General features: G+C 56.1%; 5 protein-coding genes across 11 annotated transcripts in view; 2 read left to right on the top strand and 3 right to left on the bottom strand.

The window, feature by feature from the left end:
* The window catches only part of FOSL1 (FOS like 1, AP-1 transcription factor subunit), an 8682-nt gene extending 2697 nt beyond the window's left edge, over positions 1-5985 (bottom strand). Inside the window, exon 1 of the mRNA XM_077822535.1 lies at positions 5857-5985. Coding sequence (XP_077678661.1) covers positions 5857-5985 — 129 coding nt within the window. The remainder of the gene's footprint in view (positions 1-5856) is intronic.
* Positions 5986-14145: 8160 nt separating this feature from the next.
* On the top strand, positions 14146-16571 carry LOC144268051 (transmembrane emp24 domain-containing protein 10-like). The gene is made up of 5 exons (XM_077822597.1): positions 14146-14560; positions 14898-15018; positions 15369-15442; positions 15844-15970; positions 16154-16571. Exons 1-5 carry the CDS (start codon positions 14357-14359, stop codon positions 16273-16275), a joined length of 648 nt encoding a protein of 215 aa, XP_077678723.1. The 5' UTR covers positions 14146-14356; the 3' UTR covers positions 16276-16571.
* Positions 16572-24971: 8400 nt separating this feature from the next.
* On the top strand, positions 24972-30327 carry CTSW (cathepsin W). 3 transcript variants are annotated; one of them, XM_077822511.1, is made up of 11 exons: positions 24972-25079; positions 25747-25813; positions 26289-26402; positions 26617-26750; positions 27001-27100; positions 27697-27777; positions 28341-28463; positions 28920-28984; positions 29110-29200; positions 29336-29394; positions 29960-30327. In XM_077822511.1, exons 1-11 carry the CDS (start codon positions 24984-24986, stop codon positions 30071-30073), a joined length of 1044 nt encoding a protein of 347 aa, XP_077678637.1. In that variant the 5' UTR covers positions 24972-24983; the 3' UTR covers positions 30074-30327. The 3 variants fall into 3 exon arrangements, with proteins under 3 accessions (XP_077678637.1, XP_077678636.1, XP_077678639.1); XM_077822510.1 differs by having other exon boundaries at positions 26617-26753; XM_077822513.1 differs by lacking the exon at positions 29336-29394 and having other exon boundaries at positions 26617-26753.
* BBS1 (Bardet-Biedl syndrome 1) lies at positions 30306-41243 on the bottom strand. 3 transcript variants are annotated; one of them, XM_077822506.1, is made up of 17 exons: positions 41149-41243; positions 40242-40318; positions 38306-38340; positions 37688-37960; positions 37414-37460; positions 37011-37049; positions 36180-36252; positions 35779-35910; positions 35515-35621; positions 34972-35092; positions 34502-34660; positions 34158-34227; positions 33704-33862; positions 32987-33120; positions 31288-31422; positions 31123-31209; positions 30306-30906 (listed from the first exon to the last, which is right to left on the bottom strand). In XM_077822506.1, exons 1-17 carry the CDS (start codon positions 41184-41186, stop codon positions 30820-30822), a joined length of 1773 nt encoding a protein of 590 aa, XP_077678632.1. In that variant the 5' UTR covers positions 41187-41243; the 3' UTR covers positions 30306-30819. The 3 variants fall into 3 exon arrangements, with proteins under 3 accessions (XP_077678632.1, XP_077678634.1, XP_077678635.1); XM_077822508.1 differs by having other exon boundaries at positions 31342-31422; XM_077822509.1 differs by lacking the exon at positions 31288-31422.
* Positions 41244-44243: 3000 nt separating this feature from the next.
* DPP3 (dipeptidyl peptidase 3) lies at positions 44244-59227 on the bottom strand. Of its 3 annotated transcripts, none has more exons than XM_077821295.1 (18): positions 59197-59227; positions 58236-58518; positions 57906-57995; positions 57462-57599; positions 54517-54591; positions 54124-54217; positions 53745-53875; positions 53257-53387; positions 52933-52991; positions 52296-52490; positions 47835-47947; positions 47447-47539; positions 47167-47229; positions 46711-46835; positions 45815-45935; positions 45430-45609; positions 45020-45182; positions 44244-44464 (listed from the first exon to the last, which is right to left on the bottom strand). In XM_077821295.1, exons 2-18 carry the CDS (start codon positions 58503-58505, stop codon positions 44313-44315), a joined length of 2193 nt encoding a protein of 730 aa, XP_077677421.1. In that variant the 5' UTR covers positions 58506-58518; positions 59197-59227; the 3' UTR covers positions 44244-44312. The 3 variants fall into 3 exon arrangements, with proteins under 3 accessions (XP_077677421.1, XP_077677420.1, XP_077677423.1); XM_077821294.1 differs by lacking the exon at positions 59197-59227 and adding an exon at positions 59022-59143; XM_077821297.1 differs by lacking the exons at positions 47447-47539; positions 59197-59227 and adding an exon at positions 59022-59143.
* Between the last annotated feature and the right edge of the window lie 8348 nt (positions 59228-67575).

Raw genomic sequence — 67575 nt, 5'->3', positions numbered from 1 at the left:
CACAAGGGCACCTGGTGCTTCCAAATAAAGATCCCCATTGCCAAGGGCACCCAGATATTGGCAAAGCATTCCAGCCTGCAGAGGGGGCCCTGGCTTGGCTTAGGGGCCAGCAGTGAATTGCTCCAGGAGCAAATCCTGGGTCACCGGCTGCATTCAGTCTCCTTGTGACCTCAGACACCCTTATGGAGGCAGCATGTCTAGGAAGCAGGGAGGGAGGGGCTGGGAATCAGGACCCCTGGGTTCTCCTCCCAGCTCTGACGGGGGAGTGGGGTATAGTGGGTTAGAGCAGGGAGGCTGGAGTCAAGTCACTTGAATTCTCCTTCTGACCCTGGGAAGGGAGTGACATCTAGTGGATACAGGGTGGCTTTGGGGGGGCCTGGGAGCCAGGACTCTTGGGTTAAATTCCCAACTCTAACCACTGACAACCTGGGAGCTCAGGTGAGTCATTGCTTCTCTCCCTGGGGAAGGCTCTCTAGCAGTAAAATGGGATAACACAGAGAGGCGGGAAATGTAACAGGCTGATGTCCATAAAGTCAGGGAAAGGAAAGAATTCCTTGCACCATGGAACTGGTGGGTGAAACTCTGCCCTGGGCGATGTGGGAGGTCAGACAGATGATCAGAGAGGTTTCCTGGCCTTAAAGTGACTGGCTTTGTGAAGTGCTTTGAGGTGAGGGAAGGGGCTGATATTTTAAACAACAAACAAGGAAATTCCAGGTTTACATTCGGGGAAAAAAACAATTTTGTTAATGGAAATTGCTAGTGTCTGGCTGAGCCTGGAGACGACTTCAGAGGTCTGACAGCAAGTCAAATAATACACCAGGGTTCAGGACTTCAGGCTCCTGCCACTGACTCTTAATGCCTCCATTTCCCCTTCACAGATTATATGACCAGAAGGGACCATTGTGATCATCTAGTCTGAGCTCCTGCATAGCCCAGCTCCTAGGATGGCCCTGAACTAATTCCTGGTTGAATTAGAGCAGCCCCGTTAGAAAACCATCCCGTCTTGATTTCACAGCTGCCAGTTTGTCTGTTTAGACTGTGAGATCTTGGGGAGGCAGGCATGTCTCTTACTGTGTGTCCATGAAGCACCTGGGACAATGGGATCCCCCTTCCCTCTCAGCCCACAGTCTCTAGGTGCTGCCCTAATACACATGAGAACCAGGTATTCATAGTACAATTCACTTTAAATAATTGTAAAGTTCCTCTTTGTCATTCAACACTCTTCCCTAGGGGCCCAGTGAAGCCTCGGAAGGTTCCATATTTAGCACCCCTCCACCATCCCCCCATTATTGGATCTGACAGTTCATTTCACCCTTCACCCTCTGTGACAATGTGGGGATTTTCTGTAACATTATTATGAAGCTTCTGTGTTCCTCAGCTTCTGTACTTTGCATTGCTCCCAAGTGGAGGAAAAGGGTTACATCTGCTCTTGGGGGCAGTGAGGACGGGAGCTGTGGGTACGGCCTTGCTGCCTGGCCCACAGGGAATGGGTCTGTAAGGAACTGATCGAAACCGATCCAGACCAAGACAGGGTCCAGAGAGACAATGGACATGCCAATAATTGTGCAGCAGAGGGAAGCTTCCGCAGGTGAGGTTGTGAACTCAGCTTGGCCCTGCCTGGAGACAAAGAACTGGGAGGTCACCAGCAGGAGCTAAAGAGTCGGCTTCTGGACCAGGCTGGCTGTTTGCACCTAGGACTGATAGAAGGGTCAGGGAAAAACAGTCCATCCCGCCAAGCCAGGGCAACCCACCAGCCCAGCTGTAGGCGATTCCATTTCACACTCGGTCTTAACATGCAGTTCTCTGTGCTAACCTAAGGATTTCCAGTGCTGAGTTGCAGGTGACTCAAGGCCCCGCCTGTTTGCAAAGGGCTGTCTGGTGTCACTGCACATGCGTCTGGAGGTGCATTAGTCCCTGAAGAGTGGGCAAACTTCTAACTAGGAGCCTGTCTCATCTGGACTGGCTGGGCAGCACACCCGGTGTGGCGCAAGAGGGCTGGAGCCCAGAGGCTCAGGTTCAGGGGCTGCAAGGCTGTGTGGCCTGCCCTGAAGGAAAAGTGGGCCCCATTGCTGAAGAGGTTCCTCCAAGAGACCGTTTACAGCTGGGGCCCAGCCCTGAGCCTGTGGATCCGTGAACCCTCCCACCCCAGTGCTGATGTGTGGGGGTTGGAAATGTTGTAGGTGGTTTCTATCTCCCAACCGTCAAATAACCAACCCTGCTGGCCTTGGGATTTTAAACCCAAAATCCATGCCGAGGCTTCTACTGGGGTTAAACCTTTGGGGATCATGGGGTAATCCAAGTCCTGATAGCCCCATTTTACAGATGGGGAACTGAGGCACAACCAGCAGAGAGAGAGATCTGCCCTGGTTCACAGAGCAAGTCATTGGCAGAGAACCCAGGAGTCCTAACTCCCAGTCCCCTCTTCTTCCCTGCACCCCTCTGCAGTAGACTTGCCTCACCTCCCAGAGCTGGGAGTAGAACCCAGGAGCCCTGACTACACCTATCTATTAGGCCCTATGTCACCCTGGCAGTGCCCTCAGCCAAAGCCCTCAGCCAAAGCCCCTTCCATCCCATACCCAGCCTGTCTGAATCAATACAAAGCTGTTCTGAAGGCCTTTACAGGTCATGCTATCTCTGAGCATGGTGGCCGGTCACTGGCTGGGACTCCTACCCTCCCACCCCAAAGGCACAGGCCCTCACAGGCTTTGGGAGAATCCCCACTAAAGATTGGCAGTATAGTGTGTAGGATACACAGCTACATGGTCAGGATTCCATTCAGCAGGGGACAGAGTGGTGCAGGCACAGCAGCTGGTTTGGTGCAATAGGCAGACGGGCAGATACTTTGCTAGTGCCATGCCCACTGTTTGCCTCCTGCCCATATTTAGGGGTGCCCATGGGGGTTACTTATTACATGAATGAGGAGCTAATGGGGCAGAGCAGAACAGGAAGGTTTAGAGTCACTTCCCAGCCCCATCACCTTTTTAGGAACTGGCGAATGTCAGGGGCAGAGCCCAGGGCATGGGGCAGAGGAATTCACCTCCTTAGAGCCAGGACCAAGGGACTGGCAAGCTCAGGGGGTAGAGAATGGGATACAGACCCCTTTCCCTTGAGTGGGTGCCAGCTGCAATCCAGCCCCCATGCTGCAAGACTGGCTGGCTCAGAGGTATGGAGATGGGATATGGGGTCTTCCCCTCTAGAAGACGCCAGCTCAGATCCGGCCCCAGAGCCACAGCATGACAGCTGTTTCTGTCCCATGCCCATTGCGTGACCCCCATGTAAAAGAAGTTTGCTGGGTCTCAGCATAGTGCATGGGCCCCATCCCCACCTCAGCACTAGCCAGTCCTTTCAGCAACAGAGAGGCCAAGGGCTCAGTGTGGGCACAGAGACCAAGCACCTGCCAGAGTGGGTGGAGACAACACAGAGGGCTCCGTGTCACCACTCTGGGCACACACTGGTGATTCCAGCTCCCAGGGCCACTGAGTCAGCGTGATCCTCTGGCATGCTCCTGCATGTGAACAGCAGGGTGTGCACAGAAATCCTGCCCCCAGATAACCCTCCTGTGTCCTCCCCACCCCTTGACCCAGTTTGCCTGGCCTAGTGGGTGCCTCCCCAGCCCTGGCGTCACACCCCAGCTCACTGTGCTGCTTAATGGTGCTGCCCAGCCCTGGGGCAGGAGACTGGCCACCCCTTCTGTGTCAGACAGAGAACACCTCGGGGAGATACTGCCCCAGGGACTGGGGCCTCCCCCAGAACACAAAGGGGGCTGGGCATGGGAGCAGAGCTTCCCAGGCACTGAATCTTGGCTGCCACCCCACACAGGGCTAGTGGTTAGAGTAGTGGGGGCTGGGAGCCAGGGCCCCTGGGTTCTCTCTGGGCTCTGGAAGGGGAGCGGAGTCTATTGGGTTAGAGCAGTGGGGGCTGGGAGCCAGGACTCCTGGGTTCTCTTTGCAGCTCTGGGAGGAGAGGGGGGCCTGGTGGGGTGGGGAAGGGGAGGGAAGCTGGGCGTCAGGATGCCTGGGGTCTCTCTATCCCGTGTGTGGCAGCTGTTGACAGGGGGTCGGCAGGCGCGGCAGCTGGCTTTGGGGTGGGGCTGGCAGCCGTCGCAGCGGCGCCCTTATGCAAGAGGAAATTGCTGAGGAATCTCGGCTCCCTGGAAGCCAGGCCGCGGTGAGCGGAGGGGCCGCCGGGGTGAGCGCAGCCCGTGACTCACCCGGCGTGACACAGCACCGCGGAGCTCCAGCCGGGAGCCAGGACTGGGGAGCAGGAGGGAATTCCCCCATTCGCGCCCCATTTTCAGGTCTGTCCTGTTGCCACCTTCTGCCGTAGCCTGGAGCCCCAGCCCCACCCCCCACAACACACATCCAGCCGCTGGGGGGCGGGGGGGGGGGAGGCGGGTGCCTCACAATTTGCCAGCTATGGAGGTCTGAGGGGCTGGAAGTGTGTCCAGCCCTGGGGTCTGTCTCTCCCCCCCCCCCCACGCCCTACTGGGCTGCTTGGGTCCCCACCGCTGGCTGCGGACAGCCCATAGAGGGAGGCGAGTCTTAAACCCTGCCCGGGGACAGCTGGCAAAACACACTGGCCTTGAGCCCCCCCCCACCCCTGGTTTTCAGCCCTGTGGCTTACGTTCCGGACCCGTCCTGCAGGGCACGGAGGTGCCAGGAGGAGAAGTGGGTTCCCAAGTGAAAGGGGAGCAGAGCTGGCACAGAACCCAGGAGTCCTGACTCTCCCCCACCCCCTTCCCTGAGCTAAAATACTGAGTGTCCGTCAGACCCACAAACCCGCTGAGGTTAGACACCCTGGTGCACTTGCTTCCGCAGCCCCCTCCTGGATGGGATAAACGGTGTGTCATAAACCCTGTAGGATGACACCTGGCGAGGAGTCCCCCTCCACTGGTACAGGTGGTTCTGGCGTGTCTCCCTGCAGCTGCCACTATGTGGCTGGGCGGGAGGCAGGGACAGGGACACCCCAGGCCCGCATAGCGCCAGCTCAATACAAGGGTCTGTGACCCGGGCGCTCAGGCAGCAGCAAACGAGGGGAGCCCCCCCCCCATGTCGCTCTGCTGCAGAGCGCCGGGTGGGGGAACCCCCTACATTCCTCAGCCATCGGCACGCGAGTGCCTGCGTGCGTCAAGGGGGAGGGGGGGTCAAACCAGCTGCCGCCACGCGGTGGGGTGAATCAACCCAGAGTATTAGTCATCGCCCCCCTCCCCAGAAACGAAAGAGAGCGAGAAAGGAGAGGGCAAGAAAACAGACCGGGGAAAGGCTGGCTGGAGCAGGGCGGGAGGGGATCGGGCAGGGATGGCTGGCAGTGGCTGGGTGTGTGGAGGAACAAGGGCTGGAGAGAAAGAAGGGGGGGTGTGGAGACAGGGTGGGTGTGTCTAGACGGCTGGGGATGGCTAGAGAATAGATTAGATAGGGGGGTGGGGATGGGGACAGGCTGACACACAGTGGGGGACAGGGGCGCTGGGACAATTTGTACAGTGTGGGAGCTGAGAGCCCTTGAACCAAACTGTAAAGCCTGGATATGGTGGAAACCGCTTCAAGCCAGAAGGTGCGGGCAGCACCCCTAGTTCCAGCACCTATGGCCAGAGAGGTGCGTATGGGGACAGAGGGACAGACAGAGCAGGAGGTGTGCATAGGGGCGGACAGACAGACAGACGGAGGTTTGCATGGTGGGGGGAGGCAGACACTTGGGGAGGTGTGCATTGGAGCGGACAGACAGAAGGGGAGGTGTGCATCGAGGCGGACAGACAGACAGAAGGGGAGGTGTGCACCGAGGCGGACAGACGGACACAGGGGAGCGTGCGTGGGGACAGGCCGACCGAGCTCTCGGCCCTTTGCCCCGCTCGCCCCTTACCTGTTGCGCTGCTCCCGGGGTCCCTGAGGCGGCGGCCGGCCCCACGCTGCGCAGGGCAGGGTGCTGAGGGCGAGGGTTGTACGAGGATCCCGGGCCGTCGGCTCTGCCCGCTCCGTAGTCCCTGAACATGTCCGTCTCTCCGCTGGGGCTGTGCTATGCCTAGGTCAGCCCGGCGAGCGCCTCTCAACTGCCTCCCGCCCGGTTACTTTTTTATGAATGGGAACTTCGGGGCCGCCTCACTTTAAGCTGGGGGAGGGGAGGGGCGAGTCCCACCCCCGCCCTTTTCAAGTCATCAGGGAAGCAGGGAATCCCCTCTCCAACAACCCACCCCGGTTCCGCTGGACTCTATTCAATTAAGATGCCCCCTTCTGCCCGGAATCAGAGTTTGGTCAGCCCCTAAAAGGCCATCAAAGTCAATATTCCCCCCCCGCGTTCTAAATCTATTTGGTACGGTCCGGGGATTGACTCAGTGCTCGGTGACGTAGATATCCAAATATAGTGTGATTTCCTCCTGCTTGCTGTGCAATAGTAAAGGATTCCCTTCTGTGTTGTTTCCAAGCTTTGTTTGTTCAAGATGCGTTTCAGAGAAACCGACTCAAGATAAAAACACGCCCCCCCTCCCAGTACTACAATAACAACGCCACACAAACACCCACACCTGTACACCACCGCACACATCCTGAACCTCACAACGCCTGCACAACACCCCCCGGTACCACAACACCACACATACCTGTACAACCCCCCCACCCCCCGCCGCCCGCGTATTACAGCACACACCCTGTACACCACCGTAGCACACATCTCTGCACAACACACAGCTGTGCAACAACACAACCATCGCTGCACAACCACACACACTGCACAACTGCACGCGTCGCTCTGCACACAAAACTACACGCACCGGCATTCTTACACGGTCTGCACAACAACGGACACCCCTAAACACAGACAGACAGACACTCACATCAGGCCAGGTAGCTTGTTTTCACACGTCAAATTTGCAAAGACACCCTCCCTCTCCCCCCCTCCCCTCCTCCGCGCGCTCATTCAGTAAATGAATTCGGGGCTGGGTAGGATCCCACGGGCAATGGGGGACCCAGGCCGGGACACTCCAGGAGCGAGGCGGGCTAGTAAAGGAATATACACAGAGAGAGAGACAGACAGGTGAGCAACAGGGGCCTCTGGTTGGTCCAGAGATAGGAAAGTGTCTGGATGGGTGGCTAGACAGACCAAGGAGTGTGTTGGGGGAAGGGAGAGAGAGGGTGCGTGTGAATGGAAAGATGGGGGTGTGCATGGGGATGGGTGGATAGAGGCGAAAGTGGCACAGGGGATGGGGGCAGAGGGTCCCTGTGACCATGTGGAAGGTGGGGACGCAGGGGACAGGGGTCCCTGTGACCCAACAGGGGCAGGTGGGAGACAGGGGCAGTTTATAGGTAGCTCCCTGCCCCTCTGCACATGCTTGGCACTGCCAGTTTCTGGGGCTGAGCAGCTGGGCTAGACCCAATGAGAGTCTAGTATGCTCCATAAATCCTCCCAAGCCCCCCAACAGAACAAGAACTCCCCAACCCAACACAGAAAGGGATCCCTGCAATCTGGATGCCCCCTCCCCTCTGCTGTATCATAGAGAGCCCCTGCCCCCCTCTCCTTGAACAGAGACGCTGAGCCTGGCTCTCCCACCCTCCCCCGCTGAGAGCCTCAGGTCACCCCTCACCCTAAGAAACAAGCCGCTGGAAGATACCCTAGCATGGAGAATGGAAGTGTCCAGCTAAGGTGGTGGGCTAGGAGTCAGGACTCCTGTGTTCTGTCCCCAACTTTGGTGTGTGTGTGTGTGTTGGGAGGGAGAGGGATTGGGTTAGAGCGGGGGCTGGGGCCAAGACACCTGGAAGGGTCTAGTGGGTTAAAGCAGAGAGGGCTGGGAGTCAGGACTCCTGGGTTCCATACACAGCTCTGGGAGGAGAGTGGGGTCAGTGATTCCTCTCTCTCTGAGTGGGCTGCGGGGGTGTCATTTCCGGACACAGCGGCCTTTGGTCACCTTCAGAATCAGGAACTGAAAGCTACGGCAAGTGAAACTGACAGGGCTGGGCTCCGTGCAGAAAGTGAAAGCATGTCCCTCAGGCTCCCCACAGCCACAAGGAGCCTGACAGCGCTCGTTCTCTCTCATTACTAGTTGGAGGGAGATCCCAGGGAGATTGGGACCCCCAGGCACTGCAAAAAACACAATGAGAGACAGGCCCTGCCCTGAAGCGCTCACTGTCTGAATAGACAAAGTGTGGGGGGAGAAACTAAGGCACAGAGGAAGAGACTCCCCTAAGGTCACACAGCAGGTCACTGGGGGAGCTGGGAATGAAACCCAGGGATCCTGGCTCCCAGACCCCCGTGTTTTAACCACTAGAACCCCCCTCCAGGTACCAGGGAGAGAATCCAGTGATCCTGGCTCCTCCCCCCAAGCCTCGAAACAAACAGATCTTCTGGGAGCTCTTCTGGTCCAGGGTCTGTTCCTCTTCGCCCCCCGAACCCCCCCCCCCGCGCCCCGTGAGGGTGAACGATCCCTCTCCCCAAGGAGCGGGACAGGATGTGAGACACGGGAATGTGGATGATCTCATGCTCCCGGTGACTAACCTGGCAGGAATGGGGGGGAGAGCAGCCAGCTGGCACCCTGCCACCAGCCTTGGGGAGCAATGAGAGGTCGGGGGACATGGCTGGCTCCCACCCTGGGTACTGGCCCCCCGTGCTCCCCAGTATTAAACCCTGAGCACAGAGCAGTGGAGTCACCACATTTCCCTGGGGACTAGCATATGACAGTTGCTGGGAGGCTGCAGGCTGGCACTGAGAGGCACAGGCAGAGCTGGGTGGGGGGAGGCCAGGGCTGGGATAGCAGGGGGCTGCAGGCTGGAACTGAGGGGCACAGGCAGAGCTGGGTGGGGGGAGGCCAGGGCTGGGATAGTAGGGGGCTGCAGGCTGGCACTGAGGGGCACAGGCAGAGCTGGGGGGGGAGGCCAGGGCTGGGATAGCAGGGGGCTGCAGGCTGGCACTGAGGGGCACAGGCAGAGCTGGGTGTGGGGAGGCCAGGGCTGGGATAGCAGGGGGCTGCAGGCTGGCACTGAGAGGCACAGACAGAGCTGGGTGGGGGGAGGCCAGGGCTGGGATAGCAGGGGGCTGCAGGCTGGAACTGAGGGGCACAGGCAGAGCTGGGTGGGGGGAGGCCAGGGCTGGGATAGTAGGGGGCTGCAGGCTGGCACTGAGGGGCACAGGCAGAGCTGGGGGGGGAGGCCAGGGCTGGGATAGCAGGGGGCTGCAGGCTGGCACTGAGGGGCACAGGCAGAGCTGGGTGTGGGGAGGCCAGGGCTGGGATAGCAGGGGGCTGCAGGCTGGCACTGAGAGGCACAGACAGAGCTGGGTGGGGGGAGGCCAGGGCTGGGATAGCAGGGGGCTGCAGGCTGGCACTGAGGGGCACAGGCAGAGCTGGTGGGGGGAGGCAAGGGCTGGGATAGCAGGGGGCTGCAGGCTGGCACTGAGGGGCACAGGCAGAGCTGGGCGGGAGGCAAGGGCTGGGATAGCAGGGGGCTGGCACTGAGGGGCACTAACAGAACTGCATGTGTCCCAGCCTTTCAAACTGCCCGGTCACCTCACTCCACACTTGAAAGTTTCCTGGAGAGCAATGGAGCTGTGTGGAGGGGATTTCACACAGGCTCCCGCCAAATCAGCACGTGGCACTCACAAGTGCTTGTGGCTGCCAGGGATGAGGTAGGGCCCCTCCGTGTCTATGGAGGGAATGGGAGAATGGGCCAAATCCCAAACAGGAGACAGCCGAGAACTCTGTATACTCATCCACTTACTCACCTTCCTTTTCCTCCTGACTTTACTCACTCTGTCGACTTGAGGTTTGGATCCCAGCCTAATGCAGCACAGATCCAGGGCTGGGATAACTGGGGCTGCGAGTCTGGATTGAGTGGCAGCAGGAGAGATGGGAAGGGGGGGACGGACCCAGGGCTGGGATACCAGGGGGGCTGCAAGTCCAGAGTGAGAGCTACCCCTGTGGAATTCAAGGACAACAGGGTACCAGTGTTATCATCTCCTGGGACACTCAGAACAGCTCCAGCTATCCCTGGGGCATGTTAACCCCTTGCATGCTAGAACAGACGGACCCTGGGTGCTGCAGTGCTGGGGGGAGGGGTTACCTGAAGATCACCGGTCATGTGCTCAGCCCCACCCTCCCCCTAGCTGCTGAGTTGCCAGTGCCACTTTGTGCAGGGTTCCCAGGGTATATTCCTTCCTCACCCCCACCCAGCTTAGGGGCCTCCCTCTGCTCTGAGTCTCAAATACTGTCAGGCTGGGGCCTCACAGGATGAGATGGTTCAAGTGCCATTGGCCTGAGGGGGGGGTCTCTGCTCACCCCAATCTTGGACCCAAAGTCTGGGGGTGTCCTACACACATCCCAACTCCTCCCAGAGCTGGGAGAGAACTGGGAGTCCTGATTCCCCCACCCTGCTCCCATAGCTCTTCCAGCATCCCAGTAAAATATCTGCCTGGATTGACCTAATAGAGAGGCTCCGGGGCTGTGCCCTTCACCAAAAGCAGTTTTGCCCCTTCCCCTCACTCTTGCCTCCCCCCAGCCCCATTCCCCTGAAGCCCTTCCCCCTGTTCCTACAGGCTTCATGTACGGGCAGTGCTATACGGAATGCAGGGAGAAGATCCCTGTGAGCCAGGACTCCTGGGTTCTATTCCCAGCTCAGGCAGGCAGTTGCATGGCAGCCCCTTAGCACCAGGGTGGGGCCCTGCTTGGGCTTGGGGCAGATGGTGCCAGGCTGGCATACTGGGTTGCTGGCACCATGCCCAGCCAGTGCCCTGTCCTGGATCCAGCACATGTTTGTGGAGCAGGAGGGAGCATTCAACTCAATCATCTCAGAGCTGGGAGATTCTTGAAGAACAAATCAGACTGGGTGAGACACAGAGAAAAGGAGGGAGTGGACAAGGGGCCTTTCTCCTCTTGGGGCACTGGCTCCGATCTGACCCCAGGCTGGCTCAAGGGATTGGGCAAGAGGCTACAGAGCCTCTACGGGGCACCAGGTCCAATCCAGACCCAGGTCATTCATAACTGCGGGCCATTTCCCAGCTCTGCTGGTGGATTGAGTTGTGGGCCCCGAGCATGGGGCCCCCCTGGGAGCATCTGCATCACACCAGTCAAAACAGAGACCAAGGGCTGAATGGTCCACTGACAGCCAACTCCCCTTTGGAAGGGGGTTGCAGCAGGCCATTTACGGAAGGGGGTCCCATTTTAGGACAAGGAGACTGCCAGGTCCAGGAGCTCTGAGTTGGTACTGACTGTGCCCCTGTATCTGCACAGCCCAGACCTCACCTCTTCCTTCCCCCCAGGACCCAGAGTCTCATCCCACTCTGAATCACTGCAGGCCTCTGGCACGTTCCTCTACCAGGCGCCTGTCATTCCAATCCCATGAGTTGGGGGATCTCCAGCACTGAGAGACATTTCCTCCCCCGCGCCCCCCCCCCCCCGGTGCTCCCAGCTTGCAACCATCAGCCACTGGGCCTCAGCCAAAGCAGCAGGTCCCCATGCTAAGCAGAGTCCAGCTGGGTCAGTCTAGGATGGGAGACCTGTACTTCAGAGGGAGAGGCTTCCCAAATAGCCCCACCCAATGTCAGACAAACAGCATCCATTGAACAGGGAGGCTGCCAGCCACAAACCAGCACATGGTGCACGCTCATTATGGGACTGCACAGACACCAACCTATGCGATGGTACACACCTGCTGTGTGAATGCACTTACACACAACAATCACTCAGCTACACACAATGATGACTGCACAGATTCTCTCCTGTTTGCACAATCATATGCAATGCCAATTGCGCACGCACACATGTACACAGCTTGACAATTGCACAGACACTCACACTCAGCCAGCTGCACAGGGGCACACATGCATTGACAATTTCCCATAATCACACACAACTGCAATTGCAATACATACCCTCTATGTGTGGATGTACATTCTGCCACACCCCCGGCTCCCTTTCTCAAGTTCTGAGCCCACAGCAGCCTGTTCCCTCAAGCCCTGCAGCAGGGGGTGCCATAGGGAGCAGGGTGGGAACTCTGGCTGTACAGGGAACTCCTAGTTCAGGGGTTCTCAAACTGGGGGTTGTGAGCCCTCAGGGGGTCACAAGATTATTACATGGGGAGTCACGAGCAGTCAACCTCCACCCCAAACCACACTTCACTCCAGCATTTATAATAGTGTTAAATATAAAAAAGAGTTTTTAATTCATAAAGAGGGGGGTTGCACCCAGAGGCTTGCTGTGTGAAAGGGGTCACCAATACAAAAGTTTGAGAACCACTGTCCTGGCTATTCCAGACCCAGCAGGGGGTGCTGTAGGGATCAGGACAGGCAGGGGGCAGTTCCCATTCTCAGCTGGGCTGTGTGATTCCAGCAGGTGCAGTCTTGCCACATCCCCACCCTCCTGGCTCTGACGCCAACACCTGGGAGGGCTGACGCAAGTAGAGCGATTGCTCCATTCCCACTGTCATCTACCTCAGATGGGGCAGGATCAAGGGATCTTCCCCACCCATTGCACTTCCCTAGAGGCCTCGTATCTCAGTCCCCACCAAACCAGCCAGTCTTCCAATCTACTATTCTCCTTTGTTTTGCTGCCAATACCCCTGAGCTCAAGTCCTGCTTTGTGCTCAGACTCACCCATCCCAGGGCTCTGATCGGGGATACAATGGCTGGGAGGCCCCTGACACCTCCCATAACGCTCTGCAGCTGGGAGCCAGGGCAATTCCCAGCCCCATGCCCATTACACGGGGGTAACCCTGGAGGAACCTGCCGCCAGGGGCAACAGGGGTTCACCATTCCTCTTCCCAGGGGGTACCCGGCGCCAGCTGGGACCTGGGCCTAGGGCTGTATCCAGCTTTCTCCAGCCCAGGCCCAATGTCGCCCAGCTAGGAAGTTCCCATCCCCACTAACTTCCCAGCTGCTTTGTGCCTCCCCCAACACCCCTGGCTGCTCTAGGGGCCCCGTATCCCCTCCCTGCCCCAGACCTCTCTTCCTGCCTCACTCCCCATAACCCCCCAACCCATTTATCAGTCCAGTCCCCTTTGAATTCACAGGTGGCTCTGATATCAAGGGGGGCCATAACCCTGTGTGTGTGTGTGTGTGTCCCCAGCTATCCCCTCTCTCCCACTCATGCCTATCCACCTCTTGGGGCCCTGTGGAGGGGGTAGAGGATCACTCTGCCCCCGCCCCACCCTGGCACATTAATGTCCTTGTGGCTGCCAAGGCAGCTTAGTGGATGCCAGGTCCTCTCCTTTATGCAGTGCCAGCCCTGCTGCAGGCGGGGAGTGGTGCCAAGGCTTGACACGCACTCCCACACTCTAGGCATCCTTTCACCCAGTGCCTTCTCAGCCTTACCCCGTCACAGCCTTTTAACCAGGGTCAGCACTTGGGGGGCTGATCCCCACACCCTGCCCTGCTCCACAGGGGGCAGTCCTGTGGCTCCCGGCCTGGCCAACCCGTGGGCAGACCGGGATTGGGGGAGGAAGGGAAGGGGGGCGGGTTGGAATGAGGCAAGGGAGGGGCATGTGGAGACTAGAGAGATGATGTTTGGGGTGATGGGGGGGAGCAGGAGGGGAAGGGAAGACATGGGAGAGCGGTGTGCGGGGCTGGGGGGAAGCTGTGGAGCAGGCTCGGGAGCAGGAAGGGCGTAGGGGGGTGAGGGAAGGGGTTGGGGTGCTAAAGGATACCGGGGGGGGGGGGGGGCTGGGAGGGATAGCGGGTTTCCCTGCCCCGTACAGCGAGCCTTTGGCCTCTCTTCCTGGCTGCTCCCCCTGACTCCTTGTACGTACGGCCCCCGCCCGGACCCTGCTCTCTGGCGCCACCCAGCGCCGCTGCGCTTGTAAAGCGGATTCACTGACACTTTACATTTCTTGCCCGTTGGTGGGCACAGGCCCCGCCCCCCACAGCTAGGGAGAGGACCCAGGAGTCCTGGCCCCCTGCTTCTATCCACTACCCCCACAGCCCGAGGAAGGGGAGGAGAGAAGCCCCACCAAACCCCTGCCAGGTCAGACTCGGGGGTAGTCCGGGCTGGACTGACACCCCTCCCCCCAGCACTCTGCCCAGCTACAAGCGACCACGGCTTCTTCCTGAACGGCACGGCACGGCACGGCACAGGCCGAGATCGCGCTGCGCCTGCGCACTTCCTCTCCCCCCCCCTCCGGTCCGAAGTTCGCGCTGCCGGATTCTAATTCACGCTGCCGGAGATGAAGTACGGTGGAGCCGGAAGCGGAAGCACGGCTAGGGCCTGTCCCCCCCTGTGGGGTGGGGGCCAGACCATAGAGCGAGCGCCACGTCGGGTGAGCGCCAGGTCGGACGCCACCGAATCAGCTCGGGGCAGTGTGACAGAGGAGCCGGACGCAGCCGACTCCACCTGCCTGGGGCAGCCGGGCGCGGCGTCTCGAGGCCGGGGGGGTCCCCGCCGCTGCTCGCCATGCGCGTGCCCCGGCCGGGCCCCGGACTCCTGGGTCCCCTGCTGCTGCCGCTGCTGCTGGCCGGCGGGTGCGGGGCGCTCTCGTTCCAGTTGCCGGCGCAGACCCGCAAGTGCCTGAAAGAGGAGATGCACCGCGACGTCATGGTGACCGGGGAGTACGAGGTGTCGGAGGCCGGGGCGCCGGGGGCCAGGACCGATCTCCGGGTGAGAGCCCCTAGGGATCCCCGCGCACCCCCGAACCCCTTCCCCCATGGCTAGTGCCCCCGCGGGTGCCCTGCCCCCTACGCTCGCCATAAGCTGTGCACCACCCCAGAGACCCCCTTTCTTCTCCAAGGTCCAAGACTTACCACGCAGTTGTGTGATGTCCTCCCCCAAGAGGGACATCAGGGACCCCCGTCTCCCTATTGGACACCCCCTGCTCCTGGGTGGAGGGGACACACTACACCCCTATCCTCCTGGGGAACAGGATCATGGTGGGCATTGGGAGCCTGGTCCGGGGAGATGGGTAGTTCTGTGGGGTCACAGTCTGTCCCCACCCCAGGTCACAGACTCCTCCGGCCACCTGCTCTACTCCAAGGAAGATGCTAAGAAGGGCAAATTCGCCTTCACCACAGACGACTATGAGATCTACGAGATCTGCTTCGAGAGCCACGGCCAGTCGGGTATGAGGTCTCACTCCTGGTGCAGGGATTCTGTGTCCTGGGGGGCATTCCTCCCACCCCACAACTCCCTGCCATCCTCATTTGCGGTCTCCTGCACTCAGCACGGCCCGGAAACTTGTGATCATGAGGGAGGTCTAGTGGTTAGCATTGAGGAGGGTGCTGGGAGCCAGGATTCCTGGGTTCTATTCCTGGCTGTGGGAGGGGAGTGGTATCTAGTGGCTACAGTAAGAAAGGCTGAGAACCAGGATTCTAGGGTTCTATCCCTGACTGGAAGGGAAATGGGGTCATGCACCAGCTCTTCCCTCCCCTGTGACAGTTATAACTTCTTTCTTTCATCCTTCCCTCCCCAGTGGGTTTTCGAGTTCCTGACCAGCTGATCAGCCTCAACGTCAAACATGGGGTGGAGGCCCGGAACTATGAAGACGTGAGTAACGCCCCCTTTGAGTCCCCAACCCTCTGCAGCTGTCCCTCTGTCCTGTGTGTGATGGGGAAGGTGGGGCACCAGCAATCTCAGCCCAAGGACAGAATTGACAACATCCACCCAACTAGGCATGTATCCCCAGCTCTACTAAAGCCTGAGGGCCAGAATTCCAAGGGTTTCCTGTATAAACAGCCCCTCGTGCCCCAGCCCAGAGGCATCCACATCTCAGCGTGGAGCGAGGGATCCCTGTATGAACAGACCCTGTGCCCAGTCCAGAGATGGTTGTGTCTCACCACTGAGCAAGAGATCCCTGTATAGACAGCCCTTATGCTTTACCCCAGAGGTGGCTGTGTCTCAGTGTGGGGTGGAATTCTGCATCTCATTCCTACTGTCCCCACACCCAGATTGCCAAGGCAGAGAAGCTAAAGCCCCTAGAGGTGGATCTGCGACGTCTTGAGGACCTTTCTGAATCCATCGTCAAGGACTTTGCCTACATGAAGCAGCGGGAGGAGGAAATGAGGGACACAAATGGTGAGGAGGCACCCATGTACCCACTAGACCCCGCTCTCCTCCCAGGGCTGGGGTAGAACACAAGAGGAAGGGCCTGGGAGCCAGGACGCCTGGGTTCTTTCCTGTGAAGTGGCTGGAAGCCACTTGTGATGATGCTTTGGGGTCCCCTGTTCACCCCATGTCTCTCTCTCTCTCTCTCCACAGAGTCCACCAGCACCCGCGTGCTCTACTTCAGCATCTTTTCCATGCTGTGTCTGGTGGGCCTGGCCACCTGGCAAGTCTGTTACCTGCGCCGCTTCTTCAAGGCCAAGAAGCTCATCGAGTGAGCAGCCGCTTGGGTGTGTCTGCCTCTCTCACAGGCCATCCTGCGCCAGGCTCCCTTCCTGATGGCCCTAGAATCCACATCCAGCCTCTCTCAGCTCTAGTGGGAAGTGGCGCCTGCAATGAACATCTCTGCCCATCAGGAATGGATTCTGGTGGGAAGAGGGGGTTCTGGCCCCCCAGTAGGGATCCAACTACCCCCATTTTTAAGGATCTTGTAGTTAACAGAGGATCCAGTAGTGATGGCACCGTGATCAGGGGGATTGGGTTGTAATTATTTTAAAATAAATAGTTAATTGGGCTGGTGGCTTGTGATGTCATTTTGTGAGGAAGCGGCGGGGGGGGGAGGCATCTTCCACCCCACCCCCGATTCTATTGGGAGCCCCATCCCATCATGTCCCTGGGATTGCTCTGGAGAAAACTATCCCCTCTGTGCACTGCCCGCTGGGATGTGGCATGACAGATGTGTTCTGTCCCTGGCTTGAGGAGGGGAGAGGCTAGCGGATTAGAACATGGGGGGTGGGCAGCAACACTGAGCATCAGGTCTGCTGGTTCTGCTCCTGGCTCTGCTACTGACCCTGATATAGGATTCCCAGAGGGTTTATTTGTCTGTAACCCCTCCCTTCCCCCAGCTGCGCCTGGATCTGGGCTCCTCCAAGGTTCCTTTTGGCACTCCCCTAAAGTCTCCACTGTGTCTAACAGTGTTGATTTGAAGTGTTCCTTCTCCCCACCTCCCCTGATCTTGGCTGGATCCAAATCACCCATTGTTGGGGGTAAACTGCCTGGAACTCCTCTTGCTGTCTTTGTGTCTCCTTTTTTTTTTAAATCCTTCCTCCCCCAAACTCCTGCCCCTCCATCTGCTCTGGAGGGAAGTGATGTGGCTCAAGCGGACCTGCTGTGGCCACTGTGTGTGTGTGCTGCAGGTTTTAGTGCTGCTCTCCGGGAACGGATCTATTTACCTCAGGTTCGTATGCAGCTCCCATTACCATTGTAGCTGGCCAAGTGTGCAAGGTCCTTGCTCTCTACACAACAGCATTTCTCGCTCTGAATGCTGTGGCCGGCCAGCTCCACAATGTTGGGGACCGTTCTAGGTATTTGTGGGCTTTTTTTCCCCACCTTCCTCTGAAGCATCAGGGATTGGCCACAGCTGGAGACAGGACACCAGCTGGGGTGGGCCGGCCTCTGAGGTGGTTCAGCAATTCCTCTCTAGCTACCTGGCTGGGGGTCTTGTTCACATCTCAGGGTCCAGCTGATGGCCAGATTTGGGGTCAGGAAGGAATCTCCCTGGTCAGAGATTGGTAGGGAGCTTGGCAGTTTTTTCCTTCCTCTGCAGCATGAGGCGCGAGTCGCCTGCTGCAATCACCTGGGCATGGCTCACCTCTGCAATTCCTTGCCAGCGCAGGAGTCTTGGGCATACAGGGCCCCTCAGTTTCTTCTCTTCTCTATCTGGGGCACGCAACAAGTTAATCCCCTGAGGACTGAAATGATTTGGTCTAACCAAGGTCCTGGGGCTCAATACAGAGAACTGGGTGCGATTTAATGGTTTATGATAGACAGGAGGCTCAGGATAGAAATATAGGGTTGGCATGGACCTCACGCAGTCATCAAGTCCAGCCCCCGTGCTGAGGAAGGACCAAGTAAACCTAGACAACCCCTGACAGGTTTGTCCAACCTGTTCTTAAAAACCACCAGTGACAGGAATTCTGCAACCTCCTTTGGAATCCTGTCCCAGAGCTTAACTATCCTCTAGTATCTGACCTAAATCTCCCTTGCTGCAGATTAAGCCCATGACTTCTTGGCCTGCCTTCCGTGGACATGAAGAACAATTGATCATCAACCTCTTTGTGCCAGCCCTTACCATATTGGAAGACTATCACGACCCCCTCAATCTTTTCTCAAACCTAAACATGCCCCGTTTTTATTAACCTTTCCTTACAGATCGGGATTTCTAAACCTTTTAGCATTTTTGTTGTTCTCTTCTGGACTCCCACCAATTTCTCCACATCTTTCTGCAGTGCTCCAGCTGAGGCCTCACCAGTGGTGAGTAAAGCGGGACAGTTGCCTTCTGTGTCTTACATATGACACTCCAGTTAATACACCCCAGAATTATGTGAGCCTGTCTTTGCAACTGCATCATATTGTTGTCTCGTTCAATTGGTGACCCCCTATGGCCCCCAGATCCTTTTCAGCGGTACTAGCGCCTAGCCATTTTATAGTTGCACATTTGATTTTTTTCCTGCCTGAGTGCAGTACTTTGCACTTGTCTTTATAGAATTTCATCTTGTTAATTTCAGATCAGTTCAATTTGTCAATGTAAGTTGGAATTCTCATCTTGCCCTCCAAAGTACTTGCAACCATCCCCCTTGGTGACATCTGCAGATTTTTATAAACATGGTCTGCAATCTAAGTAACTGATGAAAATATTGAATAGTGCTGGACCCAGGACTGACCCCTGTGGGATCCCCCTATATACAACCTCCCAGTTTGACAGTGAACCACTGGTAACTACTTGAGTATGGTTTTCAACCAGCTGTGGTCTAGAATAAATTACTATAAAGTGGCCGTACATTTCCCTAGTTTGCTTATGAGAATGTCATATGGGACTGTGTCAAAAGGATTACTAAAATCATGCAACCGATGAAGTGAGCTGCAGCTCAAGAAAGCTTATGCTCGGATAAATTTGTTAGTCTCTAAGGTGCCACAAGTACTTTTCTTTTTGCGAATACAGACTAACACGGCTGCTACTCTGAAACTAAAATCAAGATATGACCTCTACTGATTCCCTCCAACTCCACTAGGCCAGTAACCCTGTCAAAGAAGGAAACGAGATAGTACCTCTCTTTAAAAAGGAGAACAATGTTTTTCCATCTCCAGTCTTCTGGGACCTCCCCTTTCCTCCATGAGTTCTCAAAGATAATTGGTAATGGTTCTGAGGTTGTTTCAGCTAGTTCCTTAAGTACCCTGGGGTGAATTTCATCAGGCCCTGCCAACCTGTTCTTTCCTTATTGTGGCTTGCATGCCCTCCCCTGTTTTGTTAATATTAATTGTGTTGAGTATTTGGTCACCATTAAGCTTTTTAGTGAAGACTAAAGCAAAATAGGCATTAAACACGTCAGCCTTCCTGATAGCAGGTAAGGAGAGTCAGTAACTGATGCTAAGTAGTGGGCCTACACCTTACTTCATGTTTCTCATGTTTGTAATTTATTTAAGAAACAACTTCTTATCGCCTTTTATGTTCCTTGCCAGCTGTAACTCATTTTGTGCCTTTGACTTTCTTAATTTGTCTTTACACGTTTGTGCTGTTTGTTGTACTCCCCCATAGCCATTTATCTCTGTTTCTACTTTTCGTAGAATTCCTTTTTGATTTTTCAGGTGATGTAAAGAGCTCCTGAAGGAGCCATAGTGGCCTTTTCCTATTGTTCTCATCTTTCCTTTACACTAGGATAGTTTGCTGTTGTGCCTTTAATATTGTGTCCTTGAGAAACTGCCAAATCTCCTGAACTCTCTTATCCCATAGATTTTCTTCCCACAGGACCTTATCTACCAGTTCTCTGAGTTTGTTAAAGTCTGCTTTGGTGAAGTCCATGTTCCTTATTTTGCTGCTCTCTGCTCTTCCTTTCCTTAGAGGTATGAACACATTTCCTGATCACTTTAACCGAAACTGCCTTCCACTTCTAGGTTTGCTACCACTTCCTCCCTGTTAGTGAGACTCAACTGTACAATGGCTTTCCTCCTGGTTACTTCCGCCTCTTTCTCAAACCCAAGCTGACTAGATGATCTGATGGACCCTTCTGAACTCTTCAGAAACGGACCCAGCTGTGAAATTGACCTTGAGCTGATCTCTTGCTCAAAGCAGAACAGCAGGTCTAATTCCAGCCATCAGCTCTGGGGAGGAATCCTTCCCCCACTGGCATCCAGCCCCATGGGCAGGATCAGGGTCTTGGAGTCATGAGCAGTGACTGGCAGCATGGGAGAGTAGTGGGGACTTTGATGGTAGCTAAGCTGTGTCCCCACTTGTCACAGAGCCACAACGCTGACCTATATTAAAAGAGGGGTAATTTTATGAGGGTTCCATTATTTTTCTTCCCCTGATACTGTTCAAATGCAACCCCTCCCAAAGCCATGCAGGGATCTCTGTACTGCAGCCTCTTGCAGTAGGGGGGATTTGTGGGGTGCCTGCTGGATTATGGGGCTCTGTGGCAGGGAGGGGATGGACATCTTAGGTTCCACAGAGTCATCTTGCTCCACTGCACCCTCAAGGGATGGTGTTGCCACAGCTTGGAGGACAGTTGGGAGGAGCAGTGTGGGGATGCACCCTGCTGGTAAAGGAGAGAGAGTGACTTAAGTCAGTGCGGCAGCTGCTCCCCCAGGAAGATCCCCATAGTGATGATGGTGAGGTCCAAACTGAGGCTCCCGAGGGGGCTGTAGGAGCAGGTGCCATCTGGCTAGACCAGATGCAGTTCCAGCCCTGTGCTGTGTAGGAAGGCAGCCAGGGCCCTGCAGGGTGGAGAACTGAGGGCTAGCAGCATGGGGGGTTCTCCCTAAGTAATTCACCACTACGACTTGTAGTGAGTCAGGGCACCCCACACAGGGCTCGGGCCAGTACTGGTCACCCTCCCACTCTTCTGAGGGATCGGGCTATAAGGGGGCCCTCGCCTCCTCTTGCGATCAGGCTGGTACCAGGTATCCCCCAGGGATCAGATAGTACGGCCCCACACCCTGCAGTGATCAAGGCATTTCTCCCCACCTGCCATGTGACAGGGTGGCAGCTGGGAAGCATAAGGAAAGGTGGTACTTCCCCACCTGCTCTGTGACTATCTCTGGCAGGTTGGGGGCCCAGGCCACAGGCTTCGGGCCCAGGAACTCAGTGAAGGCGAAGGACTTGGGGTGCAGCGCCCAGCTCTGCCAGATGAGATCTGGGGGCAAAGAGGGGAGGATGTGAGGGGGGTTCTCAGCCACAGGGAAACAGACTGGGGCTTTTGGTCTCTGCAGAGGGGTCTTCAGGAATCAGGGGGCCTATGGGGGTCAGCAGGACTAGGAGGGAGAGGAGTAGGGACTGGAGGGATGGTCTCTACATGGGGGTCCTTTGGGGCCTGTGGAACTCGGCGAGGGGAGGGGTGTGTGTGATAGGAATTGGGGGGGGGACCAGATGTCTGGGGTCTGCAGAGAGAATGTAAGGGGAGGTTATAGACAAGTGCACCCTCAAGACCTTCAGGAAGGCAAGGGGCAAAGCTAGGAATTCTGGTGTCCTCCCGCTCAAACCACTAGATACCACTCCCAGAGCCAGGATAGAACCCAGGAGTCCTGACTCCCAGCCCCCTGCTCTAATAGCTACACTCTGCTCCCCTCCCAGAGCCAGGATAGAACCCAGGAATACCTGGCCCTCGTTGGCTGTTGGGGGAAGGATCCAGTGGTTTTACCAGGTAGTGAGAGCAGGGAGCAGCACTGCTAGTGGATCAGCAGCATCTGATTGGAAGATATCTCTGCAAACACACAAACGGGATCACCTGATCGGTTACCATGGAGTGGGCGAGCAGCAGCCAATGAGAGGGGAGTGTAACTCATTCCAGTGCTGCCCCCCCACCCCTGAGAAGGGGACAGGCCTGAGGGGGGCAAAAGGAAGTCAAAGGAAGGATGCGGGTACAAAGGGGGAAGCAGTGGGTCACTGGGAGGTGTACAGGGGAGGGGGGAATTAATGTGAGGGTAGGTGGTTGGGGGCCTTTGTGGGGTGCAAGGGGGGAGGGTATCACTCCAGTGCTGCCCCCAGGGGGAAGGGACTAGAGGGTGGGGCTGTAGGGTGTGTTCCAGCTGAGAGGGGAGCAGAGGGTGTCACTCAGATGCTATCCACAGGGGTGCTGGGAGCCCTGTGCTGGCCTTGACCCAGGCCACCCGCAGCTGCCCCCCCCCCACAGGCCCTGGGATCTTGGGGGCTCAGTCCAGTCACAGCAGCCAGAGAAGTGTAGCCCCTTAGACAACACAACAGTACTACAAAGCAACGTAACATGATCTCCTGCACTACAACACTGCTACACAACTGCACACCACAACAACACAACACTGCTACACAACATACCACAGCTACACAACCCCTAAACAACAAAAACACCACAACACAAGAACCTACCACAGTACTACTACACAACATAAACAATCCTGTGCAACACACCATGGCTACAAACAGTGCAACCTAACTACACACCACAACCACCACACAGCCTTGCTACATGACTACACACCACAACACTATTATACAACATACCACAATACACAACACAACAGTTCTGTACCATAACCCCCTACACAACATCACAGTACTGCTATACAACATCATCCTCATGGGGTGAGGGCCTACCCCCTGCAGCTGGAGAATGACAACATAACACTGCTACACAACTACACACCATAATGCCCCTACACAACACAATACAGCACAGCTACATAAAAAACCAACTACTCAGCACCCCCCGCCCAGCACATCTCTGCTACATAAAAACACAATACCCCCACCAGCTGGGGAGAGAAAACTGTGACAACACAAACACACCAGAACTCCCTACACAACACAACATTCCCCAACCCCCCCCCCCCCACACACACACACTTGGGCCTGCTCCCTGCAGCTGGGCAGACAACACAAGAACAGATGTCCCTCAATCCCACCCCCGATCCCAGCCTTGGGATCCCCCCACTAGCTCTGCTGGTGCCCCTCTATCCTGACCCACAGCCCACCCTGCTTCAGTGTTAGAGGCTCTTTCTGAGTCCAAAATGCCCCTAAAGCTATAAGCTCAGCACCACTCCCTGCTCCCCGATCAGGAGGTGCCCTGGCACTGAGCCCTGGGAGAAGGGAGTACCAGAGCGCTGCTGTCTCTGGGGGCAGGAAGGGAGGAAGGAGTGTAGCACTGAGTGATCTGGGCCCTGCAGAGATGGGGATTGGGACCCTGAGGAGGTTGCTCTGCCCCACAGGGATTGTGACCCATGTTGGGCTGCAGCAGCAGGAAACAGACTCATCACAATCAGCTGAGACTGGAGTCCCTTGGCTCTAACAACACTTCCCTCCCAGAGCTGGGCTAGAACCCAGGAGTCCTGGCTCCCAGCTCCCTCCTGCTCTAACCCACTAGACCCCACTTCCCTCCCAGAGCTCGGCTAGAACCCAGGAGTCCTGGCTCCCAGAATTGAACCCAAGCTCCTGGGAGCGCCAAGCCATTCCCATCCCCCTTCACCTGCAGTTGAGGGTCAGGATGCTGATATCTGATGGGGCCCCCTGGTCCTGGTCCATGGGGGGAGGGGCACAGCAGGTAGACCAGCTGGCCCTGCACAGCAGAAGAGTGAGCAGGGGCATCATGGGGAGCAGTGGGTACGTGTCCTGGGGGATGGAGAGCAGCCAGGGACAGGGTGTAGGGGAATCTGGGGGTGGGGCAACTGGGCTGGATGAAACCCTTTTATAAGCCACTTCCAGCACGGACAGACCTGACCTTGGCATATTTCACACAGGACTCCCCCACTCCAATAGGGCCATGAAGGGAACATCTGTCCCAGCACTGCTGAACACACCCACCTCCATCCCAACCCACAGGCCCCTGCTCTCCCAGCCCCGGGCCCAATCCTGACCCACAGGCCCCTGCTCTCCAAGCCCTGGGCTCCCCATTCACTGGTGAATCAGGCACCATGTTTCCAGAAGTGACTGAGATTTCAGACCTTTCACACTAATAATCCCTCTACCTTCCCGCACAGGCCCTGGGTCTGGGACCCTTAAAACACAGCAGCTGCTCAACTAAATGAGCCCAAGTGGGGAGCAGGAGGAGGGATTGGGAGCCTGGGATTCTGGGGATAAATGGGGTCTGAAGCTGAGGAGTTGTCACGGGGGGGCAGTGGCAGAGTCAGGGGGAACCCAGGGCTGGGATAGCAGGGGGCTGCTTGTGTCAGGATGAAGCACAGAGTCCTGTGGTGCTGGGTACAATGAATGAAATCTGTCAGGTGATTAGCTGTTTGGAAGCTCAGTACCTGCACCTGTTCAAGGCTGCAGTGGGGTGGGATGGACTCAGTCACGTCTCTGATCAAGTCCTGCCTGGCTAGCTAGGGTGGGGATTCAATAGGGGACGCTTTCCCCTCACAATCAGTGCTGACCCCAGTGCCCTAGTAGACCTGACGGGTCGCTGAGCTGCAGGGGAGCTCAGTAGGGGGTGCTATGTGCTTCATCTCTCCAGTGCAGTGTTACCTGGAGGTCATGGCTGATCCTTTTCCCTGGACTCAGGGTGCAGACCCAGGCATCCAGGCTGGATTCCAGCGTGGCCAGGCCAGCCCCAGACAGAGGTTCTGTGCTGTGGCTGCCATAAGCATCTTTGTTCCTGAGGTCCCTGGATTCTGGAGGACTGGTACCTCCCATGGGGGTGGGAGGTCACCAGGAGATGGGGCCTTGGGCTTAATGTAGCAGAGCAGATGAGTGATAGGAATGGATGGAACAATACCCCATTGTCCCCAAATCTGTCCCCCTCCGTGGTGCAGACCCTGAGGGCACAGGAGCAGGTTTGATGCTGCTTGGGGGTCTGAAACCCAACCCCCACACCTTGGATTCCCCACCCCCCCCATCTCTCCCCGTCCCCGGATCTCACACCTGCAGCTCCTCTGCTCTGTGGTTTCCGTCACTCTTCTGCCTGCCCTTGCCTATATAACCCCCCCCACAGGATGCCTGGGCAGGCACAGAGCAGCTACTGCCATGGGGCCTGGAGTCCTGAGTCCCTGCCTCCTGCTGCTGGGGGTCTGGGTCTGTGCCCTCCCAGCTGGCTCTGTCCTGTCCCCTGAACTCAGCAAGGTAAGGGATGGAGGACACACCTGGAGGGAGTAGTTTTGGGGCGGAGTGGGCCTGAAAGCCAGAGAAGGACAGAGAAGACACCACGTGTCTGTGCCAAGAGCCATTGGTTACTGTGCTGAGACCCAGCACCTTGGTGCATGCATGGCGAATCCAGGGACAGGAATTGGAGCCAGCACCCTCGGGACAGGAAGGTCCTTTAGCCATTCCCCACCACTATAGGCCAGTCTGTGCCTCATGCTCCTTGCACACTCACATGCCATCCTCCGCATTCTCCCCCGTGCTCCACGTGCTACCCCCCCCAGACACCAACACACACTCACCCAGATGGGTATGTGCCCCCATCCATCCCAGACATCAGTGGGCTCCACTCTACACCCCAAAGCAGGGATAGCCAGGGGCTGGGGATTGAGGGCCATGGGCAGAGCTTGGAGCAAGCGCAGAGCCCAGGGTTAGGCTAACAGGGGGCTGGGGGAGAGGATTGGGGGGCACTAGCAGGGCTGTGGGTGGGGGGAGCCCATTGGTAGGATAGCAAGGGGCTGTGGGTGCGGACTGGGGGGCACCAGAAGGGCTGTGGGTAGCCGGGGCTGGGAGTGGGGGTTGAGGCAGGGGCACTGGCTGCTAGGATGCCCCTTTGCTGCCCACCATCCTGCTGGTTTGTCCATTTCAGGCTGAAGTGACTGGAATGTTCAAGGATTTTATGATTCAGTTCAACAGAACCTACAGGAGCCCCGCAGGTGACGGACAGGGAGGGTAGGGGGGCTGTCGGTGTGGGAGGCAGGCAGCTCTTCCTGGAGGCTGTTACCATGGGGAGAAGACGGGGGGCAGCAGAGGGATGGATGGGGCTGAGGCGGGAGTGCACAGACCAGCCCGATCCCCTTCTCCACGCCTCTGTGAGCAGCCACCTCTGAGTCTGGCCTGCCTGCGGCTGGTGTGAGCTGCCTACCCTGTGGCCGCATGCTCCCCTCCCTCCAAGTCCCAGGGCCGCGTGAGGGCGGGGGGTGCTGCTGTGTCGCTCTTTCCGTCCCTCTGGTTTCACACCCAGCTCCCTGTGGCTCGGCTCTGCAGCTAGCAGCGGAAAGAGGCGCTGGACGGGTGGAAAATTCACGCCCCCGATTTGTGCTGGGGGGTGGGAGGGGCAGGATGTCCGATGCCACTGGCTGGGGTTGTCGTGCCCCCCAGTACTCGTGACCCCCCCCCATCTCCCTCCAGAGCAGCACAGACGCTTCGGGATCTTCACGCGGAGCCTGCTTGCGGCGCGGCGGCTGCAGGAGACGGAGCGGGGCACAGGGCAGTACGGGGTGACCCGCTTCAGCGACTGGACAGGTGGGGAGTGACCCCCGACGCCCAGCACCTAACCAAGCGCCGCACCCCTCTCCCCTGCAGCTGTGTACCGCTCCCTTCCCCTGCCCCCCACTGCTCTGCACCCCCTTCCCCTGCCCCCCTACTCTTCACTCCTCCCTTCCCTGCCCCCACCGCTCTGCACTCCTCACTCCCCCTTCCAGCACCCCCTCAGCACCATCTCCCTCTGTCTCCCCAGATGAGGAGTTCCGGGGGATGTTCTGGAGCCCCCCGCCCCATACCATGCACCAGGACCCCCGGCGCCCGAGGAAGAAATTCCCTAAGTCCTGCGATTGGAGGAAGGCGGGGGCTGTGACCGCCGTGAAGGACCAGGTAGTTGTGGGACGGGTGGGTTGGGAATCCCCCAGACAGACAGTTAGATGGGGCAGGACAGGGGGTGCCATGGGGGGCTTAGTAATGACAAAATCATTCCACGCCCCCTTCCGCACTGCTCACCCCAGTTGTCATCCCCTCCCTCAGCTGGGGCACTGGGGACAGCGCAGAGGCTGGGGAGAGCGCCCCTTCCTGCCCCACAGCACAGCGCCTCCTAGTGCCACGTAGGGCCTCACCCCTCTCTCCGCAGGGCCAGGAGTGCCGCTCCTGCTGGGCCTTTGCTGCCGTCGCCAACATCGAGTCCCTCTGGAACATCCACTTCCACCAGCCCCGGAACCTCTCGGTGCAAGGTAGGGACTGGGGGGGTGCCCCACCCCCTCGACTGGAACAGGGCAGGGCACCCCAGCACTGCCCTGCTGTGTGCAGGTGAATGGGGCACAGAGGAGGGGGCACCTGGGGATGTTCTAAGCGCCTCCCCCTTCCCAGCCCAGAATCCCTCTGTGTGTGTGTAAAGTACCCCCTTCGTTTCCTGTCCCAAACTGGGAGCTTGTAACCCTTGAGGGACCTGGGAGCAGGCTGGGTGTGTGGGGTTTACAGGGACCATGACCCCATGCATTGGGTTTCGTATATTTGCACCCCATCTGCAATCACTGGGGTGGGGGCCTGGGGACAACCCCACCACAGACTTGCCTCCCTGTAGGCCCGGATCCCCTCCCCAATCCCCAGTCTACTGGACGCTGAGCCCTGCCTGTGGAACTCTCCCCCACCAGATGTTAAAGCAGGGGGTGGCAGGTGCTGAGTCTCTCCATCCAGAGGTGGGTTGATCACCCCGCTGGGAGCCGCTGTGGGATGAGCCTGTGTGCGTCACCCAGCAGGAGCAGGATCCCAAGGTCTGACTGGGGTGAGGGGGAGATGGCTTGGTGCTCACCCACTACTTCTCTTGCAGAGGTGTTGGACTGCAGCTGGTGCGGAGTGGGGTGCAACGGGGGCTACGTGTGGGATGCCTTCACTACGGTGCTACACAAGCGTATGTAGGCACTGGAGGGACGTGTGGTCCTTTGCCCTGCAGGCAATAAACCCCCCACATTCCCCTGGACTGTCCCCTATTCACCCCTCACAACTGTTTACTGTGAGGATATTTTAGTGCATGGAGACTCACTCTGACTCAGACTGGGGCCCCCCATTGTGCCAGGCACTGCACAGACCCTTACCCAGATTCGGGCCTGTCACCACAGGTGCTGCACAGACCCCTTGACTGAGATTGGGGCCCCCAGCATTGTGCAGACCCCAGCCCAGTCTGCAGTCCCCATCACCAGACACTGCGCAGACCCTGATCGAGATTGGGGGCCCACATCATGCTAGGTGCTGCATGGACCCTGACCCAGACCAGGAGCAATCTTCCCAATACTGTATATGGAAGGGAGACCCCTCCTCATTCCAAGACCCTGCTGTGGCCCCACTCTTTGTGACAGGTTGAATTTGGGGGGAGGGGGTTTACTCTGATCCTTGAATCCAGAACAGGGGAAGGATGGAGCAGGGAATGAGGCACTCTGGGCCCATCCCAGACCTTTCACATACACTCCCTCCCAGGTGGACTGACCAACGAGACTGCCTACCCCTACACAGGGAGACAGGAGAAATGCCACAACCTCAATAAGTATGAGCCGGCTGCCTATATCCAGGGCTTCCAGACACTTCCTGGAGATGAGGAGGGTGAGGCCTGTGGGGAGAGGGGCTGGGGTGGGGCCAGCACTGGGGCCAGGGGGGAGTGGGCCATCTAGGATGGAGTGGTGGGGGCAAAGGGAGCAAGTGAGGGGAGTGGAACAGGATTAGGGGGTAACAAAGGGGACTGGGTAGGAGGGGGAGAAGCAGGACCTGGGTGGAGGCAGAACTGATCAAGACCTGGCCAGTTTCCAGGCAGCTGTGCCTGGGGTGATGTGTGTGAAACCTACAAGGGGCTGGTTAGTTTCATGCTTCCCCCTGGGGGAGCTCTGAGCAACAGAGGGGGAATGTGAGGGATGCAGAGGGTCCAGAGGACACAGGGAGGGGCAAGGGCCAATGTAGCCAGTGTGTGGGGACAGTAGCAGCCTGGTAGGGCCATGCCTGGGTCAGGGGTGTTTGTTCCTGGGTCCTCCTCCCCACCCAGTACATTTGGGTTTCCTCTTGTAGAAATAGCTGCACACGTCGCAACTGAGGGCCCAATCACAGTTACCCTGAACTCAGCTGCCATGAAGGTACGTGCCTCCCAGTTGTAGCAATGCGGGAGAAGCCTTCTGGCTACTCAGCCCATCCCATGGTGACCTGCCCACTAACCCCCCTCCCCCCGACTCACTTTCTGCTCATTTTTGTGCCTCTGCAGCATTATAAAAAGGGCATCTCACAGCCCTTGGTGAAGAACTGCAGTCCAGACCAGGTGGATCATGTTGTCCTGCTGGTTGGCTACGGGGATGGTGAGTGGAGATGGGCTGTACAAGGGTTTGGATTTGGGTGAGATGGGGTTAAATGAACTGGGGGCTTGGCAGGGGGCTCAGCTGTCAAAAGCACTCTAAGACCACTGTGCCTTTCTCTTCATCAATTAATTGCAGTAAAGGGAAGGCAGTACTGGGTCATCAAGAACTCCTGGGGGGAAGACTGGGGAGAGAAGGTGAGTGGGGAGTGTATGGGGCTGCCCACAGGGCGGTGCTGTCTGTGTGCGCGTGGGCTGGTTTTGTCTGAAGGAGGCTGTGCTGTGGGATCCTACAGAGATGGCCTCTGGGTGGGGTACAGGGACCATTTAAACAGGGATCCCCTGCCTAACACTAAGACACAGCCACCACTGGGGTGAGATGTGGGCTTTTATTATACACTCCCTGTCCAGGTTCAGACCCCGTTCCAGTTTGATGCAAAGGCTGAGTGAGCGTATGTCTACACTTAAACCGCTACCACGACACAGTTGCACGGCCACCTCCACCAATGGCAGGGGTTCTCCTGTCACTGAAGTTCATCCACCTCCCGAGAGGCAAGAGCTAGGCTGACGGAAGAATTCTTCCATCCACCTAGCACAGGCTACTGCAGGGGTAGGTCGGCACTGCTATGTCTCTCAGGGTGTGTGGATTTTTACACCCCTGAGAGATAGAGCTATGCCAATGTAAGTTCCCAGTGTAGAGCAGCCCTGGGTGAGGAAAGGCTGTCCAGCACCATCTGTCCCTAACTGCGTGTCCCCTCGGCAGGGCTATTACCGTCTCTATCGCGGCAGGAATGCCTGTGGCATCACCATGTTCCCTGTAACAGCCACCGTCAACCGCATTGGGGTCCTGGGACATAAAGTCCACTGTCCCCCCTGAAGGGGATGCTGCTGCTGCAGAGAGCCTGCTGACTCCCCTGCCACCACCAAGACAGAAATAACTGGGGCCATGGGCCTTCGCTGTGTGATGGGGGAATAAATTCGATACTCAGACTGCTATAGCTCCATACCCACAGGTACCCAGAGCTGGACTTGGCCCTTCCAGCAACACTGCCTCCAAGTGAATGCTCCTTCCCTTTGCTGCAGCAGCAAAAGGGGCCTACGAAACTGCCATTAAACTGATTTTATGTGCTATGTGTGTGGCCCCTTTGATTGGGGGAGGTTGCTGAATTGTTAACCTGAGAGTACCACCCCTGACTCCTCCCACGCTGCACACTCCACACACCAGCACCCTCCCGTACAGCAACTGTCCTGGCTTTATTGGGATGCTACGATCACAGCTAAGGGGGTTTCTAGGTGCTACCCCCAGGGCTGTGGATGGGAGAGAAACACCCCATCCTCCAGCAGCTCTTGATACCAAACCAGGCATAAGTCCTCCCGCCCCCCCTGCTGTAAGGAGCTGGCCTGATCCCGGACAAAGCAGCTGGGTCTGCACCCCAGGCTGGGGTGGGGACGGCAGCCCCAACACCCCCTCTACATGGTCCCACATCAGCAGTGTGCACCCTGGGGGCAGCTTGTGGTTCACTGTACAGCAGGGGGCCTCGGCTCCCAGTCCTGGTTCTGATCCAGTGAGGGTTCCTATGGGATCTACTGCAGCTCTGGTCTCCATTGCCCCTCAGAGGCGGTTCAGGCAGCAGCCAGGCCCTCACTCACTGGCATGTTGATATGGGCAGTCAGCAAGGGCATGCTCTGGCCCTCCCGCAACACAAACACCTGCAAGAGAGGAGACAGAGAGCCCCACGCTGAGATGCAGCCACCTCTGGGGTGGGGTGCAGGGACTCTTTATACACAGATCCTTCCCTTGGCACTGAGATGCAGCCACATCTGGGTCCTACCCCTCCCCCCCCCCCACACACACACAGCAGGAGGGAGGTGGGAGCATTTTAAAGGGTCAGGCATCTCTCTGGGATTGGGTGTCCCTGTATAAACCTTGATGACGTCCGAGATCCCCTTGTCACTCAGACACTCCACAAAGGTTTCAATGGGGTAGTTCAGTCCCGGGACCAGCATAGGGGCCTGTAGGGAGACAAAGCTGAGTTAGTCAGAGTGCAGGAGCCCATAGGAGCGGTCAGAGGTGTTGTGGAGTGGGGGTACCTTGAAGAAGGCTCTCTTCATGGCATAGAGGCTCTGGTCGTAAAGGAAGCTCACCAGCAGGTTGATGGAAGGGCGCCCAGCTGACGTGTTCTGAATGTGGAGGGTCAGTTTGAAGGTGGGGCCGATGCCCTGGACCTGGGGGTGGGGTGGGGAGGGGGTAGATCCTGAGCACAAGTTCAGTGCAAGGGGGAGAGGAGTCCTTGATCCCACAGCCTGGGGTTGGGGGGTTCTCCATCACAGGAGCCACAAGAAAGGTCCCCCTGGAAATCTAAAGAGATGATTGAATCCCAAATCTCACCCTCTCCGTTCCCGACTTCAGCCCAGATCTGCTCAGTCAGCTAGAGGCACATCGCCTCTGGATTGGAAGCCCCCAAGCGATGGAGAGTTCCCTGCTCCCGTTGTTCGAAGGGCAAATCCCTCTCCCTGTTAAACACTGGCTGTGGCTGATGGTGGCTCCTGGCTCTTGCTCAGACTTTGTCTGCGACCTTCATGAACCCCCTGCTCCCACAAATCCCCCCACCATGCAGAGAGACCGGAATCAAGCCCCCCCCCAGGACCTTCTCTCAGAGGAACTCTTCCACCAGGGCTCCCTGAGGCCCAGGGTTTCCAGTCTGGCATTGTTTGCATGGCTCCTCGCTGACCCCTCCCCAGTGGGTCAGTAACCTCGTGGAAGAGCAGCCCCCCAAGTACATGTAGCATCCTGTAGTGGCCTTGCAGGCGCTGTCTGCTGCGCTCCCAAAACCTCCGCCTTGGGCAGCAGAGAAATCAGATGCTTCTCTCCCACCAGTGACCTGCCAAAGCAGGCAGCTTAGTCTAGTGATTAGACCATGAGCTTCAACCTAGAGCCCTGCAGCGGGACCGGGATCCCGAGGGTCCCGCTGCCATAACAGCGGGAGCGGGAGAAAAATTCAAGAAACAATACGGGGGGCAGGATTAAAAAGATATTCCTTCCACACTGCAAACAACATGAATGCCCCGGCCAGCAGGCACCGCTCTCTGGCCGCCCAGCTCTGAAGGCAGCGCTGCCGACAGCAGCAGCGCAGAGCTAAGGGTGGCAGTGGGAACTCTCCCTGCCTGTGCCTGGGGATGGCTTCCAGTCCCCTTTGCATGATGATGCAGGGGCTCTCCAGCCATTTGCATGGAGGGTTAGAGGTTTCTAATCCCTGTGTGTGGGGAAGGGGAGATGCAGGGGCTGTTCATCCCCTTGTAGGGATGAGGATTCCGATCCCTCTAAATGGGGGAGTTGAGAGGGTCAGGGGGTTCCCATCCCATTGCATGGGGTACAGGGAGTAGAAGGGTGCTGGGCGGGAAACATTTGCTGAAAGCAGCACGTTCAGCCATTGCTGGGGCAATTTTAGAGCCCTGCAGCGGGACTGGGATCCCATGGGTCCCACTGCCATAATAGCAGGAGCAGGATAAAAATTCAAGAAACAAGGCGGGAGCGGGCAGGAGTGAGTATTGCAGGGCAGGATGGGAGCAGGATTTAAAAAATAGTCCACACAGGGACAACCCACAGCAGGGAAAACAGCCCAGCCCCACGCCCGCTAGGCCCCGCCCCCAAGCTGTGGAGAACCCAGGATTCCTGGCTCCCAGCCTCCGCTTGCACAATCCTGAATTTTCTCACCCCGTCTCCTGGCTCCCTCCAAATGCCCCATACCCTTCTCATTCCAAGGGTCTGGTGTCCCCATGACCCACTCACCACTGCATTCATCTTAATGGGCTCCTGCAGTGTGGATGTGATGGGCGCCAGGCTGGACTCCAGCGCCTTGACATAGGCCCGGGCTGCCATGAGCCGCAGCCGGTACAGGTCCATCTGGAACACGTGGTGCATGGCTGGTGAGGGATGAAGGGACAGTGAGGACAGAAAGTCAGCCTGCAGCAAGCAGCCAATCAACAAGGGGGATCTCTACCAATCACAATGGATCTTGGTTTTACGCCTTATCTACAGCACAGTGCCCCTTAGTGTAGCACTGCGGCATCAGGCTCAGCACCCCGATTGAGCCCCCAACCCTGCTCCCTGCAGCGCAGCGCCCCCTGGGGCATTGGGGCAGCACTGACTGCGGGAAGAGTGCCTGCCACTGAGTCCCCATCCTGCTCCCTGCAGCACAGCACCCCCCAGTGGCTGGCTCGTGCATTTGCACTAACATGCTGAGTTGGTAAGTAAATCCCAGGCCAGTGGCTTCTATCTTTCCTATAGTGGATGCTCAGAGTGGGACTGGTGGCTCTATGGCTGGGCGCGTAAGAAGAGACCCATGTTCGGGGGGGGGCATGGAAAATGTAGTGGGAGATGCCCCACCTTGCCTCCCACCCCCAATCTCCACTCCTCCCACTCATTCCCCTACACTCCCAGCTGCTCCCTCCCCAATCTGCCCACAAGCAGTCCCCCTCCTCAACCCACCATTCCTGCCCCACTCACCCACAGCATTCTCGCGTTCCCGCAGCGTCTGGTCCACGTAAAGCCTGGTCTTCTTGGGCACACTGAGTCGGATGCTCTGGGCCACAGGAGGGCCTAGTGACATGTCCTTCTCCTCAAACACGGCTGTGCGCTTCAGGATCTTGATGATCAGCCCCCCGCCTGGGCAGTGGGATAACCAGGATACAGTACAAATGGGCACAAAGCTCCTGAATCCCCTCTTCCTAGATCAGACCCATGGGCCCATCCCCCGTGGTGTACTGTCTCCAATAGTGGCTGGTCCCGTTAATGCCCCTCGCTGCACCGCACTGTCCCACAGGAGTTGAATTCCTTCCTGACCCACCAGCTGGAGCCCAGCTGATGCCTACAGCCAACAGCATCCCCTGCAGGGTGCATTCAGTATTGCACAGCAGCACATGGAACTGAATGGTGCCCACCCAGCACACCCCTTGCCCACCTTTACTCGTCATGATCAGGGTGTTGTCCTCACGCCCATAGCGGCCAAAGCAAATACTGGTGACCACATCCTGTGGGGGAGCAAAGGGGAGGGGGTAATGGGGTATCAGGCAGCTCGGCCACTGTCCATAACTACCAGACCCACAATTCTGGCTCCTAGCCTCCTCACTCTAACCCACTAGATCCCATTCCCTTCTCAGAATTAGGGATAGAACCCAAGAGGCCTGGCTCCCAGCCCCCTGCTCTAACCCATGAGACCCTACTCTCCTCCCAAAGCTGGGACAGAGTCCTGCATTAAGAGTCCTGCATTACCCCAGCACTGGCTTTGCCTGATGGGGAAATTACCTGGGTGCGGATGACGTCCACAAGGTTTTTATCCCGGTACATGTGCACCTCCTGGTTGGCCAGACCTACCATCACAGCCTGGAAGCCGCGTGATTTATGATCTAGGAGGCTCATGGTCATCAGTGGGGCTGGCAGATAGACTGTCCACAGCTTCTTCCCCTGTAAGAGAAAGAGATCTGGCACTCAAATGTAGCCATCTCTGGGGTGAGATGCAAGGCTGTTTATCTGACTCTGGGGTGGGGCAGAGGGGCTATTTATACAAGGATCCCTTGTGTGGCACCCCTGTGACACTGGCCCCCTAAGCAGACTAGACTTAGAATAGAGCCATGGAGACCTCCCACTGGCCCCCAGGGAGAGGCGCCTTGGTAACAGGTGGTGTAGGGAGTAGATCTAGGGGCACACAGGTTCCAAGACCTGCCCAGCTGCCCCACCCCTAGTGCCCCGTAGGGGGTGCCCTCACCCATTCCCACCTTCTGTGTATAGCCCTGCAGGGTTTCGTCGGAGCAGCCAGCCACGATATTCTTGTGTACCCGCACCAGCCCCATGGGCTGGGCACTCAGTTCGATGCAGTACTTGGGCCGCTTGGACTCCCTGGAGTGGGAAGGGAGGGCAGACAGGTCAGTGCCAGCCCCCCACAGTGCTTGCTGCCCCACCCAATCCCCTCCTCCAACTCCTGCCTTGTGGGCTCCAGTCACCCTCCCCACCCCCTGCGCCAAGGGAATGGGCACAGACAGGCCTCACCAGCAGGAATGTTACAGCAAAACTAAACCTTCAGGCACTGGGGCCTGGCACTGGTGGCTGTTGGGCAGTGGGGCAGCAGGGAGGCAGAGTATTGGGATGGGCCCATGGATCTGATTGGAGAGGGAAGGGAATACCAAGCTGGAAAGGACCATAGATCTGATCTGGTGGGAGGGGGAGACATAGCAGGTTCCTTATCTGATGTTCCTCAGCACTCCCCTGCCTTCCCCTTTGTCCCATTCCAGCCCCAAGCACCCCTCACGACTGGCTGTCACCTGCGGAGGATGTAGATGCTCCCATCCCGGCAGGCCACCGTGACCCGGTACTCCACATCGAACTGCCCCATCACGTCCAGGAAGGCTGGCACGCTTGGCAACGTCATCTGCAACAGCAAATGGAAAGCTGGGGCAGCCCCACACCCGTGGGAACGAGCTATATATGAGCAGGGGTCCCTCGCCTGGTGCTGAGATGCAGCCACCTCTGGGGTGGGATGCGGGGACTGTTTATATAGGGACCCCCTCACCTGGCACCCCACTTACCTTGGCCAGGATAGTGAAGGCCTCAGGGTCCAGGATGAGGACATCGGCACTCTCCGTCCCAATCACCAGGCAGCTGACAGCATCCTCATCTGCCATGTTCTTCTTCAGTGTGCTCATGCACGTGATGACAGTCTGGATAGGGAGATGGGCATGAGAGGGGTATGGACCTCTCCCCCTTCCCCAGTCTCCCTCTCTACCCAGGAAGGGCAGTGCCAGTCTCCCCAGAGGGTATGCTGGGAAGGAAGGGTACCCGGAAGACCCTGCTGGGACCCACAAGTCGTCGGTGGGGAACTGGAAATGCTAGAATACTCCCTTTCTCCAACCCCCATCCCCCTGAGTCCCTTACTCTTGGAGGATCCACTGGGGAGTTTCCCGCAGACCTAGGGCAGGGCAGGACCCACCTGGCGCTTGATCGGTTGCCCCTTATGTAGGTTTACAAAATTCTCCATCTCTGGTACATCTTGGGCCAGGAACCTGGGGGTTGGGGAGACAGAGAAGGGGATTGTGGGATAGTGACACAGCTTGCTCTGGTCCACAGTGTCCTCCGTACCACTTAGAACAGGAGCTCTGCTGCTGAGAGCCTTCCAAGCTTTGGGACAATGTCCCCCCACCCGGCCTATGCTCCCTACACCACCTGCCTCCCCCACTGCTGAAATCCCTCCCCGATCACCCACCCCCCCGGCTTGTGGTCCCTACACCACCTGCCTCCCCCACAGCCGAGGTCCCTCCCAGATCCCCCCCAACTCGGCTTGTGCTCCCCACACCACCTGCCTCCCCCACTGCCAAGATCCCTCCCCGATCCCCGCGCCATGGCTTGTGCTCCCCACACAACCCGTCCCCCCCACTGCCAAGATCCCTCCCCGATCCCTACCCCGCGGCTTGTGCTCCCCACACCACCCATCCCCCACACTGCCAAGTTCCCTCCCAGATCCCCACCCACCCTTGGCTTGTGCTCCCCACTCCCCCTGCCTCCCCACTGCCAAGATCCCTCCCTGATTCCCACCCCTCCAGCCTGTGCTCCCTACACCACCGGGCTTCTCTGCTGCCAGGATCCATCCCTGACCCCTGCACACCCTCTCCCTTGGCCACCAGCCTCAAGCTTCCTGCTCCAATCCCTGAAAAAGCTGGGTTCCTAGAGCTCCCAGCCCAGGGTTTTGGTGCTAGCCAGGAAATCGCTGGAGGGTGAGGTGCTCATGCCACTCCCTGCCCTCAGTGGTACCATATGGTCTTACCTCAGTGATCGTACCGACAGGGGGATCTCCGCCTTGTCCCTGACACACGAAGATGTTGAACAGAGAGGAAGACATTGGACAGAAACTCAGTATGATACATTCACCATCACAGACCCTACCATCCACAACCCAGAACAGAACACAGGAGTCCAGATTTCTCACCCACTTTACCGTAACCACTAGATCCCACTCCACTCCCAGAGCTGGGGATAGAACCCGGGAGTCCTGGCTTTCAGCATGTCCAGCTCTAACCTCAAGGATCTCCCCAGTGTCCACACCCAGGGATCGAATGTTAAATGCCTCTGGCATTAGCTCCCATCACTTGCTAAGCCAGGGACCAGGATGGAGTTTTTGGGCGGTGTGGTGATGTGACAGTCCATGGTGGAAAGGAAGAGCCACTCACCGGATCCCCTCCAGCATTTCCTTCAGAGTCAGGGGGTCGATCATGTCCTGGAACGAGATGCAGACAGAGAGAGAGATGGGAAGGCACATGACTACAAGCTGGGAATAGAACCCATGCATCCTGGCTCCCAGACTCTGTATTCTAACCACTGGACCCCACTCCCAGAGCTGGGTCTGATGTGGAGTGCCAGGGAGGGGTGGGCCCATTGGTTTGATGTGGGGCAGGGGTGCGGACAGGTACCTTGGGCTGGCCATGCCACCCCCAACCTGCTCACCTCTTTGGCCTGCTCCCAGACATCCTGCTCCAGGGGGTTGGCATCCAGGGGGGGCAGGGTGAATTTGAAGTAGGGTCGCAGGTTCTTGTAGACATAGATGAATGGTCCGGAGGCCACGGCCACGGCAGGCGTGCGTGGCTCATTCTGGTCCATTAGGAAGGTGGTCACGGCAGCCGGCAGGTCCAACAAGGTGCTCTCGCTGGCCAGCCCCGTGCCCCGGTACACTTTCAGCCTCATGGTGTGTCCAGCCATGCCCAGGTCACCCACCACCAGCTGGGGGGTAGACAGAGACAGAAGGGTAGTGCTGGGGGGTCCTCACCCCCCACCCCAGGGCAGCTCCCACCTGCTGGGCTGGGCATGGACACCCTCACTACCCCTTGCCCAGAGAGGCAACTGGCCCAGAATGCTCACCCCCACCCTGAATGCTTTCCCCCACCCCGCCCCAAGAGACACACTCCCCATCCAGATGCTGTTTGCCCCTGGGGGGTTAGCCAAAGCCAGGGTGGAGTATGGGGGATACCAGGCCCAGGGGGCTGATCTGGGAGGTGGTGGAGGGGTGAGATACCAGGTTGGGTAGGCCCATTGCCTGGGGTGGGCAGGCAGGCCATCCTTCCTCACCTTGTACTCTCCATCGCCATGCAGGTCAGCCAGGGCTGGAACAAAAGAGAGATGTGGAGTCAGCATCCCTGATAACCTCCCTCCGGCTCAGCAGGTCCAGCCATGCCCAGTATCTGCATGGGAGACCAAGGGGATGCTCTCCCCTCCCAGTGAATACTAACCACAGTGCCCCAGCATGATGCCAGGGGGCACTGTGCTGCAGGGAGTTTGTGGGGGTGGGAGTAGTAGGAGGTGTTCTCTCCTCGCAGATGTGCTGGCTCATTCCATACCAACTGTGGAGGCTTGTGCTCCAGAGCCATGTAATAATTTGAAGGACTTTGAGGTAAAAGGGGCTCTGGAACCATGGAGTGTAAAAGCATCACTGCGAGCCAGGACTCCTGGGTTCTATCCTCAACTCAAGAAGGCAGACCATCTAGCCACTATGCTCAGTGCCCTGTAACCACAAGGCTGTGTCTATCACTGCTGTGTGTCCGGTTTCCCTCTGGAATGCTCTCAGCAGGGTCCCACAAATGTCCATAGTGGCATGGAAAGTTGGGGGATATGCCCTAGGGGAGAGTGTCTGAGACCCCTGTAATGGGTGGCCCTCCACTGGCCCTAACTAGCATGAGCCCAACAGTATTAGTCATTATCCCTAGCAGCACAGCTCCCATCTATCTCCCCCTCCCAGGGATGTTAGCGGTGGACAGGAGGAAGACAAGGTGCCATAGAATTGATTAGAGAGACAAGGTATTGGACCAACTTCTGTTGGTGTGAGAGACAAGTTTTCAAGCTACACAGAGCTCTTCCTCCGGTGTGGGAAAGATACTCTGAAAGCGTGTCTCTCTCTCTCACCAGCAGAAGTTGGTCCAATAAAAAAATATTCCCTCCCCTACCTTGTCTCGCTAATATCCTGGGACTGACACAGCTACATCTACACTGCATACAACAATTAGAAGGGATTACACAGGGCCCTGGCAGCCGGGGCTGCTTGCTATGCGCTACAGTTAGTTATTTAATTGTAATCCGAGGCAGGCTGGGAACCAAGCTTCTAACCTCAGCTTTGGGAGGTGAGTGGAGTCCAGGAGGTTAGAGCTCGGGGCTAGAACACGTGGGTTTATCCCCAGTTCTGGGAAGGGATAATGTAGACAGTTATAAGGTTTTCTTCCCAGCATTATCAGGAAGGCAACAGCTGCTTTCCAGTGAGTTCTCCTTGGAGGACCTAGAGATGTGGAGCTGGGGTTCTGTCACTGAAGAGTGGGAGGGGGTTAAATCTTTAACGGAGAACACTTTCCTGCCAACCGGGCATCAGGCCTCAGACTTAAATAAGCTTCAGACCATCCCCTTCATTGCCTTTCCCTGCGTTTGTAAGTTCCACATCCTGTTTGCTGTGGCTGGGTGTTTCACACACTCACTGTGACAGAGAGGCGACTATGGAGAGAACAAGAGCTCCCATCCCCATGAGTGTTAACAAACCTGGGTGGGAGGGAGGGGAGAGTTTACTTCGTATTCCCAGGGTTGAGATCCCATGTATCTGTACATAACTATGCTTTGCCATCTGCCAGCACCACATGAGCTTAAGTGACCTTGAGAAGAGCTTCCTTTGCGAGGTACCTCACTAAGTTATTGATGGAGAATGTGGGGGCCAGATAAGGGAAGGGACTTATCTAAGCACCTACAGAGACAATATGGCAGGAACAGAACCCAGCTGTTTGGATTATCAGCACCCCACCACCCACACATTATAACCACTGGAATAGAAACTAAAAGTCCTGATTCCCAGTCCCCCTCCAATCTAACCACTAGCCCTCACGCATCTCACAGAGCCAGAACTCCGGGCCCTTTTCCCCCTCTCTCCCCACCTCTAACCACTCCATGGGCCTCCACCCAGGAGAATCCCACTGGACCATTCCCCAGCTCTCTCAGCTAAGGGCACTTTATGGGAGGATCCTGGACTTACCGATGCAGGAGGAGAACGTGTAGAGATTGGCCATGGGGTCGTAATGGGCATCCAGCCATTTGGAGTTGGCTTCATTACTGGAGGGGGATGTGGACAGGGTGGGGACACAAAGAGACAGGTAGACACAGAGCGACAGTGAGAAACTGGGATAGATTTCAATAAAAAAAAAGGAACAGAAATTCCAGCAGCCCCAATCCCTCCCCATCTGCTCTCACCATGGGACCCCACTCTCCTCCTGGAGCTGGGATAGATCCCACGAGTCCTGGCTCCCAGCCCCTCCCCTATGCTAACCACTAGTCCCCAGTCTCCTACCAGAGCTGGGATAGAACCCAGGAGTCCTGGCTCCCAGTCCCTCCCGTATGCTAACCACTGGACCCCACTCTCCTCTCAGAGCTGGGATAGAACCCAGGAGTTCTGGCTCCCAGCCCCTCCCCTAAGCTAACCACTGGACCCCACTCCCCTCTCAGAGCTGGGATAGAACCCAGGAGTCCTGGCTCCCAGCCCCTCCCCTACGCTAACCACTGGACCCCACTCCCCTCTCAGAGCTGGGATAGAACCCAGGAGTCCTGGCTCCCAGTCCCTCCCCTACGCTAACCACTGGACCCCACTCCCCTCTCAGAGCTGGGATAGAACCCAGGAGTCCTGGCTCCCAGTCCCTCCCCTACGCTAACCACTGGACCCCACTCCCCTCTCAGAGCTGGGATAGAACCCAGGAGTCCTGGCTCCCAGCCCCTCCCCTATGCTAACCACTGGACCCCACTCCCCTCCCAGAGCTGGGAGGAGATCCAGGAGTCCTGGCTCCCAGCCCCAGCCCGTCCCCCGCTGGGAAGAGGATCACAGTCATTGCCACCCCCAGCTAACCAGGCCCAGGAAAGAGGGGTTCAGGGGTCACCAACACCCCCCTCACCTCTCGCTGCTGGAGGAGGAGGAGGAGGTGGCCGCCATATCCTGCTCTAGGACGGGCAGGATCTGTTGCTACAGCAACCAACGGCTGTGGATGGGAGTTACTGGAAAACAGTCCCCTAGCCAGATACGGTGTCTCACTCAAAAGGGCCCTTCCGGGGGAGACCAACCCTAGCAACTCAGGGTTCCGGATGTGTGGGGACTGTCTCCGCCCCGCCTCCCACCCCACATCTACCCCCCGTGAATCTGGGGCGCGCGGCTACACGGGGCGGGAAGACAGCAGAGCAGCTCCTGCAAGGGAGGAGTCACCCCAAGAGCCTGACTTCCACCTGGATCCAGCCACCAAGGGAGATGGTCCCCCTAGGAGCTGTGCTGGGACTCCCAACTTGACTGCCCCACAGTACAGGCTCCGGTGCCAGCGTCCCCAGGAGGGGAAAGGCCCTGTATCCCATACCCCTGCATCAGCCAGTCCCTCCCACAGCCCTGGGCCCTGGTCAGAGCCAGCAGCCCCTTCCCCTTCTCCTGCCCCCTTAGCCAGCCAGGCCACTCTCTGAAACCGAGAGGCTGAAATGCACTGGTCTGGCCCCTGGAGATCCCAGCTGAGCTGAGTCCTGGGCCCAGATGCTTCTGCAGGAAGAGGATCACGCCCTGTGACATGATAGGAAAGGGACATGCAGGAGATATTAACCATCCTTTGGGAGGGGAGTGGGGTCTGATGGGTTAGAGCAGGGGTAGGGCATGCTGGGATCCAGAGTCAATAGAATTTAGGGCCAGAAGGGACTAGCACAGAGGTGGGCAAACTATGGCCCACGGGCCACATCCAGCCCACAGGACCGTCTTGCCCGGCCCTTGAGCTCCGGGCCGGAGAGGCTAGAGCCCGGCTTCTCCCCTGCTGCCCCCCTCCCCCCACAGCCTCAGCTTGCCGCCATCGCTCTGGCCCGCTACTCCTGCCGGGCAGCTTGGCGGCATGGCTGGCTCTGGCCGGGCAGCGAGCTCCTGCTGCTCTGAGCAGCACGATAAGGGGGCAGGGGACCCCGGGGGCAGGCAGGGGACAGGGAGTGGTTGGGGCGGGGGGCAGTCATGGGACGGGGAACAGAGAGGGTTGGACAGGCATGGGAGTCCACGGGGGCCTGTCAGGGGGCAAGAGTGTGGATAGGGGTTGGGGCTGTCAGGAGCCGGGGTGGAGGGGTTAGGGGCGGCAGTGTGGATAGGGGTCGGGGGGAATCAGGAGACAGGGAGCAGGGGGAGTTGGATGGGGGTGGGGTCCCAGAGGGGCAGGCAGGGGGTCCCAGGAGGGGGCAGTCAGGGGACAAGGAGCGGGGGGGGGGTTGGATGGGGCAGAAGCTGAGTGGGGCAGTAAGTGGGAGGGGGCAGATAAGGAGCGGGGGCCAGGCTGTCTGGGCAGGCACAGCCTTCCCTACCCGGCCCTCCATACAGTTTCACAACCCTGACGTGGACCTCGGGCCAAAGTTTGCCCATCCCTGGACTAGCAGATCATGTAGTCTGACTTCCTGTCTATCACAGGCTGTTAAATCTCACCCAGTTTCTCCTGTATGAGGCCCCAAGATTTGAGAGAGACTAAAGCATTTCAGCCATCAGGAGACTAACCTGTTGTAAGCCCCAGAGAACCAGTGAGGCCCCCCCAATACGCAAATTCCCTGTGATGACAGGGAATTGCTGAGATGAGCCATGCCCAGCTGATCCCAGGAGGCGACCCATGCCCTATGCTGCAGCCGAAGGTGGAAAAGCCCCAAGGTTCCTGCCAATCTGACTGGTAGAAATCCCTTCCTGACCCCAAAAATGGTGATCAGCTGTACCCCAAACATCTGGGTAAGACCCTCAGTCAAGCATCTGAACAAGATTCTCAGAGCCCAGGCCACCCATCCGCTGTCCCATCTTCAGCTGTGGCCACTCCCTGACACATCAGAGGAAAGCGGGGGGGAAAAAACCCAGATAAATCTGTCCACTTGTGCATGGAAGAAAAAATTCCTTCTTGATCTACTACTTGATCGACTGGCTGAATCCCTGATTACAGTAATTTAACTGCAGACCTGCAAACATTAGGGGTGTGTTGCAGGCAAGGCTGCTCTCCCCGTAGTCCCTGAAGAAAAGGAATGAACAGGGGGATTCAGAGATTCCATGGCCAAAACTGACTACCACACCCTTCCAGCACACAACGGCTGTATCATTTCTCCCAGGTGCTGGATTAAAGTAAGATGTCCCGTTAAAGCCTCCAAGCGATGGTGAATCCCTCCACTTCCCCAGGGAAGCCCTTTGAATGGCTGTGGAAATTGCTTCTGAGATCAAAGTTAAATCTGTCTAAATTCAACTTCCAGCCATTGGGTCTTGCTAGATCTTTGCAGCAGTGGTGAAAAGCTTCCACTACTTGCTCTCTTTTCCAAGTGTAAGTACCTACTACACAGAGCGATCAAGTCAGCTCTTGCCCTTCACTTTGATCAGCTGAATAGACTGAGCTCATCATGCATCCCCTCATGAGGCTTGTTGTGCAACCCTGGCTCATTTTTGTGGCCCTCCTTTGAACGTTCCACACCCTACTGGAAGTGTGTATATCGGAGCCAGACACAGCATTCGAGCAGCAGTTACACTGACACTGGGGGCACAGGCAAGACCATTCCCTGCTACTCGCGATCACGTTAGCCCTTTTGGGCGCAGGGCTGCATTGGGAGCTCATATTGAGGCAATTATCTGTGATGCCAGCTACGTCCTTCTGAGTCCCTTCCTGAACCTGCATTGTTGGCTCCCAGACATACTACCTTGAATTTGTATGTACTGAAACTTCTCAGGGTTCTCTGGGAGGGAGGGGTCAAGTGGTTAGGGCAGGGGGAACTGGGAGCCAGGACTCTTGAGTTCTATGCCCAACTCTGGGAAGGAACTTGTTTTGGTGGCTTGTGTGGGTGGAGGGGAATGGGAGCCAGGACTCCTGGTAGAAAAGTTGTGGGGAGGGAGTCAGACACTAAGGCCCATTAAACCATGTGCCATTTTGCTGAGGCTGTGATGAGGAGCCCCATTAATGCTCATTTGGGACGAGCTCCCCAACTCTTGTTTGACACATCAGACGCAGCAGAAAGAGATGAGAGGCAGGTACAAAAGCTGAGTGTATTGAGTTTCCGGTGCAGTGTGCGGGGCCGGGGTTGGGTCTCCCTGTTCTCAGCCCTGGCTTGCCCAGAAGTGGGCGTCGCTGTCCGACAGCTCCAGCAGATGGCGCTCCAAGAGCTCAGTATCCTCAGGGAATCGCTCAGAGAAGGAGCGGATCAATCCGGCCGCGGTACCCTCGTACTGCACCAGGGTCACATCCTCGCCTGGGAAGAAGGGGGAGAGACAGGGTCATGGCCTTGCCCTCATCACAGCCCCCCACCTAACCTTCACTCCCCCCCCCTCACACAGGTCATGTCTCATGTCCTTGCCTCCTGAGGGAAAGGGGGGTAAGACGAGGTCCCGGTGTTTCCCTCACAGCCCTCTGTATTGCACCCACTCCAGCTCCTGTACCCTTCCACCTGCCCCTGCCTTGTCACTCCACGTCAGTCACCCCTCACTGGCTCCAATCTTAGCCCACCACGCCTTCTCGGCGCCCTCTCCACCTGCACCTGGCACCAAGGCCCCACGGGTCTGAACTCCCAGCTGGCACAGGACTGGGGTAAACCAGGGCTCAGCCTGGCCTGCAGCCCAGGGGTCTAGTTACCCGAAGGGGGCAGCAGGGGTGGGAGTTGTGGGGCAGAACTGTACCCACCACGTGAGTGTCACCCCAGAGCAGCGTGCACGGGGCACTGGGGGGACTCCATACCCTCCAGGCAGTGTTACCCCATAGGGAGGTGGATAAAAGCCTGGGGAGTGCCGAGGGCGGGGGGATTCCATACCTTCCAGGCGGGTGTTGGCCTGCACAAACATTTTGCGTGCCTCCTTGCGTAGCAGCACGGTGTCCCGCAGGCTCAGGAATCTCTCAGGCCCCTCGTCTGTCACGGCTGAGAAACCCTCGTAGAGCGCCCGGCCCCCCGCCACATCCGCCGTCGACTTCAGCACCTGCAACACAAAGGGGGCTGAGACCCAGCCAGCCTTCCCCCCCGCAGCGGAACCCCCCCGTACACCCACAACACAGCCACGGTCCCACCACCCCTACCATGATCCCCCTCACAGCAACAGCACTGCCTCATTGAGCCCCACCGTCGAGTAGCGCAGCACCCCTATTGGGGCCAGCACTGACTGTGAGAGGAGAGAGCCCCCTCCTGAGCCCCCAGCTTGCGCCCTGCAGCCCTGCCCCGCCCCTCACCTGCAGCCTGCGCAGGAACCGCTCGATGGCCGGCTTCCCCACAGGCAGGATCTTGTTGCGGTTGAGAGTGATGAGTGCGTCGGGTTTGCCGTCAGCGCCCGTGGTGTGTTGCAGCGACACCAGCCCCTCGCCCGCCTCCAGCAGCACCCGCAGGATCACGAAGCGCGCCTGCATGTGAGCCTGGGGGAGAGCAGCAAGGTGCCGTGATGAGCCCAGGAGTCCTGGCTCCCAGCCTCCCTCCGCTCTAATCCACTAGATCCCACTCCCCGCCCAGGGCTCAGATAGAACCCTGGCTCCCCCGAACCCTGCCACACCCCCCCCAGAGGAAGAGTCAAAGGCTGTCCTGCCTCCTTTTAAAGGGCCAGTGCCCCCCCCCCCAGCTCACCTGGCGCCAGGTGCCAGTCTCAGGGGTGTAGAACTCCAGCCCTAGCAGCCCAGCCCGCACCATGTTCAGCCAGTTGATGTAGATCACATCTTCCGCATCCTCGCCTTCCAGCTCAAAAATCCTGTCGGGGGCAGGAGGAGGGAGTGAGGAAGGCCCACTGGGGAACCCCCAAACTCCCCCACACACACTTCTAGATAAATCTCTGTATTAAGTATCTTCACATAACTCTCATATGCCTTTGTATTATGCCTCTCCATATAACCTTGTATTAAGCTATTTTCATACAACTTTGTATGAAGTCCTTTGATATTGGAACTTTGTAGCAGATCCCTATATAGAAAACTTTGTATTAAGTCTTGGTCTAATGTTATAGCCCCTAAGGATAGTTAAAGTAGAAGAAAAATGTCTTTTTGCTAGGAGTAGAATAAGATTTCTCCCCCCGACTCTTTTTGCCCTGTTGAATGAATGAGGTGTGAATGAGTAAGGCGTGAAGGCAAGCATCTCCAGACAGCTGCAACCATTGGAGAAAGAAAAGGAGTACTTGTGGCACCTTAGAGACTAAAAAATTTATTTGAGCATAAGCTTTCGTGAGCTACAGCTCAGAGGGGGACTTGCTGACAGTGGGGGGCAGCAACAAGTGCAAGGACACCCCCCCCATGGTATCTGCAGGACTGCAGCATTATCCTGAGCCCCAGACCCTGCCATCCCCCAGCCCCCCCGCCACTCTCTCAGTCCCCAGTGACAGCCCCCACCTCCCTACTCACCACCCCCTCCGTACCCAGGTAAAATGAATCCCCCCTATGACAGCCACCCCCACCACTCAGGTGACCCTCCCCATCCACCTGCTGTCCCCAGCCCCTGGCAATAGGCCTTGTCCCCCCACCCAGGCCCCTCACCGGAGCACGTCCTTGTTGAGGCAGAGGTAGAGCCCCACGCACTCAGCCCGACACTCCTCGTAGCTCGACGCGATGGTGGAGAACTTGCTGTCCCATGTCTCACCACCCCGGTACCAGCTCTGGATCTGGGGGGGGGGAGAGGGGGGGAGAGAAGACAAAGTTAGGGGGCAAGGTTGGCACCTGAGGGAACCCCAAAGGCAATGTGGGGATCAGGGCTAGGGGGCTGGGACTGATACCCAATGGGATCCGATAGGTAATGTGGGGAGGAGGGGTCTGGGGAAGACATGCATGGGGATATTACAGGGGTTGGGGTGCAGGGCTGGCAGGTGGGGGGCACCCCAAGGCGATCACAGATGTTCAGTGTAAGCTGGTCCTGCCACTTCCCTTCCCCCATTAAAGATCACTTCTCTCCCCACCCTCCCCCATCGCCACCACTTCCCCTCTCAGCCCCCTTACCAGTTCCCCCGTCTCCGGGTTGATCACAGCCTCCCTGTCGAAGTTACAGGTGCCCTTCTCCTCCTGTGGAATGGGGGAGACGTTAGCATCCACCCTCAGCCAGCACTGCCGCGCTGCACCAGCCGTGCTAGCCCATGGGGAGAAGCATCATCCCCTACACTGTGTACAGGGATCCCTCGCCTGGAGCGGAGAGGCAGCCTCCTCTGGGGTAGAGCGCAGGGGCTGTTTATATAGGGATCCTTTCCCCCTCCCCCCATCCCCTGCCAAGGCGGGTGCTTACCTGCACAAAGAGCTTCCCACTGCCATGCCCCAGCAGCTCGTGCAGCCCGACCTGCACCTCAAATGATGGCCCCTTCCACTTAATGTACAGGTCCTGCAAGAGACCCACAGCCTCAGCCAGCCATGGTGTGCGGTGCCCCTTCCTCCCGACGCAGAGTCCATGCTGTCCCAGCCTTGGCCTTCTCCCAAACTCCCACAGCTCTGCCAGTGCCCCTCAATCCTGACCCACTGGCCCCCTGCTATCCCAGCCATGGGCTCCTGACCAACTCTCCCAGTGCCCCTTAGTCCCAACCCACAACCGCTGCTATCCCAGCCCTGGCCTTCCCTCAATCCCTACAGCTCTGCCGATGCCCCTCAACCCTGACCTACAGCTCTGGGCTCCCACACACCTTGTCCTCCTCAGCGAGGAAGGTCAGTTTGTCCTTCTGGGTGGCATAGGCCACTGACAGCACGTTGCCCAGGGACACATTCTTGAAACCTTCGGTCTGGCGGATGTCGTCATCTGGAGAGATGGGGGAAGCAGACACTTGGCTGAGCCCCACCTGCCCCACACTGTGGCCCCAAACCTTCTCCCTGCAGCACAGCGCCCCCTAACACTGCACTAGGGCACTGGGGTCAGCAGTGACTAGGAGAGGGGAGAGTTACACTCCCACCCCAGAGAGGCTGAACTGTAGTGATCTGACCTCTCCAGGAGATGAACCTCCCTAGAAGCTGCTTTAAACTGTTCCAGGGAAAGCTGCCAGGGAAGATTTCCTTATTTACAAACTCTTTGGCTGGGAGAGCATTAGAGGACCGTCACATGGAGATAGGAGGACTTTTATACTAGCCAAAGGATGGTCTGTGACTCTCTGGGCATTTCTGGGACAAGTTGCAGTGAAACTGCAGCAAAATGTCGACTTGCTTTAATCATATGCGTAAGCCATTGCAGGAAGAGTTGGATGATCAGGGACTGTCTGCGTTGTTGGCATTACAAGATAAGAGCATACATTGCTGCAGCAAACGGGGAGCAAATGGAAACAACTGAAGAGGAGACAGTTCAGACCCAGAGTGCTGAAAAATTTAAATGGCTTGAAATACAGTTTCAGGAAAGCATGAAAGAAATTAACAAGCCAAACCGCTGTGGAAAATCTGCCACTGCCAGCCCAGAAAATAGAACCAGTTCTAAGGAAAGATTTTAAAACAACAGGACAGACTGCGAATGCCAACCAAGAGGACAGGCTAAGCCTAAAGACTCTGGCTTCTCAAACTGAACGTGGAATTCCAAAGGAGTACGCTGAGGCAGAGACAATGGAAGCTGTGATCACGGCAGTTTGCCCGGGACTGAGCTTCAGGAGTTACTTGGAGGGGAAAACTAATTAGAGCCTGCCAAAACCGAGGGTATATTAAGATCTTATTACCAGGAAAAGGATGCAACTGAACTTCCCCTGCAGCTCTCAAGAGTAGCACAAGAGGACGTTTCAGGATGTGCTAGTCCCAGCCCTTGATCTGAGACAGAAAGTACCGTCTGCCTCACAAGAAGCTGATTCTAACTGAAGATATGATGCGGTGCAAGAGAAGGCTTTACTGGAAGCCAAGCTACCTGGTATTACCTGAAAAATCCAAAAGCAGGTACATCAAGAATCACACACAGAGATGGGACTTTGAAGAGCCGAGCAAGTAACCAGTCTTGCAAGAGATCAGTTTTATTGGCCACAGACGAAGAGAGACATCAGACATTGTCACTAGAGTCTGTCCACTCGACAAGCAAAAGAACCCTCACCAGCCTACCAGAGCGCCATTAACTCACAGTTACAACAGAACCATTTGGGCTTGTATCAAGAGAAGTCTTGCATCTAGACAGAAGCAAAGGAGGATATGAATACATCTTAGTCGTAAGGAATCACTTCACTGGGCATGTCCAAGCCTACCCTCCCACCACCGAGTCAGGAAACACCATGGCAGATGAGATCTTCGGTGACTTTGTTTTAAAATTTGGTTTCCCCAAAAGGATCCAAGAGGCAGAGTTTGAAAATCATTTATTCCAAAGGTCACTGGACTACAGTAAAACTGAAACACCTTGCACAACTACAAACCATCCACGGGGCAAAGGCACATGGAAAGCCTGAATCAGGCTCTGCTGGGTAGGTTGAAAACCTTGCCGGAAGAACAAAAGTCAAATTGGAAGCCTTCCCTTAATAAAGTGATTTTTGCCTATAACTGTACATGAAATGAGCAACACGGTTCTCACCCTTCTGTTTATTATATGGAAGTTCAGCACATTTGCCCACTGACATAGCATTTGGTTGACCTATAAACTCTCAGTCTGCACCTGCGAACCGTAAAGATTATGTTGAGAAATGGAACCAGCAGATGAAAGAAGCTTAGAAACCAGCATCAACATGTTCTCAAAAATCTGCTACTCACAAAGGGAATCACTGTGATTAGAAAGTGCATGGTGCTGCCCTCCTGCCAGCTGCACCAGTACTTGTCCAGAGTCTCCCACAGAGAGGGGGACCAGACAAATTAAGATTGTAGTGGGAAGATAAAAAATCATGTAGTACTTCACAGGGAAGGGGACAGTCTAGTCCAGAAGTAATCAATTATATTTTGGTCAAGGTCCAAATTTCTTGGTCAAGGTATAGTCAAGGTCCAGACTCCAGGGAAAATAATAAAACCCAACAACGATGATAACAACAACAAGTAAATAAAAAGATGTTGGGGTCTGTTCAAAAGCATCTGGCGATCTGGATTGGGCCCGTGATCCGCCTATTGACTATCCCTGGTCTAGTCTATGAAGCACAAGCAGAAGACAGGAAAGGAGGTGTTTGCAGTGAAGAACCCTATCTTCCACTTCCCTATGACTTCCCCTTGGATGTAACACCACTACAGAAGACACACAGGACAAGGCAAACTAGCACCGAAGGAAATCAAAATGAGGACAGGAATTTGGACTCCAGGGACTCTGAAAGCAAGAGTGATGAACTACATTGCTGATGGTATCCGATGCTGCCCATGGCACAGAGACTCTGAATCCACAGATATTTCTTCCCCAGCTGGGAAATGAGGATGCTGTTGACTATGTACGTTTGGAAACTGCTGATCACATTGTTGGGACATTTGCAACAGCCATTGAAAGACGGGATTAACAAAATGTGACCACGGAACCTGAAACCAGCAGTGCCCCAGAAGACGAATCACTGACACACGAGGTCGGCTGACAAGGAAGAGAAGAGCCCTGCAGATGCTGACATAGGAACAGTTAGGGCACCTACTTATCAATATCTAAATCCAACTATTGGACCGGTGAATGCACCAGGAGGGTGTCCTCATATTTGTCACATGCCATATCCAGTGTCTATTCCTGCACCGTATCCGGCATTCTATCCAAGGCTGATGTAAGGGATACTGAATTACACTGTGGATAATTCAACTCAACTCAAGTTGCAGTGGGGGAGGTTTAGATTGGATATTAGGAAAAACTTTTTCACTAAGAGGGTGGTGAAACACTGGAATGCGTTACCTAGGGAGGTGGTAGAATCTCCTTCCTTAGAGGTTTTTAAGGTCAGGCTTGACAAAGCCCTGGCTGGGATGATTTAACTGGGAATTGGTCCTGCTTCGAGCAGGGGGTTGGACTAGATGACCTTCAGGGGTCCCTTCCAACCCTGATATTCTATGATTCTATGTTGATCTACAGCGGTTTATGCCTCTGGATAGTTTGTAATTCTGTTCATTTAGTATGTTTTTCTAAGTAGCTTGCCATATACCCAGTGACTTGGGAGTTACTTGTGATGCCACTGATCACATAGGAACTATTATTCCATAAGATATGAACATCTTTAGGGACTGAATGTAGGATGACCAGCCAGCAAGTGTGAAAAATTGGGACAGAGGGTGGGGAGTAACAGGCATATATATAAAACAAAGCCCCAAATACCAGGACTGTCCCTGAAATCGGGATATCTGGTCACCCTAATTGAAGGTGTTCAGAACTGACTATTCTGTTGGACAGTGGAACTAAAATTGCCACAGAAACTTTCTGCTGAATTTGAAATAAATGGGAGAGAGCTGCAGAAGGTCCCACCGTCAGTCCCAGAACTTGTGACAGATGAGAGGCTCAAATGACAACGACAGTGATGTGCTGGGACTATTGCTAATAACTCAAACGGATGGACTGGATTAGATTTTGCTCGGGAAGACATTACATGAACTGCGGGGAGCGTAGTACTCCAAAGGGAACGTCAGGGTTAGATTTGCCTGTGCGTGTCCCTTTAAGGATTGAAGGACTGCCGAGGGGGTCCAAAGGGGAAGCTCTGGATGTAGCAATAGCGTCATCTGTGCTCTGAAAGCACTGAGCAGTAATGGGGCTTGTGCAACGTGTGTGGGTGTGTTTGGGTTTTGATACAAAGCTTAATAAAACTCCAGTTTTAAAACTGCTCCCGGACTGGGAGCGTAACAAGAGTGCCTATGGTACCCTCCACTCTGCTCGCTGCAGCACAGTGCCTGCTAGTGCGGCATTGGGATCAGCACTGACTGCAAGGGCAAAGCACCCCCTACTGAATCCTCCCTGCAGCACAGCACCCCATAGGGCCTTGCTAGGGCATTGAGGCCAGCACTCATCACGAGGGGAGAGCAGGTCAAGGGGACAGACCAGTGGGCCTTACATGGGGTCTGGTCTCCCGTGCCAATGGCTGGGATGCAGATGCAGGGGATTCTGGATAGTGCCAGGGTGGAAGAGGATTGTGGATAGCTCCGGAGAGGCACACAGGATTCTGAGAAGGGATGCAGACAGAGAGGATTCTGGGTAGCCCCTGGGGAGGTGCAGAGCACTGTGGACAGGGGCGCAGGCACAGAGGATTGTGGGTAATGCTCACAGTTGGGGATGTTGATGCCAGCCGGGATCCCACTGCCTGCGAATGTCAGCACATCCAGCGAGGTGAAGTCCGGCGTGAGGAAGGTGTCCTTCTCGAAGGCACGGGGCCAGGGCAGCTCCAGCAGCAGCTGCTCAGCTGACTCCACCAGCCGCGCAAACTTGGCGCTCATGGCCTTGTTCACAACGGCCACAAATCCTGGGGGGAGAGAGCGGGTGCTGTGGACGGGGCTGGCTAGTACTGCCCTGCCCCAGCTAGCCAGCCACCCTCTGCCCAACACCACCACAACCCCCCCACTGCAGAATGCAACCCCCCACAAAACACCCCAACAGTCACACAAAACTACACTCCTCCCCTACAACTCCCCCAAAGCAATTACAATATATGACCACCATCTGCAAAACACACCTACAGTACACAGTTGCAAGGGACACACAACCACACACCCCCAATGACACTACACGACTACACAACCAACTCCTCTCAGCAGTCAGCCACACCCAAACACAATGACAGTACAAAAGCACACCCAGAAAAAAACACACACACCCCCGTCCACAGCCAACCCATCCCCTCCCTCCCACTACTCCAACCCCTCCCAGTTCCCCAGGGTTCCTTTGAGGGAACCAGCGTGTTTTACCTTCAAACTCCCCCCGGGAGCCATAGGGGTCTCGGTAGCTTTCAATAAAGCCGATGTAACTGTGGAGGGAGAGAGCACATTGAATGGCCTGGCCTGCCCTGGACAAGAGACAAGCCCCTGGTTCGCTGATCCCAGGAGGCGAATGTCCCTATCAACAAACCCCTCTCCTTTCCTCTCCCAGCTGCCCCCCCCCGCCTCCCCCAGCTAGCACCTGACTTCTCTCAAAACCCCTGGATGCCAGCCCTCTCTGCTCAAACCCACTGAACCCCACTTCCCTCCCACAGCTGGGGACAGAACCCAGAAGTCCCGGTTCCCAGCTCCCACCTTTCGACAATAGGCCCCTTGTCACGGATCCAGCTGCGGGAACCTTCCTTGTGGGCCGCAATGGAGCCCTGCGTGAAGCTACGGATGTAATGCTCCAGCATGTGCTCCTGGTTGGTGTTGGCAGCATGAGCCTGGGAGAGAAGAGGGGCAGACACCTAGCTCATCAACGACTATTCATCTGGCTTCAGCCATTCCTCTCCCCACCCCACAATAAATTCCTCCTCCCCCATCACCATCTCAACTCCAGGAAGTGAGAACCTAGGGGTCCTGGCTCCCAGCCCCTCCTCCCAGAACTGGGAACAGAACCCAGGAGTCCAGGCTCTCAGTCTTTTTGCCCTAAGACTATCTTCTCTCTCTGGAAATAAAAATAAGGTTTCCCTTTGGTGGCAGAGTTAGGGTTTAAAACCTACAAAAGCCACTGGGAGAGACCCCCCCCCCGCACACAACTCAGTGCACACGCAGAGCAGGGGCGGCAGGGACACACATGCCTTGGTGCGCTGTAGGTTTTCCACCACTCTCTCCAGCAGGGGTGCGTAGTCCCCGCGGGTCACGCGGAACGTGCAGCCCTCAAACTCAAAGCAACGCAGCTTGGGGGCCAGCTCATGGTCGACGGGTGCATCTGGGGGAAGAGAGAGATAATTCAATGTGGGGGAAGAGAGTGGGGAGCGCAGGCAGGGAGCTAAGCATGGGGGTGAGATCCAGGCAGCAGGTGAGGGGGGTGGCATAGGGAGTACGGGTTGGGGGATTGGGGAGAGATCCAGGTAGCATGGGGAGCACAGGTCAGAGGAGCTCAGGGAGGTGGGCAGTGTGGGGAGCACAGACCAGGGGGATCCAAGCAGTGAAGGGGCAGAGAAGGGGGAGTCTTACCAGTGCCCAGCACTGATGCCAGCCGCACCTCATAGCATGTCTGCCCTGCCTTGTCCTTCTCCTTGAAGAGCCGCGTGTTGTAGGCACTGATGTTCTGAAAGAGATGAGGAGATGGTGCTGGAGGGGGTGGGATATTTACCCCATCTGACCCCCCCTTCAGTGGGCCCCCTACAATCCTATGCAGAGACACTGGGATCAGAGTGGGGGATGGGAAACCTGGAGGGCGCAGACCGCAGGAGGCCTGATGCTGGCCTTGCCCTATGGGCACAAGGTCCGTAGCAATGCAGATGCAGCAGACACACCCCACGGAGGTGGTCAGGCTTGGGGCTGCCCTGTGCGGGGCTGTCTGGGGGGACCCGGGGAGATGTCCTATGTCAGCACGCCAGCAGGTACCTGCGAGTCGAGGAATTTCTGGGCTAGCTGGGCATCCTCCAAACAGCAGTTCCCGGAGAAATAGGTCGTGGTGCCCTGAGTGGGAGGGCAGAGTGTCACAGAGAGACCGCTAACCCCCTCTTCCCGCCACCAACCGAGACTGCTCACACAGCCCCTCCCCGCCGCCAGCCACACCCACTGACCCCCCAACCTCCCCGCCATGCCCACAGAGACACACACACACACCCCGCCGCCAGCCATGCCCACTGACACACACAAACACACACCGCCAGCCACGCCCACTGAGACACACCCCCCACCACCAGCCACGCCCACTGACACACACCCCCCGCCGCCAGCCACGCCCACTGAGACACACACACACACCCTCGCCGCCAGCCATGCCCACTGAGACACACACACACACCCCGCCGCCAGCCATGCCCACTGACACACACAAACACACACCGCCAGCCACGCCCACTGAGACACACCCCCCACCACCAGCCACGCCCACTGACACACACCCCCCGCCGCCAGCCACGCCCACTGAGACACACACACACACCCTCGCCGCCAGCCACGCCCACTGACACACACAAACACACACCGCCAGCCACGCCCACTGAGACACACCCCCCACCACCAGCCACGCCCACTGACACACACACACACCCTCGCCGCCAGCCACGCCCACTGACACACACACCCCCCGCCGCCAGCCATGCCCACTGACACACACCCCCCCGCCACCAGCCATGCCCACTGAGACACACACACCCCCGCCACCAGCCACACCCACTGACACACACACAAACACACACCGCCAGCCACGCCCACTGACCCCCCAACCTCCCCGCCATGCCCACAGAGACACACACACACACCCCGCCGCCAGCCACGCCCACTGACACACAGACACCCCGCCACCAGCCACACCCACTGACACACACAGAAACACACACCGCCAGCCACGCCCACTGAGACACAACACATACCCCCCGCCGCCAGCCACGCCCACTGAGACACACACACCCCCCGCCGCCAGCCACGCCCACTGAGACACACACACCCCCCGCCGCCAGCCACGCCCACTGAGACACACACACACACGCCGCCAGCCACACCCACTGAGACACACACACACACGCTGCCAGCCACGCCCACTGAGACACACACACCCCCCGCCGCCAGCCACGCCCACTGAGACACACACACCCCCCGCCGCCAGCCACGCCCACTGAGACACACACACCCCCCGCCGCCAGCCACGCCCACTGAGACACACACACACCCCCCCGATTGTCCAGTGGCCCCACTGGTTCATAGAATCATAGAATATCAGGGTTGGAAGGGACCTCAGGAGGTCATCTAGTCCAACCCCCTGCTCAAAGCAGGACCAATCCCCAATTTTTGCCCCAATCCCTAAATGGCCCCCTCAAGGATTGAACTCACAACCCTAAGTTTAGCAGGCCAATGCTCAAACCATGTACTTTTAAAAAAAAGTGCTATTAACTTTTTGATTCTTTGGCTAACTGTTCTTCAATGTGTTTTAAATTCAGTTTGAACTCCTGACAGGCTCTGGCGAGGCCAAACCTTACTGCAAACCATTAGAAACACTGAAAGAAATACACAATAATATAATATGCTGCATGGATGAGCCCTCAAATCTTGAAGGGGGGGAAGTGCATGGCTTGTGTAATTATATGAGCAATCGGGGCTAAACCATCTTTAATGGCTGAGGACGAATCAAGCTTTATACATGTCACAATGGCCTGGTGTACTGAGGGTGGAGCAGAGTGAGACCTAGGCCCTCCATTAGTTTGACATTGAGCAAACCTTGCTATCTGCATGATCTCAAACCACAGTTCTTTCAGTTTCTGTTCTGCACAAAAGCTTCCGCCTTAATTTAGTGCTCTAGTTCAGCGTTTTTCAAAGTTCAGGTCAGGTTGCAGCATAGAAGGCACTGGGTCGCTCTGGTCAGCACTGCTGACCAGGGCATTAGAAGTCCCGTCGGCAGTCCTGCCCAGCTAAGGCAGGCTAGTGCCTACCTGTTCCAACACCACTCTGCGCCCTGGAAGCGGCCAGCAGCGGGTCCAACTTCTAGGCAGGGGGGCCACGGGGCTCCACGTGCTGCCCCCACCCCAAGCACCAGCTCCGCACTCCCACTGGCCGGTTCCCAGCCAATGGGAGCTGGGGGGGGAGGGGTTGGGCGGTGCCTGGAGGCAAGAGCTGCGCAAAGCTGCTTGCGGGCCTCTGCCTAGGAGCTGGACCTGTTGCTGGCCTCTTCAGGCAGAGCACCGTCCACAGTGCCAGGACAGGCGGGAAGCCTGCCTCTGCACCCTGGCTGTGCCGCTGACCGGGAGCCGCAGGAGGTAAGTCCATGCCCCAATCCCCTTCCCCAGCCCTGAGCCCGACCCCAAACCTGGAACCCCTTCCTGCACCCTACACCCCTCATCCCCAGCCCCACCCCAGAGCCTGCACCCCCCAGCCCAGAGCCCTGACCCACTGCTGCACCCCAAACCCCACATCCCCAGCTCCACTGGGTCGCGGGCATCAACAGTTTTCTTCAACTGGGTCCCCAGAAAAAAAGTTTGAAAACCACTGTTCTAGTTCAACCAGGAATTAATTCAGGGCAGTTGTATGGCTGTGTTATACAGGAGATCAGACTAGATGACTGCAGTGGTTCCTCGTAGCCTTAGAATTCATTAATCTATAAATCAACCTGTTTGACTGGTTTATACCAACCAATGAGAATAAACCTTTCTTTAGGAAAAAAACTAAAAAGTACAAAGGCAAAACAAGATGACAATAGATGATATAAATCAAGGTTTCCTGCTGACTGATTTAAATCATAATTCAAATCAGTGGTTTAATCACTAATTTAAATCAATCCATTCTGGTTGCTCCCAAACCCCACCCCTCCCCAGGCTGGAATCATCCTGTGTGTATGTGTGGGGCATTACCTTCTCTCTGAGCCCCAGCTGTCTCTGCTGCGGGTCCAGCGAGAACATCAGCTCCCCACACCTATCCCACAGCGACTCCATCTCCTCTGGCCGCTCCTGGAATGCCTGGCTCTGCCAGATCAGCTGCCGGAGCTTGTCCTAGGGGAGAAAGGGACTGAGCTGTGACGGAGAGGGGGATAAGCGGGCTGGAGACATGGGGTGAGGGAGGGCCAAACAGCCTCACCTCCACGGAACATTTAACTTAGTCAGGGACCTGCCCCATAGCCAATGAGAGGGAAGGAAAGTGATGATTGGCTGGGGAAGACGGCTGGCACAGAGCTCTTGGCAAGAGGATGATGCTGTGTCTAGGGAGCAGTGTCTCCCCATGGAGACTCCAAAACACATTCCATCCCCGTGACCCTGGCATGTGGCCCCTCCCTCCGCCCCCTGCGACCACAGACTCACCTTGGGCAAGTTGGGCACAAACTTGGTGTCCCCAAAAGATTTGTAGTTCCCCATGTTGGAAAAGATGCCAGCGGCGTAAACCAGGAACGCCTACGGGGAGAGAGGAATGATCAGGGTCCAGGCAGGCACTCCAGTGCCAGGGAGAACCTAGGAGTCCTGGCTCCCAACCTCCCTTCCCCCCACTCTAACCTACTAACACCCAATCCTCTCCCAGAGCCAAAGAAACCCAGGAGACCAGCCTCCCAGCCCCTCCCCAGTGCTCTAACCCACTAGACCCCACTCCCCTTCTAGAGCTGGAGACAGAGCCCAGGTATCTGGGTATGATGGTACCTGGTACTCCAGGTCAGTGAGGCCAGCAGAGCGTGCCAATTCCCCCAGCTGGTCAGGGTCCTGGGCACGGAAGAGCCGAGAGAGCAGCACATAGATGGCTGGTGCCTCAGGTGAGGTCTGGAGCAGCACAATCAGCCCCCCGTACCAGCAGGCACGTGACAGATAGTGGGCGTAGAGCCGCTCGCCCCGCAGCAGCAGCCGGAAGGCCTCGCTGCAGTCCAGGAGCGCCAGCCCCACATCGTTGGGCAGCACATACTGTGAGTCAACCATCTTGCTGGCCAGCCTGTGGGGAGAGTATGGATGCCTCTCAGTCCCAACCCACAGCCCATGTTCTAATCCCGAGACCCCACTCCCCTTCCACTTCCATATTCATCCCTAGGCTGGTTATTGTCCACCCCCCACACAACAGCTACAGCAGATTGTCAGCAAGGACAGGCAGGGCTATTGCCCCACAGCAGAGCCAAAGTGGCATAAGCACAACCAGGGACACAACCACCCACTCATGCAATGGCCTACCTGACTGACCTACACAACCACACAATTGCCCTCCCTAGCACGACTGTACAAAGACACTTCCACTCCAGGATGCAGCACCCCAGAGGAGGCTAGGTAAGGGATCCTGTATAAACTGCCTCACCCTAGAGGCGGCTGCATCTCAGCATCACTCCCCCCCGCGACACTGCCCTCATTGCACCCTTGTATTGCAGCAACATCTGCACCCACAAGTGCCTGCACCCCCCCAGTGCATCCGCTTCCACTCTCCCTGTGCCCAGCCCCCCAACTCACACCTGGTGCCTCCCCAGTCCGTGCAAGGCCTCTACCCCCTGCACCGCGGGGGGGGGGGTGTCTTCACCACCCCCCAGAACCCCCACTGCTCTGAGGATTGCCCCTCCGCCCGGCAGGCTGCACGAGACCCGCCCCGCACCCAACTCGAGCTACAGCACGCGCCCAGAGCCCCCACCTGCCGCCACTGCCCACTTCCTGCTTGCGGCCCCTCCCCCAGCGCCTTTCCATTCATAACCTCGGTCCTCGCCCACCCACCAATCCGTGCCCTCTGCCAGAGAGACGGACGCTCTTTGCAGCCAATCGTGCTTCAGCATGGGCAGGCCTTCGCCTTCCGAGGTTCTCCGCTGCCACACGCGTTACCCCAAAGGGCCGGCCCGTGCTCTGGCGCCTCAGGGGCCGTTGTCATGTCACTAACGGGAGGGGAAGGTCCCAAATCCCATGGCCCACCCCCGAGCCTGCCAGTCCACCTGCCCTGGGGCTGGATCGGGGCTGGTGCCCCGAGCGGGGCAAGGCCCAGGCTCCCGTTCCCTGACAAACCAGATTGGATCCGGCTTTACTTTCCCAGAGGGTCACAGGCTGCCCTGCTCCTGGAGGCCGGGGTGGGGCCTGGGGTGGGGGTGGGGGGCAACCTGGGTATTTTTTTTGGTTTGTTTTTTTTGTGATTTTCCAGAAAACTCACAACCAAACCATGCAGAGAGATTCTCTAGCCGGCCTGTGTCTGCTGGCAATTTTGCAGGATTGTGATTATTTATTATGTGTATTACAGCAGCGCCTAGGAGCACGATTCCCAGAGAGGACCCGATTGTGCTAGGCATTGTACAAATGCAGAATGCACAGACCCTGCTCCAGAGCGCCTACAATCAAAGTACAAGCCGGGAGACAACAGGGGTAGAGAGATGGGGGAGCACAAGGAACCAGTGAGACAGTTGTGGTCAGCATGAGAGGCTGTCTGGGCTCAGCACACCTGCAGGCTCACCGCTGTCAAGTTGTTTCTAGGTGTCACGGCAAAGGAGAGATGCCACCGCCACCAAAAGTACCTCTGTTTGGGGAGTCATCCAAGCCACGCCTCTTGGTGTCTTCACTGGTTCCTTAGTTTCATCTTCTTCCTAGTTTGTATTGCTTGATATCCGAATCCAGGGTCCAGTGTAATCCCATCACATCTTTGGGTCCTGGAAAGGGCTCCATATGGATTGTGCATCTGGCTGCAGGGTCACATTGGCCAATGTCAGTGACAACTTTGGATAACAGGAGCCCCTGCGACTCCTGAACTGGCCCAGCCCAAGCCCAAAGCAAAAGAAAGTGGCTCTTAGCTCCATTTCTGGTCTTCCAGCCCCAGTGATGGAGCTCCCAGGAATTGGTGCTCTGGGGACTATACGAAGTTGGTCTAGTGTACTCATCAAATGCAACACAAACTCCTGCAGGCACATCTGCCACTGTTCTGTTCACCTGCTCCATCAGTGCCCATACCAAGAGCAGTATCAACCAGGCCTTTTCCTCCCCACAAATCCGTTTTCAGCATAATGCTGCTACCAATACCAAGATATAGCTTAGCTTCTACTCCTTGGGGTATCATCCACTATATCATATCCCCTTTATATATAATATAAGTTTGAGTTATAAAATAATCCATAACTCTTATAAAGCACTTTCAATCCGTGGATCTCAAAGCACTGTACAAAGGTGGTCAGTATCATTATCCCCATCTTACAGATGGAGAAACTGAGGCACGGACCAAAGACGTGAAGAGGATGGGTCTATGACAGAGCAAGGACCAGAACTCAAGTTTCTTAAGTTGCAGTCTAGTGTTCTAGCCAGTGTTCCACCCTGACTTTCAGGGCTGCAGGGAACCTCTATCCAAATATCATAATTAATCTAATTAACATCCCCTTTAACTCCTCCCACCACTCCTCTTCCAGATCCAGGAATAGAACCCAGGAGTCCTAACTACCAGCCCCTGCCCACCCCCAACACACTATATCTAGGGCTGTGAGTCTGTCACAGAGGTCATGGATTCTGTGACTTTCTGGGACCTCTGTGACTTCTGCATTGGGTGGTGTGGCTGGCCTGGGGGCCACCCAAGCAGCTTGGGCAGCCCCTGAGCCAGCCACACCAGCCGCTGCTAGGGCAGTCTCGGGACACTGCGCACCCACCCCCACCGGTAGCAGCGGGGGTCCTGGGGTGCACGCTGCTGTCTCCCCACAGAACACCTGCACACTCCTGAACAGCTCCCCCTCCCCCCATCAGAGCACCCAACATTTACTCAGGGGTATATAGTACAAGTCATGGACAGGTCATGGGCCATGAATTCTTGTTTACTGCCCATGATCTGTCCATGACTTTTACTAAAAATACCCATGGCTAAAACGTAGCCTTAACAATACCCCATTCTCCTCCCAGAGCCAGGGACAGAACTCAGGTGAAGGGAGTGGAATCTAGTGGTTAGAGGAGATGGGGCTGGGAGCCAGGACTGAATACAGCAACCCTGGAAGAGAAAGTGATTATAGAGAGATACCTTTTTTAACCTGGAACCAAGAAGCAGAAGGGGAAAAAGATAATTATGTTATAGAGCTGAGAAGACAGGCATCCATATGTAATGCTGGAGACATTAAAGATTCCCTAATTAGAGACAGGATCATTTGTGGGACACATGATTCCAGCTTACTGGAAAGATTGTGGAAAGAAACAGATCTAACCCTAGAGAAATGCCTCCAAACAGCAAGGGCAACTAAACTGTCTGGGGAAGGAGCAAAACAGTGACAGTCACTAGTGCAGACCAAGTACACAGGCTCAAGATAAAGGAACCCAGGAAGCAGGACAGAGACATACCAGCCAAGAATGCAGGCATCATGGTCCAGTGAGTGGCATGAAAGGCAGAAAGGAAAATGCCCAGCCTATGGACAATGGTGCAAGGGTTGTGGAATATAGAACCACTTTATGTCTCAATGCCAGTACATGAAGTGACTGAGGGTGTAGCAACTTCCAGTGTGAAAGAGGAGATCTCTTTAGCAGATCCAGAGACACTTGCTCAATGTCCATGCACTCCAGGAGAAAGCTGCCCACCATTAAACTACCATATTTGCAACTATGCTATTGGATTGACAACCGATTGGACTCCAGATGGACTGCAGAGCCAGCTGCAATGTAATCCCAGCAACAATGATGAGCACCAGTATTAGACTGGAGGAATGTGACTAAGTGCTGGTGATATTCATTCTGAGGCTAGTGAGCAAATGCAGATGCTTGTTAAGAAACCCACGAGACAAGAGACATTACTTGGAGCTCAAAGTAGTTGATATACAGAAGCACCACCCGCTGCTGAGCAGCTGGGCAGGACAAGCCATGGATCTGATAATAACACAACACGAGAACACCTTCAACGTGAGAGAGGAGGGAGAACAGTCACTGTGAGCCCTATCCAGCACTATATCAGAATATCTATATAATAAGATCCCACAATTGTCACCTGTCCGAGTGTCACTCAGAGGCCTAGACTGTCTGTGGAGTCAGTGTGAAGTGATGGAAGCAGCTACAAGCATGGCTGTGAGCTCTTTTGGTTCAGAATATCACCAGGTTCGATCATCACTGGGTTTTACCGTTTGTTACTGTCCATTCTTTACGTTCTCAGCCATTTTGACTTTACAGATTACACCTGTGTTGTGTACAGCTACAGTAAGGCATTTATCCACGCCAGGCCAAGAGTTCTAGGCCATTGTGAGATCAGAGGTAACTCAACCAATCACCACCCTTGCTCTACAGCTAACTTGCATGCAACAGTTTCATTGGTCATATGAGGGAGAGAGCACAGGTGGTGAATTACTTGGCCCACCTGCCACACCTATGTGACAGCATGGGCTTTCGGCAATTAGGAAAGACATATCTCATGGAGACGGACACCAAGAGGACAAGCTGAAAATAGAAACAGACCCTCATGTGCAGCTTGTGAGACAACCATAATGCAGAGACCACCTTCTGTAGGTAAAAGAGACAAGCTTTCAAGCTACATTTGTGTATCTCAACACTTGTCTCTCTCACCAACAGAAGTGGTTCCAATAAAAGGTATGACCTCACCCACCTTGTCTCTCTAATATTCTGGGCCCAACACAGCTACACCAACACTGCAAACAACACTGCGTGGGATGTCATAAATGGGTTCTGCTGTGTTGAGCTAAATGAGCCATCCTGCCACCTTTTGGCAGGCACTGCAGAATCTGAATGCCACTGGCATCAGCCCCGGAGGTGTTCCACCTTACACAGATAAAGATGAATGAGTCACTGGCCTGGAAGTTGCTGGTTGCTTAGGGACCAGAGATCATGACACGATTACATTCAAAATGGGCAAACAGAAAACAGTCCCAATCAGTAACATAGACTTGATTCTTCAGAAGGGCTAATTTCCCAAAGTTGAGGAAAATTATATGTGAAATTGATTGGGAGGAAAAATGTAAATGGAAAAAATGTGAACAAAAACTGGAAGCTCTTTAAGAAGAACAGATCTTTTAGAAAAACATCCAGTCTTGATTTTAAAATTGTCAGTGACGGAGAATCCACCACAGTCCTTAATAAATTGTCCTAATGGCTAATTACTCTCACCATTAAATATGTATGGCTGATTTCTAGTCTGAATTAGTCTAGCTTCAACTTCCAGCCATTGACTTATGTTATACCTTTCCCTGAAAAATTGAAGAGCCCATTATTAAATATTTATTCTACATGTAGGTGACTGAGATCAAGTCACCCTTTGACCTTCACTTTGTTAAGCTAAACAGATTCAGCTCCTGGAGTCTCTCACTCTAAGGCATGTTTTCTAATCCTTAAACCATTCTTGTGATTCTTCTCTAAACCCTCTCCTATTTATCAACATCCTTCTGAATGGTGGGCACCAAACTGGATACAGGATTCCAGCAGCAATCTCACCAGTGTCCAATACAGAGGTAAAACCACCTCTTTACTCCTACTCAAAATTCCCCTGTTTATGCATCCCAAGATCGGATTAGCTATTTTGACCACAGCTTCACACTGGTAGCTCATGTGAGGTTGATTACCCACCACGACCCCCACATCTTTTGCAGAGTCACTGCTTGCCAGGATAGAGAACCCCATCCTGTAAGCTTGGCCCACGTTTTTTGTTCCCAGATGTATACATAGGGTTACCATACGTCCGTATTTTCCCGGACATGTCCAGCTTTTTGGTTCTTAAATTGCCATCTGGGAGGAATTTTTAAAAATCTAAAAACATCCAGGATTTTGCCATTATTATTTTTCCCCAAAGAAGAGTTGATCATTCAAGAAAGAGAGTGAATGTTGATCATTCGAGAAAGAAAGTGAATGTTGATCACTCAAGAGAGTGCCCACTTTTCCCCCCTAGCTCCCAGCACTTGCACCGTGAAACAGCTGTTTTGCGTAGCTGGGAGGGAGGGGGGAGGAGGGGGAACGCAGCGCGCTCAGGGGAGGAGGTGGGGCCAGAGCAGGGATTTGGGGAAGGGGTCCAACGGGGCAGGGAGGGGGCGGAGTTGGGGCGGGGACTTTGGGGAAGGGGTTGGAATGGGGGCGGGGAAGAGGTGGAGTTGGAGCGGGGCAGGGGGGCGTGAGCAAATACCACCCACCATGGAGTGTCCTCTTTTTTGAATGCTCAAATATGGTAACCTGATATACATTGACATTTAGCTGTACTAAAACACAATTTGTTTGCTTACGCCCAGTTTACCCAGCAATCCAGATCACTCGGAATCAGTGACTTGTCTTCTTCGTTACTTACCTCTCCCCCAATTTGTGTGTCATCCGCAAACTTGATCAAGTCCAGGAACAAGGGCTACAGGCCATGCCTACAGAATGGGGACTCTATCCTGGAGAGCAGTGACTCTGGAATGATTTAGGGGTCTCAGTGTACAAGCAATTCAACATGAGCTCCCAGTGCCATGCTGTGGCAAAAACGGCCAGTGCAACCCTTAACTGTGCAGACTGGGGCATAGTGAGTAGGAGCAGGGAGGGGATTTTACCTTTGCATACCGCACTAAGGAGACCAGAGCTGGAATGGTGTGTTCAGCTCAGGAGGAGGGGCCAGCATTTAAAAAGGGTGTTGAACAATTGGAGAAGGTGCAGAGAAGAGCCACAAAAATGATCCAGGGGCTGGAGAAAGAGTCTTAGAATGTGACTTAAAGAACTCCATCCGCTGAGCTTCTCAAAGAGAAAGTAGAGAGGTGGCTTGATGACAGTGTCACAGGGAGACAATACTTGTTACTAAAGGGCTCTTTAGGCTAGTGGAGAAAGGCAGAACAAGAACCAAGAGCTGGAAGCTGAAGCCGGCCACATTCCACTGAGAAATAAGACGCCCATTTTTAACCATGAGGATGATTCACCATTGGAACAAACCCTCAATGCAAGTGGTGGCTTCTCCTTTCCTTGATGTCTTCAAATCCAGACTGGCTGCTAGCTGGCAAGATGCTTGAGACAAACCCAAGTGACTGGGCTCGGAATGTGGTGACATTGTCTGGCCTGTGCTATCCAGGATGTCAGATGAAGTGATCTAATGGGCCCTTCTGGTAAGAATCTATGTCTCTATGAACCAAGCCTTAGAGGGGCTCTCGAGCATCAAGACTGGTATTGATGGCATCCTTCTTGGAGGAGAAGGAGATGTCAAAGAGGAGACAACCCAGACCGTGATACAAAGCTGCAACAACCCTCACACCGGTGTCGGGAGCAGAAAATTAGGCTGGATGCCAACAAGCTGAAGAGCATTGAAGTCCCCTACTACATCAGGCATCTGTTGCCTTCTGAGGAACTGCAGCTGGACCCTAAGAAGCCGAGAGCCATTAAGGACAGCCCAGAGCGAAGGATGTGACGGGAATCCAGCAATTTATAGGGATGGGCCTGCTGTCTTTCCAGATTCTGTGCACACCTCTCAGAAGCCAGTGAGGCTGTGATGCACTCCCACACTGATGCAGCACAGGGAAGGTTGGAGACACAAGAACAGGCTTTGAAAGAGTAAAGAAAATCCTAAGTAAGGTACCAAAAATAAAGTCCTAAAACTCTGCATAGCAGCAAGAGTTGCAGGGCATTGCCTCAGAAGGAGACTGGGAGCAGTACTGATGCACAGCCAGCAGCCCAGAGCATTAGCTAGCAGACCCCTGACAGATGCGCTAGACAGAAAGGAAGCTACTGGCAGTGCTCGTTGGAAAGAAACGCTTCCATTAGTTCACCCTGGGACAAGGGCATCTCTAGCCATTTTGCCAGCCAGGGTGGAAAACGTTTTTGCTCCCCCCGCCCGCCACATGCAAGCGTGGCTGAGAATAAAAAAAGCCCAACGGCTGGCCAGTCCGAGATCAGAGTGGAGGGGAAAAAACCCCAAACCCAGTGGCGCAGTGGTACAGCACCCCCTGGAAGTTGGTGCCCAGGGCGACTGCCCTGCTTGCCCGCTCCTAGAACCAGACCTGTCTTTGGGCACAAGGCGGAGGTGCCATCTGATCACAGGCCATTAGAAAGTGTCGGGAAGAAGCCACCGCTGAGCACACCCAAGCAACTACAATGCATGCTATTGAGACTCCAATGCGATGAGGTGAGGATAAGGTACTGCCCGGCTGAGGAAGGTCACTGCTGGTGGCAGATACACTGAGCAGGGCAGACTTTCCAGCGTCCCTGCCCCCGATGGCTCTGTGGGACAGGAGACGGAGTCTATTCACAGGCTTCAATACCTCCACATCTCCAATGGGAAGCTCCAGGCAGTCCAAGAAAGCTTTGAACAGGATGGGGCAGGAAAATGATTCAGACGCCCAGGGGCCAGATGACAAGAAGCAACGCCCCAGGAGGTTATATCTCACCAGCCCGTGAGGACGAGCTGGGTGTGCAAGGCAGGATTTTGTTTAACAGGACTAAGCAGTAATTCCAGCCGAGTTAAGAGCTGATATAAAAGAATCTAAGGCCAGAAGGCCCACTGTGATCATGGGTTTCACAGTAGCAGCCGTGTTAGTCTGTATTCGCAAAAAGAAAAGGAGTACTTGTGGCACCTTAGAGACTAATCAATTTATTTGAGCAAAAGCTTTCGTGAGCTACAGCTCACTTCATCGGATGCATTCCGATGAAGTGAGCTGTAGCTCACGAAAGCTTATGCTCAAATAAATTAGTTAGTCTCTAAGCTGCCACAAGTACTCCTTCACTGTGATCATGTAGTTTGACCCCTCATGTAACACAGGCCCTAGGGCTGCCCTGAATTAATTACCATTTACACAAGAGCAGAGCAGTTAGAAAACATCCAACCTTGGTTTAAGAATTGCCAGTGATGGAGAATCCACTCCAGCCCCTGGGAAGTTGTTCCAGGGGTTAATTCCCCTCACTGGTACAAATGTGCACTTTAGGTCATGCTGAATTTGGCTGAATTTCCAGCCAATGGCTTTTGTTAGACCTGGGTCTGCTAGATGGTAGAGCCCATCATCAGACTCTGTTCCCAATGTAGGTACTTATAGCCTGGGGTCAAGTGACCTCTTAACCTTCTCTTGGTTAAGCCAAACACACCAAGCTCCTCCGCTCCGGGAGTCTCTCACTAGAAGGCTTGTTTTCCAGC

This window comes from Eretmochelys imbricata, chromosome 7, assembly GCF_965152235.1.
Source record: "Eretmochelys imbricata isolate rEreImb1 chromosome 7, rEreImb1.hap1, whole genome shotgun sequence".
Lineage (NCBI taxonomy): Eukaryota > Metazoa > Chordata > Testudines > Cheloniidae > Eretmochelys > Eretmochelys imbricata.
Note: the sequence above shows the minus strand (reverse complement) of the source record. Positions and strands in the feature narration are given on the sequence as shown.

Excerpts from the sequence above, each read along its gene's own strand:
- LOC144268051 (XM_077822597.1), top strand. The coding sequence starts at position 14,357 with ATGCGCGTGCCCCGGCCGGGCCCCGGACTCCTGGGTCCCCTGCTGCTG. Across the intron at positions 15,019-15,368 it reads CGAGAGCCACGGCCAGTCGG|TGGGTTTTCGAGTTCCTGAC; the intron begins GTATGAGGTCTC and ends TTCCCTCCCCAG. Across the intron at positions 15,443-15,843 it reads AGGCCCGGAACTATGAAGAC|ATTGCCAAGGCAGAGAAGCT; the intron begins GTGAGTAACGCC and ends CCCCACACCCAG.
- CTSW (XM_077822510.1), top strand. The coding sequence starts at position 24,984 with ATGGGGCCTGGAGTCCTGAGTCCCTGCCTCCTGCTGCTGGGGGTCTGG. Across the intron at positions 25,814-26,288 it reads AACCTACAGGAGCCCCGCAG|AGCAGCACAGACGCTTCGGG; the intron begins GTGACGGACAGG and ends ATCTCCCTCCAG. Across the intron at positions 27,778-28,340 it reads CACTACGGTGCTACACAAGC|GTGGACTGACCAACGAGACT; the intron begins GTATGTAGGCAC and ends ACTCCCTCCCAG.
- BBS1 (XM_077822506.1), bottom strand. The coding sequence starts at position 41,186 with ATGGCGGCCACCTCCTCCTCCTCCTCCAGCAGCGAGAG. Across the intron at positions 35,911-36,179 it reads GGCAACCGATCAAGCGCCAG|ACTGTCATCACGTGCATGAG; the intron begins GTGGGTCCTGCC and ends CTCCCTATCCAG. Across the intron at positions 35,093-35,514 it reads AGCATCTACATCCTCCGCAG|GGAGTCCAAGCGGCCCAAGT; the intron begins GTGACAGCCAGT and ends TTCCCACTCCAG.
- DPP3 (XM_077821295.1), bottom strand. The coding sequence starts at position 58,505 with ATGGTTGACTCACAGTATGTGCTGCCCAACGATGTGGGGCTGGCGCTC. Across the intron at positions 52,992-53,256 it reads AAGGGGCCTATTGTCGAAAG|TTACATCGGCTTTATTGAAA; the intron begins GTGGGAGCTGGG and ends CTCCCTCCACAG. Across the intron at positions 47,230-47,446 it reads GTGGGAAGCTCTTTGTGCAG|GAGGAGAAGGGCACCTGTAA; the intron begins GTAAGCACCCGC and ends CCCATTCCACAG.